Source organism: Oncorhynchus mykiss, chromosome 23 (genome assembly GCF_013265735.2).
Source record: "Oncorhynchus mykiss isolate Arlee chromosome 23, USDA_OmykA_1.1, whole genome shotgun sequence".
NCBI lineage: Eukaryota > Metazoa > Chordata > Actinopteri > Salmoniformes > Salmonidae > Oncorhynchus > Oncorhynchus mykiss.
In genome coordinates, this window is record NC_048587.1 from 11,272,419 (window position 1) to 11,344,507 (window position 72,089).

A 72,089-nucleotide genomic window follows, 5' to 3' on the forward strand; every position below is an offset into this window, starting at 1 on the left:
GCTAGTAGCTACCACAGCCAGTTCAGCTCTAGCTAGCCTGTAGCTACAGTATCTGTCAGGTAGCTGTATCTAGCAGCTGTTGTATGTATGGAAATGTTTTGTAGCCTTTGTTTTGTCCCGTTTCAACAGAAGTACCATTAGCTAGCAGAGATAGTGAGCCAACTAGTTAGCGAAAGTCAGCTCACTAACTTTAGCTATTATTTTTGCCTCAATCGCACTTGACCTGAATCAAATTAATAAATCAACTATTCTGAAGGTTTTTCAGTGCAATATCAGTTTTTACTAGTCAGTATAGCAATGTTACGTTATTGATCTGTCAGATTCCCTACTTTCACACTGATACAGTATAAACAGCTCTACAGGCTTTATGGTCATGGTGCACAGTCAGTACACAACACTGTGCTCATCGTATCTTAGCAGGATCAGATGGAGACAGGTGTCTCTGCAGGGTCAGACAGCCAGGGAAGACCAATCTACAGACCTCAGGACAATTTTAAAGTATATTATAATATAGTATATTATAACACTCAGTGAATTGAATCAATGGGTAAGCTACAGTCTGGGATCTGGGAATAATGGTAATTTCACTTGTTTAAACATTGATTCTATTCATGGATAATGTATAACTGTACACCAATGTCATTCTTTGTCATGCCTCATCTGAGAAGGATCAGATGGTGAAAGGGGTCTCATCGGGGTCAGGCAGCCAGGGAAGACCAGTCTGTGATGGAGCTGAGGTGAATTTTTGCAGATACAACCCTTTATTTTGCTTTGCTTGAGACAATGTGTTGGGGAGAGAGTTGAGTTATTGACTAGACTGGTAGGGGTTGGGCTTGCAGGTGGCTAAGGCTGGCTGGGCGGTCTGGCTGAAGTTTTCAGTTTCAGCCGGCTGGATTTAAGACCGATACAATCCTTTGGGTAAAAGTCTTAACTTTATTTGTAAGAGTTGTTCATTTGTTAGGCTATTGGTTAAAGGTGCAACACAATATTGATTATTGAATTATCATTGATCTAGTTCAGTCTTATCACTTAAACATATTTAATAATGATCTCTTATCTAGCTTGATGAATGGACATTTCTGCTTTATGTTGTTCTAAATAAAGATGGCTAGAAAGGCCATGGGTCGTATTAGATTGTGTAGAAATTCAGTTATGTCCCCCCCACTTCTAAAACCAAAGTTGTGCCCCTGGATCTCACTACTACCCTATTTAAACTCACCAGTCCGTCAACATAGGGAATGTCCAGGCTACTGTTTTTAGTGTCAAGATCATGAACATTTAAAAAGTAGATTTGCCTCAAAGATAGTGGAGGCCATCGTGTCAGACACGCACAAACAAGGTGTGTGCATGAACGAACAACGCAACAAAATGTGCCTTTTGAAAAAAAAAGCTAACTTTAGAAGAGAAATTGGATCAGCAAGAAAACAGAATGAGACGTAACTACATGAGAATATTGTCTTTACTAGAAGACGAGGAAAAATGGATCTTTCCATTTACGTAGTCAAACTAAGATCAGAGTAACTTGAGGTGGGAATATCACCAGAGCATCTGGAATGACGCAATAGGATCGAACGCTAAATACCCACACAGAGTAATCTTCAAACAATGGAACAATCAGACCAAAGTCAACATTCTGAAGGCACAACCGGGAAAGGGGATGAGAATCCAAGGCTAGACCATTGGATTAGTCCAGGACCTGTCTGCAAAGCTGAGAAAGAAACGTAAGGATTACCTGCCAATCACAGTCACTGGAGGAAAATGAGATCAAATCTAAATTCTGCCGTCCAGCAGTGCTGTGGGTATGGAAGGGAACGCAAAATATGGATTTCACAAGCGCTGATGAAGCCTTTATCAAGCTGCAAAAAACCTTTCCAGTTGATGGCCCCAATGAACTGTTCTCTATAGAAGTAGCCGATGCCAACAGGCTACATAGACACTGATAAGACAATTAATGTACAGTACCCACGGAAAGTATTCAGACCCCTTGACTTTTTACACATTTTGTTAGGTTACAGCTTTATTCTAAAATGTATTAAATTGTATTTTCCCTTCATCAATCCACACACCCCATAATGAGTGGCCTCCATCTAGCCACTCTACCATAAAGGCCTGATTGGTGGAGTGCTGCAGAGATGTTTTGTCTTCTGTAAGGTTCTCCCATCTCTACAGAAGAACTCTTGAGCTCTGTCAGAGTGATCATCGGGTTCTTGGTCACCTCCCTGACCAAGGCTCTTCTCCCCCGATTGCTCAGTGTTGCGGGCGGCCAGCTCTAGGAAGAGTCTTAGTGGTTCCAAACTTCTTCCATTTACGAATGGTGGAGGCCACTGTGTTCTTGGGGACCTTCAATTACATTTTTTGGTACCCTTTCCCAGATCTGTGCCTCGATACAATCCTGTCTCGGGGATCTACAGACAATTCCTTTGACCTCACGGCTTGGTTTTTGCTCTGACATGCACTGTCAACTGTGGGACCTTATATAGACAGGTGTGTGCATTTCCAAGTCATGTCCAATCAATTTACCACAGGTGGACTCCAATCAAGTTGTAGCAACATCTCAAGGATGATCAATGGTAACAGGATGCACCTGAGCTCAATTTCGATTCTCATAGCGAAGGGTCTGAATACTTATGTAAATAAAGTATTTCTGTTTTTTATTTTTAATACATTTGCTACAATTTCTAAAAAACAGTTTTTGCTTTGTCATTATGATGTATTGTGTGTACATTAAATGAGGAAAACACACCATTTGATCAATTTTAGAGTAAGCCTGTAAGCTAGCAATTGAGACATGGATTGGGTATGTGTGCCATTTGAATGCCTTTGAACAGGGTATAGGTTGTAGGTTGCAACATATTGTTAAATATGGTCATGGCAATAAATTGGAGCTGGAATTACCGCAGCTGCTGGCACCAGACTTCCCTCCAATGGATCCTTGTTAAAGGATTTACAGTGTACTCATTCCAATTACAGGGCCTCAAAAGAGTCCTGTATTGTTCTTTTTCGTCACTACCTTCCAGAGTCGGGAGTGGGTAATTTGCGCGCCTGCTGCCTTCCTATGATGTGGTAGCCGTTTCTCAGGCTCCCTCTCCAGAATCAAACCCTGATTCCCCGGTACTCGTGGTCAACATGGTAGGCACAGAAAGTACCATTGAATGTTCATAGGGCAGACATTCGAATGAGATGTCACCGCCACAAAGTGTGCGCAATCAACTCAAGGTTATTTAGAGTCACCAAAGCGGCTGGGGCGTCCGAGCGCACCCCTCATGGGTTTTGGGTCTGATAAATGCACACATCCCTGAAGGTTGGAAATGATTTGCTCTAGATATGCCACAGTTATCCAAGTAAAGTTGGACTGATCAAAGGAACCATAACTGATTTAATGAGCCATTCGCAGTTTCACTGTACCGGGCCGTGTGTACTTAGACTTGCATTGCTTAATCTTTGAAACAAGCATATGCTACTGGCAGGATCAACCAGGTATCCCCCCCGCAATGTAGAGGTTGTCCCTGGGCGCGCTGGGCAGAGAATGGCTGGGGGGAAGGGTCTTACCCCGTGGGGGAAGGAGGCCCCGGTGCAATCCAGTTGGAGGCCACGGGAGACAGGGCGCGCTCGAGAGGTCTTTATCTAGCTGGAGGGTTTAGTAGGAACCGAGCCAACGACAGGGTTTGAGAAACACACATGTCTCTGGCACCGGTGTGTAGAGGGGAGTGGCACACCCGTTCAGTAATACCTGTAGCGGTTCCTACTAAACCCTCCAGCTAGATAAGACCTCTCGAGCGGCGTACCGGAACACCAACGTAGGGCCACTGGGACAGACGGGTCAACTGGGTCTTGCTTGGACGGGGCTCGGCTGGACTGTACCGGAGAAACTGGGTGAACCGTCTCCAAAAGGGGTTCCACCAATAGAAGCGAATCAACATGGGGCGGGAGGAACCGTCCGTCTGAACACCGACCAAAGGCCAACCGACAGGGCCCGCCCCAGGTTTATAACGGGTGCCAAATGGTCAAATAAAGTTAAATAAAGGTTAAATAAAAAGAAGTGCACTAAAGAACAGAAATGGGTAAAAAATGTCATATGCGCATGTACATCCCCAGAATATTTAAGTGTCTGTTTTCAAAGGATGGAGCTAACAACGTTAACACATAAATGGTTAAGAACACTATAACAATATGGAAGAAAATAAAATATATTCTACAAGAACCAATACAATACCAATTACTCTCTAAAAACACACCCCGATGGAACATTTCTTGGATAGCTTAAACTAAAGGCATAGAAACCATAGATGTATATATTTCTTATTACCATGACAGAATTAAAATGCAATTTTGGACTGACAAATGTAGACATTTTAAAACACATGCAAGTTAAAAGTTTTACATTACAACATTTTGATCTGGAATCTTTTGGACGTCAGAGCAATGTTGAGAATTTTCTCATTTGAGTCAGAAAAGGATAGTCATATGATAGGTAATATATACAAAATCTTGCAGAAAGCCTATCCAGAATATCTAACCAAAGACAGTGAATATCCCTTTTGAGCATGGTGAAGTGATTAATTACACTGGATGGTGTATCAATACACCCAGTCACTGCAAAGATACAGGCGTCCTTCCTAACTCAGTTGCCAGAGAAGAAGGACATTTCTCAGGGATTTCAACATGAGGACAATGGTGACTTTAAACTCAAACTTTTTTAATGGCTGTGATAGGAGAAAACTGAGGATGAATCACCAACATTATAGTTACTCTACAATACTAACCTAATTGTACAGAATAAAACATATTCCAAAACATGCATCCTGTTTGCAACAAGGCAGGCACTAAAGTAATACTGCAAAAATATGTGGCAATGCAATTGTCACGTTCTGACCTCTATTTCTGTTGTTTTGTATTTATTTAGTATGGTCAGGGCGTGAGTTGGGTGGGCAGTCTATGTTTGTTTTTCTATGTTTTGGGGCATTTCTATGTTTTCGGCCTAGTATGGTTCTCAATCAGAGGCAGGTGTCATTAGTTGTCTCTGATTGAGAATCATACTTAGGTAGCCTGGGTTTCACTGTGTGTTTGTGGGTGATTGTTCCTGTCACTGTGTTTGTCGTCACAGGATAGGACTGTTTTGCGTTCTCACATTTCTTGTTTTCGTTAGTTTGTTCATGTGTAGTGATTTATTAAAATATGAATAACCACCACGCTGCGCTTTGGTCCGCTTCTCCTCCTCCTACAGAAGAACGCCCTTACAGAATCCCCCACCACAACAGGACCAAGCGGTGTGGTAATGGGCAACGGAGAAAGCAGCAGCAGGAGCAGCGCGAGGAGGTATGGACATGGGAGGAGGAATTAGACGGAAGAGGACCCTGGGCTCAGCCAGGAGAATATCGCCGTCCCAAAGAAGAACTGGAGGCGGCGAAAGCGGAGAGGCGCTGGTATGAGGAGGCAGCGCGGCGTCGTGGATGGAAGCCCGGGAGTCAGCCCCAAAAATTTCTTGGGGGGGGGCTAACAGGGAGTATGGCTACGCCAGGTAGGAGACCTGAGCCAACTTCCTGTGGTTACCGGGGGGCTGGAGAGACCGGGCAGGCACCGTGTTATGCTGTGGAGCGCACGGTGTCCCCAGTGCGGGTGCACAGCCCGGTGCGGTACATTCCAGCTCCGCGTATCGGCCAGGCTAGAGTGGGCATCGAGCCAAGTGCCATGAAGCCGGCTCTACGCATCTGGTCTCCAGTGCGCCGGCTTACATGGCACCAGCCTTGCGCACGGTGTCCCCGGTTCGCCTGCATAGCCCAGTGCGGGCTATTCCACCTCGCCGCACTGGCAGGGCGACCGGGACCATTCAACCGGGTAAGGTTGGGCAGGCTCGGTGCTCAAGAGCTCCAGTGCGCCTGCACGGCCCGGTCTATCCGTCACCACCTCCACGCACCAGCCCTCCGGTGGCAGCTCCCCGTACCAGGCTGTCTCTCCGGCCCATCCTTGCAGGGGCTCTCTCCTCTCCAGCGCTGCCGGAGTCTCCCGCCTGTTCGGCGCTACGAGAGCTACTCAGTCCGGCGCTTCCAGAGCCTTCCTCCTCTCCAGCGCCGCCAGTGCCGCCCGTCTGCCCAGCGCCGCCAACGCCGCCCGTCTGCCCAGCGCCGCCAGTGCCGCCCGTCAGTCCGGCGGTTCCAGAGCCTTCCTCCTCTCCAGTGCCGCCCGTCTGCCCAGCGCCGCCCGTGCCGCCCGTCTGCCCAGCGCCGCCCGTCTGCCCAGCGCCGCCCGTCTGCCCAGCGCCGCCAGCGCCGCCCGTCTGCCCAGCGCCGCCAGCGCCGCCCGTCTGCCCAGCGCCGCCAGCGCCGCCCATCTGCCCAGCGCCGCCAGCGCCGCCAGCGCCGCCCGTCTGCCCAGCGCCGCCAGTGCCGCCCGTCTGCCCAGCGCCGCCAGTGCTGCCCGTCTGCCCAGTGCTGCCCGTCTGCCCAGCGCCACCAGTGCTGCCCGTCTGCCCAGCGCCGCCAGTGCTGCCCGTCTGCCCAGCGCCGCCAGTGCTGCCCGTCTGCCCAGCGCCGCCAGTGCTGCCCGTCTGCCCAGCGCAGCCCGTCTGCCAGGAGCCGCCAGTGCCGCCCGTCTGCCAGGAGCCGCCAGTGCCGCCCGTCTGCCAGGAGCCGCCAGTGCCGCCCGTCTGCCAGGAGCCGCCAGTGCCGCCCGTCTGCCAGGAGCCGCCAGTGCCGCCCGTCTGCCAGGGGCCGCCAGTGCCGCCCGTCTGCCAGGGGCCGCCAGTGCCGCCCGTCTGCCAGGGGCCGCCAGTGCCGCCCGTCTGCCAGGGGCCGCCAGTGCCGCCCGTCAGCCAGGGGCCGCCAGTGCCGCCCGTCAGCCAGGGGCCGCCAGTGCCGCCCGTCAGCCAGGGGCCGCCAGTGCCGCCAGTCAGCCAGGGGCCGCCAGTGCCGCCAGTCAGCCAGGGGCCGCCAGTGCCGCCAGTCAGCCAGGGGCCGCCAGTGCCGCCAGTAAGCCAGGGGCCGCCAGTGCCGCCAGTAAGCCAGGGGCCGCCAGTAAGCCAGGGGCCGCCAGTGCCGCCAGTAAGCCAGGGGCCGCCAGTAAGCCAGGGGCTGCCAGTGCCGCCAGTAAGCCAGGGGCCGCCAGTGCCGTCAGTCAGCCAGGGGCCGCCCGAGCAGCTGCCCCTCTGTCCAGAGCAGCTGCCGCCCCTCTGTCCCAAGCTGCTGCCACCCCTCTGTCCCGAGCAGCTGTCCCTCTGTCCAGAGCAGCTGTCCCTCTGTCCCGAGCAGCTGTCCCTCTGTCCCGAGCAGCTGTCCCTCTGTCCCGAGCAGCTGCCCCTCTGTCCCGAGCAGCTGCCCCTCTGTCCCGAGCAGCTGCCGCCCCTCTGTCCCGAGCTGCTATCGCCCCTCTGTCCCGAGCTGCTATCGCCCCTCTGTCCCGAGCTGCTATCGCCCCTCTGTCCCGAGCAGTTGTCCCTCCGTCCCGAGCAGTTGTCCCTCTGTCCCGAGCAGCTGCTTCACCTCTGTCCCGAGCTGCCCCTCTGTCCTGAGCAGCCCCTCTGTCCAGTGGGGTCATTGAGAGGGGTGGCCATGGTGAGTAAGCCAGGGAGGCGGACAATAAGGCGGACTAAGACAATGGTGAAGTGGGGTCCGCGTCCCGCGCCAGAGCCGCCACCGCGGACAGACGCCCACCCAGACCCTCCCCTATAGGTCAAGGTTTTGCGGCCGGAGTCCGCACCTTTGGGGGGGGGGGGGGGGGGTACTGTCACGTTCTGACCTCTTTCTGTTGTTTTGTATTTATTTAGTATGGTCAGGGCGTGAGTTGGGTGGGCAGTCTATGTTTGTTTTTCTATGTTTTGGGGCATTTCTATGTTTTCGGCCTAGTATGGTTCTCAATCAGAGGCAGGTGTCATTAGTTGTCTCTGATTGAGAATCATACTTAGGTAGCCTGGGTTTCACTGTGTGTTTGTGGGTGATTGTTCCTGTCACTGTGTTTGTCGTCACAGGATAGGACTGTTTTGCGTTCTCACATTTCTTGTTTTCGTTAGTTTGTTCATGTGTAGTGATTTATTAAAATATGAATAACCACCACGCTGCGCTTTGGTCCGCTTCTCCTCCTCCTACAGACGAACGCCCTTACAGCAATTCACTTTTTGGCTTTAATACAAAGTGTTAAGTTCGGGGCAAATACATTACTAACTACCACACTCCATATTTTCAAGCATAGTGCTGGCTGCATCATGTTATGGGTATGGAATGGAGCTAAGCACAGGCATAATCCTAGATTAAAAACCTGGTTCAGTCTGCTTTTTGACACTGAGAGATCAATTCACCTTTCAGCAGGGCAATAACCTAAAACACAAGACCAAATCTACACTGGAGTTGATTACCAAGAAGACCGTGAATGTTCCTGAGTTTCCGAGTTACAATTTAGACTTAAATCTACTAGGAAATCTATGGCAAGACCTGAAAATGGTTGTCTAGCAATGATCAACAACCAACTTGACAGATCATTTAGAAAATAATAATGGGCAAATGTTGAACAATCCAAGTGTCACGTCTGGAGGAAACCTGGCACCATCCCTACAGTGAAGCGTGGTGGGGGCAGCATCATGATGTGGGGATATTCTTCAGAGTCAGGGACTGGGAGACTAGTCAGGATCGAGGGAAAGATGAACAGAGCAAAGTACAGAGAGGTTCTTGATGAAAACCTGCTCCAGAGAGCTTAGGACCTCAGACTGGGGTGTAGGTTCACCTTCCAACAGGACAATGACCCTAAGCACACAGTCAAGACAATGCAGGAGTGGCTTTGGGACAAGTCTCTGAATATCCCCATCCAGCTTGACAGGATCTGCAGAGAGTAATGGGAGAATCTCCCCAAATACAGGTGTGCCAAGTTTGTAGCGTCATACCCAAGAAGACTCGAGGCTGAAATCGATGCCAAAGGTGCTTCAACAAAGTACTGAGTAAAGGATCTTAATATTTATGTAAGTTTTTCATTTTGAATACATTTTCAAAAATGTCTAAATACCTGTTTTTGCTTTGTCATTATGCTGTATTGTGTGTACGTTGATGAGGGGAAAAACGATTTGATCAATTTTAGAATAAGGCTGTAGTGTCACAAAATCTGGACAAAGTCAAGGGGTCCGAATACTTTCTAATGCACTGTACATAGCTAGCTCAAAGCTAGGATAGGTTAAAGATACTACTAGTAGCTAGCGACTCAGTTGCCACCTAATCATTAGCGTCACAATAAACGGGAGGCAACGGTCATATAATATAATTGGCTTAACAGCCAATGTGTATGATTTAACATAAATATTAAAATAATACCCACTTATAGGAATGGGTCATTTTTTACAAGTTGCTAGCTATTCCATGAAGCAATAACCGAAAATCAAATATTTTCATCTTCAGTGGTTTGTTCTTCTACAGACTCTGGGTGGACTTAAAATGCCAGCTGGTCAGCACATGCTCTGTACGCGTTCTGGTAATCCGTCTGTGAATGTTAACCTGTTTAAAGGTCTTACTCATATCGGCTATGGAGAGCATGATCACACAGTCATCCTGAACAGCTGGTGCTCTCATGCATGGTTCAGTGTTGCTTGCCTCGAAGCGAGCATATAAGGCATTTAGCTCGTCTGAAGGCTTGCATCACAGGGCAACTCGCGACTGGGTCTCCCTTTGTAATCCGTGATAGTTCGCAAGCCACGCCACATCCGACAAGCATCAGAGCCGGCATAGTAGGATTCAATCTTAGTCCTGTATTGACGCTTTGCCTGTTTGATGGCTTGTAAGAGGTCGTAGCAGGATTTGTTATAATGACACAAAGTTTGGAAAATGTAAAAGTATGTGGTGTCCATCTCGCAATGAAGCCTTCAACCGCAAGCGGGCGTTGCGATTCCATCACCTTGTGGATGTCCCCATTGAAATGCATGACATCCGGCGCAGTGTAATGGAGTGCTTATGGGTAACGTGAACAAGCCTTTAGATTACGAGCGTTTTCAAGTGCAACGTTAATAACGATGGTTTTGGGAAACAGCTCAGAGATTTAACAATGCTCCTACAAAGGTTCTAAAGACGAACTTAGCCTTAATCTGTTTTTTGGAAACCGGGCACAGGTCAGTGAACCTGAAGTTTTCGCATCCTCTGCCACAGAAGTTGAAACTTTGTTTATGGTACAATGTTTATAACTGGCTTCCAAACATTATTGTCACCATTCTATGGAGGACCAAGACAGCCAAAATAAAAAATAAATGAATAAATAAATAAATCTATAAATATACATGCACATAAATGTAAAAATAAATGAATGTACATGGAAATCAATCAATACATAAACCCAATTTGATATAAATGAGTACTTTTGCACCATTTATTCCTGTATTTATTTATTTGCTTATTTCTTTATTTCTGTCAACTTTTCTTCATTAATTTATCTATTTATTTACGTTTTTCTTCATCCCTATGCAAATGACGAGGCTGTCAATCAAGCATGTCACTGTGACCTTACTCCCATTGGTTGATCGGTATCAGAGCACAAAGTTCGACTTCACATGCCTGGTTGCTATGACACAGACACTACGCAATATGGCTACACACATGCAAGAGATAGCCAGATATTTGAGAGTGTTGGCTAACCTTGCTGAAAAGGCTAGTGCTGAATCTGATTATTTACTTTTTCGTATGGAGTCTCTGGCTGACAATTTGTTACAGTTAGCTGCAACTACTGACACAGAGGTTGACCCTTTAGTGTTCAGCAATTTGGATGAAGTGTGCCATCGCCTGAATCCTTCAATCCAACATTCAGATGACACCGGAGCAGTTGGATGCCCTGCTCACATACTGCCTATGGATGCTGTAGAAAGTTATTTGTTCGTGACATTGCAACTCTTTTTGGGGTTGGTTAAAGAACAGTTCACCATCAAATGGTAGAGCATGGGATAAGGGGAGTGTACCTGATATCATGTGGGAACAAGCCCCCAAAAGAGTCGGTGTGTGAATGTGTCTTGAGGTTAAGGGTAACGTTAGCTGTTTAGATTTGTATGTTTTTGTCTGCTACTGGCTTAAAAGCATGTGGTGACATCTAGCTGATGAGGACCCCGATCCTTAAGAAGTTTAACAATTGTTGGAAAAATTACTTTTGGCATGCACAAAGTAGATGTCCTAACCGACTTAACAAAACTATAGTTTGCTAACAAGAAATGTGTGGAGTGGTTAAAGAACCAGTTTTAATGACTCCAACCTAAGCGTATGTTAACTTCTGACTTCAACTGTATATTTATTTATTTATGTTTTCATTTATTTTTTATTTTGGCCATAATGGTCCTCCATACCATTCAACATCATCTTCACTAGATGGTTATTTATAAACAATGACATATTATATTGACACATTTGGATTCAATTACTTTTTATTATTACAATTCAATACACACAGCTGCCTATATAGAATTTTTATTTTATATATTTTTATTTAATCTTTAACTAGGCAAGGTTGAAGGACCTTCATTTAACTAAACAGTCTTTTACCATCATTCTAGCTTGAGCGACCAATGTGTCTGGGCCAATAAAACATTTAAAACATGAACACAAACCATGAGGTCCATCCCTTTGACATCCTTGTGCGCATTGTTTGGATAGAGGGAGGTATGTACAGTGCATTCGGAAAGTATTCAGACACTTTTTCCACATTTTCTTAGGTTAAAACCCTATTCTAAAATTACATTTTTTCCCCCCTCATCAATCTAAACACAATACTCCATAATGACAAAGACAAAACAGGTTTTTAGACATTTCTGCAGATTTCTGCAAAAAAAAAACAACTGAAATATGACATTTGCAGACCTATTCAGACCCTGAACTCAGTACTTTTTTGAAGCACCTTTGGCAGCAATTACAGCCTCTAGTCTTCTTGGGTAAGACGCAACAAGCTTGGCACACCTGTATTTTGGGAGTTTCTCCCAGTCTTCTCTGCAGATCCTCTCATGCTCCTTCAGGTTTGATGGGGAGCGTCGCTGCACAGCAATTTTTAGGTCTCTCCAGAGATGTTCGATCGGGTTCAAGTCGGGGCTCTGGCTTTGCCACTCAAGGACATTCAGAGACTTGTCCCGAAGCCACTCCTGCGTTGTCTTGGCTGTGTGCTTACGGTCGTTGTTCTGTTGGAAGGTGAACCTTTGCCCCAGTCTGAGGTCCTGAGCGCTCTGGAGCAGGTTTGCAGTTTGCTCCGTTCATCTTTCCCTCGTCCTGAGTAGTTCCTCAGTCCCTGCCGCATACCCACAGCACGATGCTGCCCCCAACATGCTTCACCGTAGGGATGGTGCCAGGTTTCCTCCAGACATGACGCTTGGCATTCAGGCCAAAGTGTTCAATCTGGGTTTCATCAGACCAGTTAATCTTGTTTCTCATGGTCTGAGAGTCATTTAAGTGCATTTTGGCAAACTCCAAGCGGGCTGTCATGTGCCTTTTACTGAGGAGTGGTTTCCGCCTGGTAAAGGCCTGATTGGTGGAGTGCTGCAGAGATTGTTGTCTTTCTGGAAGCTTCTCCCATCTCCACAGAGGAACTCTGGAGCTCTGTCAGAGTGACCATCGAGTTCTTGGTCACCCCCCTGACCAAGGTCCTTCTCCCACGATTGCTCAGTTTGGCTGGGCAGCCCGCTCTAGGAAGAGTCTTGGTAGTTCCTAACTTCTTTCATTTAAGAATGATGGAGGCCACTGTGTTCTTGTGGACCTTCAATGCTGCAGACATTTTTTGGTACCCTTCCCCAGATCTGTTTCTGGACACAATCCTGTTTCGGAGCTCTACGGACAATTCTTTCGACCTCATGGCTTGGTTTTTGCTCTGTCATGCACTGTCAATTGTGGGACCTTATATAGACATGTGTGTGCATTTCCAGATCATGTCCAATCAATTAAATTGACCCCAGGTGGACTCCAATCAAGTTGTAGAAACATCTCAAGGATGATCAATGGAAACAGGATGCACCTGAGCTGAATTTCGATTCTCATAGCAAAGGGTCTGCATACTTATGTAAATAAAGTATTTCTGTTTCTGCAAAAATGTCTAAAAACCTGTTTTCGCTTCGTCATTATGGGTTATTGCGAGTAGAGTAATGAGGAAACATTTTTATTTAATACATTTTGGAACAAGGCTGTAAAATTTGGAAAAAGTCCAGGGGTCTGAATATTTCCCAAATGCACTGTATGTACAATATTAGTGAATGAGGACCTAGGGTCTTGTTCAGTAGGCTTAAAACATAAAGAATAGTCCAAAACCGGGAGGTACTCTCTGAACGTGTTCAATAAGAAACCCTCGTTTTAATTTTCTGTTGCAATTTTTTTTTCTGAGGAGTGTACTAATGAAGATGACCCAGGACTCTATTACAACAAGCATGATCAGTGTCACAAAAACAAAACAAATTCCCCTCTCTCTCCCTCCAGTTGTTTGGAGGGAGAGAGAGGAGAATTGAGAAGCGGTGATGCTGTTTTGTGGAGGATATGGTAGATGTGAAGGATATTGTGGTGGTGTGTCTGCTGCTACCAGAGGACTTGACTGGTGCTGCCAACAGCAGATAATGTGCCTCTTCAACACCTCATCATGTTCAACTATTGTTCTCTCAGTGTCAAAGCCTGAGGGATATAAAGGACCAACAGACGGAAAGACACCTCAACTCGCCAAGTCCATCCTGTTTAGCCTGGCTTATTCCCCCTCTGACTTCTGCAGCTATCTGCAGGCACAGCTCTCCACAGACATACTGGGGTAGACCTTGAGCACCAGATTACCCCTTTCATCCTGGTAGAGAACCCCCAGGAGGCTCATCTTCTCTGGGACACAGCAGGGCTCTGGGACCCCTGGAACTATCCCAACCGCACAGACTATACTCTGGATGGTAGCATGGTTAGAGGGATGCAGTACCTAGTAGAGAGAGGGAAGGGTGGGTGGAGTAGAGAAAGAGGGAGAGAGAGAGGTTACAGCATTTACTGGCAATGCCGATAATAATTCAAATGGAAAAATTACATTAAGGTTACTCTGTATTTAAAAAAAGGAAAAGTGGTCTTGATAAAAGCCGTCTATGATTTAGAAGCACAATGGTTCATTCATTTAATAAAGTGCAAGTTGGAAAACATGATACAGTTGTACAATTAAGTACATTTAAGTGTGTCTGCAATGGCCAGTAATGCTGCTGAATTATACTATTTCCTAAGTGTTGTAGTCATAACATCAGACTATGAGCAACGGAGCAGTTCTAAGTTGGAAACCATAAAAACATTCTCGGCTGTTGTGCTCACCTTAAAATAAGTGTGACGTTATTCCTCTCTGTCCTATCGTAGCTTTGTTCTGCTCTCTAACATTGACCATGTTTATTACGACTGCTTTAGTTCAGAGGAAGACCAGATTTGAACCAGTTTCAGATTTGACACAGGTTCGTCACAGTCTTTACCTTGGGAGCAGGGATTCCACAGGTGCCAGCGCAGTAGTAGCAATCGAAGGCTTTGGGCACCAGGACCCACTCACTCCAGCCAATGTCTGCAAAGTCTACCCTGAGTGTCCTCCTAGCTCCTAACCTGGGGCTTCGAGCCCCACTGTTTCCTTTTTGCCTTATCCAAGGTTGGCTCATCAAAACTCAGCATTGAAGACTTACCTCCTCCTTCATTCCCTATATCACTCTTTCCTTCCCTCACTGTTGTCTTGCGACCTACTACCTCCAACGCTGCTCTTTCTTGTGGTCCTCTCATCCAAGCTCAGGACTGGCGAATTACCCCCTCCATCCCTCTCCCCATCTTTCACTTCTTCCCCCTTCCTCCTCCAAGCGTGGGCTTGATGGGTTTCAGGGCATGGTAGGCAGTTTCAAATGAGTCCTCTTTCATGGATCCGCTAGGCCTGTACTCCACTTCTGGCAGTTCGTTGTTCTGGATGGAGTATGGGAGGGATGGTACAGTGCCTTGCGAAAGTATTCGGCCCCCTTGAACTTTGCAACCTTTTGCCACATTTCAGGCTTCAAACATAAAGATATAAAACTGTATTTTTTTGTGAAGAATCAACAACAAGTGGGACACAATCATGAAGTGGAACGACATTTATTGGATATTTCAAACTTTTTTAACAAATCAAAAACTGAAGAATTGGGCGTGCAAAATTATTCAGCCCCTTTACTTTCAGTGCAGCAAACTCTCTCCAGAAGTTCAGTGAGGATCTCTGAATGATCCAATGTTGACCTAAATGACTAATGATGATAAATACAATCCACCTGTGTGTAATCAAGTCCCCGTATAAATGCACCTGCACTGTGATAATCTCAGAGGTCCGTTAAAAGCGCAGAGAGCATCATGAAGAACAAGGAACACACCAGGCAGGTCCGAGATACTGTTGTGAAGAAGTTTAAAGCCGGATTTGGATACAAAAATATTTCCCAAGCTTTAAACATCCCAAGGAGCACTGTGCAAGCGATAATATTGAAATGGAAGGAGTATCAGACCACTGCAAATCTACCAAGACCTGGCCGTCCCTCTAAACTTTCAGCTCATAAAAGGAGAAGACTGATCAGAGATGCAGCCAAGAGGCCCATGATCACTCTGGATGAACTGCAGAGATCTACAGCTGAGGTGGGAGACTCTGTCCATAGGACAACAATCAGTCATATATTGCACAAATCTGGCCTTTATGGAAGAGTGGCAAGAAGAAAGCCATTTCTTAAAGATATCCATAAAAAGTGTCATTTAAAGTTTGCCACAAGCCACCTGGGAGACACACCAAACATGTGGAAGAAGGTGCTCTGGTCAGATGAAACCAAAATTGAACTTTTTGGCAACAATGCAAAACGTTATGTTTGGCGTAAAAGCAACACAGCTGAACACACCATCCCCACTGTCAAACATGGTGGTGGCAGCATCATGGTTTGGGCTTTTCTTCAGCAGGGACAGGGAAGATGGTTAAAATTGATGGGAAGATGGATGGAGCCAAATACAGGACCATTCTGGAAGAAAACCTGATGGAGTCTGCAAAAGACCTGAGACTGGGACTGAGATTTGTCTTCCAACAAGACAATGATACAAAACATAAAGCAAAATCTACAATGGAATGGTTCAAAAATAAACATATCCAGGTGTTAGAATGGCCAAGTCAAAGTCCAGACCTGAATCCAATCGAGAATCTGTGGAAAGAACTGAAAACTGCTGTTCACAAATGCTCTCCATCCAACCTCACTGAGCTCGAGCTGTTTTGCAAGCAGGAATGGGAAAAAATGTCAGTCTCTCGATGTGCAAAACTGATAGAGACATACCCCAAGCGACTTACAGCTGTAATCGCAGCAAAAGGTGGCGCTACAAAGTATTAACTTAAGGGGGCTGAATAATTTTGCACGCCCAATTTTTCAGTTTTTGATTTGTTAAAAAAGTTTGAAATATCCAATAAATGTCGTTCCACTTCATGATTGTGTCCCACTTGTTGTTGATTCTTCACAAAAAAATACAGTTTTATATCTTTATGTTTGAAGCCTGAAATGTGGCAAAAGGTTGCAAAGTTCAAGGGGGCCGAATACTTTCGCAAGGCACTGTACCTCCCTTCTCACATGATCCTTTGACCCCAATTTAGCGTGAAGAATAGAACGGTGAGGAGACTCTTTCTCCTCCTCAGGATCATACCTCTGTAAAGTCTGTGCCAAACTATTGGGCTCATCTAGCTCCTGGTCGTCAGCATACACCAACAAATAAGGTAGGCGGGCCCCAAACAGTATGTCCTCTGGTTTTCTGTGGTACTGCAGCCCAAAGTCCACCTCCACCGACACAAAATGGCTTCCCTTTCCCTGGCCTCCTTTATCGCTGTGGTTACGTCTTTAATCTGCCAATAATAGCCCCCCTTCTTCTCAATTTCCATTTCTGAAAACTGCTGTTCACAAATGCTCTCCATCCAACCTCACTGAGCTCGAGCTGTTTTGCAAGGAGGAATGGGAAAAAATTTCAGTCTCTCGATGTGCAAAACTGATAGAGACATACCCCAAGCGACTTACAGCTGTAATCGCAGCAAAAGGTGCAGCAAAAGGTGGCGCTACAAAGTATTAACTTAAGGGGGCTGAATAATTTTGCACGCCCAATTTTTCAGTTTTTGATTTGTTAAAAAAGTTTGAAATATGCAATAAATGTCATTCCACTTCATGATTGTGTCCCACTTGTTGTTGATTCTTCACAAAAAAATACAGTTTTATATCTTTATGTTTGAAGCCTGAAATGTGGCAAAAGGTTGCAAAGTTCAAGGGGGCCGAATACTTTCGCAAGGCACTGTATATAACATTATATAGGGATTCTGTATGGAGATATGAAAGAACAGAGTATTATTTCCGAATATGAGGCTATTCTATATATATAGAAAGATGCATATGTTGCATTTCCTATGTAACGACAGGAGAATCGTTGAAGATGCACATGAAGTAATAAGGGAGATTACTGAGTATGTTTGGGAATAGTACTAAGTGAATGTGGATGTGAAAGTTTTGTGAGTGTGGAAAGGATGTGTTAGCTGATTGAAATTTGGATGATAAACTGATTGATTGAAATTTGGGACAGAGGTATGAATTATTGAATAAGGCAGGTTTTTGACCATTTCCAATTATTAATAATCAAATCTATAGTTTGGGTAGCACCAGTTCGTACAGAACTGTATTTCAATGCAACAGGTCAAAATAACAATGATTACAAGAGAGGGGCTCTGGGATTGTTTACTTTAGAATGTGCCAATTCAGCTTGACGTAATGGTAAGACCTGGCCATTTGGTTTGTTTTTACCCTAAGAGTTTTACCACACACACACCAGCACCCACACACAACCCACCTGTTAATTCATATGTGTTAGTGGTTAATACTCTGATTTATTGTGTGGTGTATATTTATTTTTGTTTTAGTGGGTTGGAAAGGATGCAACGGTAAACAAATTAATTTATCAATAGTCCTATAGTCCTACGAGAAGGAGAGCGTCAGAACGGTTTGGCCTACAAAATAATATGACCACTATGGATGAGACTCTCACGAAAACGATGGCGTTCTCCATTTCTATTTACGACCCCCACAAGCCTCACAAACTAGTCTTAAATCGGTACTGCTGATGTGCCAACTTCTGTCTGTAACCATTTGGGTTACAAACTACACATAACAAAAATATCAACGCAACATGTAAAGTGTTGATCCCATGCTTCATGAGCTGAAATTAAAGATCCCCAAAATGTTCTCCAATTTTGTGCACAATTGTTTTTGCATCTCTATTCGTGAGCATTTCTCCTTTGCCAAGATAATCCATCCACCTGACAGGTGTGGCATATCAAGAAGCCCCTTGTGCTTGGGACAATAAAAGGCCACTCAAATGTGCAGTTTTGTCACACAACACAATGCCACACATGTCTCAAGTTTTGCGGCAGTGTACAATTGGCATTCTGACTGCAGGAATGTCCACCAGAGCTGTTGCTAGAGAATTTAATGTTAATTTCTCTACCATTAAGCTGCCTCCAACTTAACATTTTAGAGAATTTGGCAGTACGTCCAACCTGCGGTTTGCTGATGTCAACATAGTGAACAGAGTGACCCATGGTGGTAGTGGGGTTATGGTGTGGGTAGGCATAAGCTACAGACAACGAACACAATTGCATTTTATTGATGGCAATTTGAATGCACAGAGATATCGTGACGAGATCCTGAGGCTCATAGTCATGCCATTCATCCGCCGCCATCACCCCATGTTTCAGCATGATAATGCACATGATAATGTCGCAAGGCTCTGTACACAATTCCAGGAAGCTGAAAATGTCCCAGTCCTTCCATAGCCTGCATACTGTTCTCACCAGACATGTCACCCATTGAGCCTGTTTGGGATGCTCTGGATCGACATGTACGACAGAGTGTTCCAGTTCCCGCCAATATCCAACAACTTCGCACAGCCATTGAAGAGAAGTGGGACAACATTCCACAGGACACTATGAACTGCCTGATCAACTCAATGTGAAGATGTTTCACGCTGCATGAGACAAAGTTTGAGCAATTGTTGCATGTTGTTAAATTTAGTTCAGTATATTATGACCACACTATGGAAAGGGGATACTCTCACGAACATGATGGTGTTCTACGTTTTGCTCTATGCCCCTCATAACTGTCACAGGACTCGTCTGAATGTAGTTAAATATGAGTTAAATATGTGTCCAAAAAAAAGTAATATTTGCTGAGCTTTCGTATGTTTCCTAGATATTGGACAGACACTTCAAAATGTTACTCCTTATGATATTTTTTGGACCTTCTGTTTTGCCATTTCTGCGGGCTATAGTTTTTTCTAATAAGTTTTATTATATTATTTCATACTTACAGGGATCCTAAAATTCAGAATCAAATAGATAAATGATCCATGGTATGACCATCTTAAAACAATTCCATATGTTAGCTTAGTAGCAACCCCCCCGAAGGAATAGATTTGTATGAGTTCAAATTAAGTGTATCTTGAGGGGTACTTACTTGTAATTAAAGTGTCCTTATACAGTACATTACCCATCCTGACAACCTGGCCCTTTTTTAAGCTTCCATCACCATCCAAGTGAGAAAATAAACACACTAATACACCACAGAATGCATGTAATATCTGCATAAGTACAAGGTAATTACAAGGTGTATCTTGAGGGGTACTTACTTGTAATTATAGTGTATCTACAGTACATAGTAGGGATGTGACAAATGTACAATTGTTCTTAACATTTAAACCGCAATCATAAAATAACGTCAATTCAGAAATGGTCCTGTATATGACCCAATGATGTATGTAAACCGTTGGTATGACTGTTAGGGGGCAATGCAGTTCTACCACTGTCCTGGCTACATAACAGACAGCGCTCACCTTATGCTGGGCATACACTACACAACTTCTAAAATCTTAACAACTTGGATGTGCTCACATTTCGCAATTTCCGTGTCTCAGATCTTTCATTCCATCCATCCTCAACCCCAGGACGTGGGTGCTAGTTGATCCTGCCCTGTGTTTCTCAGTAGGTGTAGAAAAAAATGTAGACACGCAAACATTATGTAGACACATTAAGAAACATTAAAAAAGAGGCAGAGTTGCAGAACATGGAATTAATATGAAATAATAATAATATGAAATTCATTTTTTTGTTTCTGTCATAGTAGGACGCAGATGTACTACTGGTGGTGTTCATTTTGCATGGCCCGGTGCCTAGGGTGGGTGGAGATTTCATTTAAGGACCATTGGAATGGTCTAAAATAATCAAACTCCGCCCCATGTAAAACAAACTTGCCTGTTGAAAAGGCAGCGGTGTTCTCTCCACAGCGCCTCCAATCTGTCTTCTATCACCTCGGTCCACACGGTGCGTGTTGTTGCTTTCCTCTTCACCATCTTTGTTTTGGTTTTAGATGCTGGATGGTCATTGGCTATTGGCAGCAGTCCTTGCCCAATTGCATCATACCACAGCTCATACTACAAGTGGCACGACCAACATTTCTGAACTCAGAAAATTATTGTGAATATCAGACATTGGTCTGGAGAATGGAACAGCCATCATCGGTGTGTCCTTGACCTGCTCGAACTACGTGAGTCCCGACGTACTGAATCTAGCCCAAGTTCAAAGGATTTCACCCCGATCATGAAAATTAGTCTTGGACTGGAAAAAATTGTGTAGTGTATGCCTGGTATTACATTCACCCACTGAGCAACGATGGTAGTTAATGCCGTTTTAGGTTCTCTGTTGTGTCCCTCTCCTCCATGTTCTCAGTTGCCAGTACATGGAACTTCATGTCCCACTTCTCATCAATGTGAAGGCTTGTTGCAGTGAAGTATGAAAGCGTGTTCATAGACAGCCAACAATTTGCTGTTACCGCAAGCCGTGTATGGTGTTGGAAAGCTCACTCTTTGTATAAAATTATGAAATAACACACATGGAATCATGTAGTTACCAAAAAAGTGTTAAACAAATCAAAATATATTTGATATACCTCAAAGTAGCCACCATTTGACAGCTTTGCACACTCTTGACATTCTCTCAACCAGCTTCATGAGGTAGTCACCTGGAATGCATTTTAATTAACAGGTGTGCCTTGTTAAAATACATTTGTGGGATTTCTTTCCTTCTTAATGCATTTGAGCTAATCAGTTATGTTGTGACACGGTAGGGGTGGTATACAGAATATAGCCTTATTTGGTAAAAGACCAAGTCCATAATATGGCAAGAACAGCTCAAATAAGCAAAGAGAAATTACAGTCCATCATTACTTTAAGGCATGAAGGTCAGTCGCAAAAACCATCAAGCGCTATGATGAAACTGGCTTTCACGAGGACCGCCACAGGAAAGGAAGACCCAGAGTTACCTCTGCTGCAGAGGATAAGTTCATTAGAGTTACCAAACTCAGAAATTGCAGTCCAAATAAATGCTTCACAGAGTTCAAGTAACAGACACTTCTCAACATCAACTGCGTGAATCAAGCCTTCATGGTCGATTTGCTGCAAAGAAACCACTACTAAAGGACACCAATAATAAGAAGTGACTCGCTTCGGCCAAAAAACACTGGACATTAGACCGGTGGAATGATATGTTAATGATATGTTAGAGGAAGAACCCAATTAACAATTTAGAACATTAATAACCCTATTTGTCTTGGCAAAATGTATTTTATAACATAAGGAAGTGAAATGTCATCACCAAAGTGTGCTTTCACCCACTCTGGTCAGAGTTCTACACATTCTGCAATGCAGTTCTACAAATGCATCCCTATACAGTGTTGGATTCGGGCTTAACTTTGAATATTGAGATATTAAAGACATGATAGACGCATAGTATATAAAGGAGTGAGATCTGTAGAAAGACAGAGTGGCTGTGGAATGTGTTGGGTGGACGGGAGAGAGTCACGGGATTGCGATAGGTGATACGAGAGGACATCTGTGGATTAGGCGAAGGAGGGGTTGAGGTCAGGAGGTCAGGTCAGATCCCCTGTATCCTGTTACCCTCTTCCTGTTAAACCATACGATGTAAAGATTAGAGAGGAGTGTCCAAAGTGGGGTATATACACTTGTGATGGTGAGAGCACGTTTTTTTGTCTGAATACAGCTGTGTGGACCCTTTAGGAAGAATAAACTTGGTCAAGCTTCTCTAGGGTTAGGGATAGTCTGAGTTATTTACCCTCGACTCACGTTGGTTGATATCCCTCTCCTTATATAGAAAACTATTCAAATTAACAACTATTTATATAAAACTAGGAAGGCAAGTAGGATTTATGTAACTCTATAAACCTATAAAAGTGACTGGACCCTGAATAACCCACGTCGGGCCTATCATGCAATAACTCACAACTATAATAAGGTCTGGGTGAGAGAGGGAAGTAGGGAAAGAGTGCGAGAGAGGGAATGAGGAAGGGACTTAGTGAGTGAATGAGTGAGGTTGGGAGTCCTGATGGAGACACTGAGTGGGAGAGAGGGAGACTGTACAACAGGGCTTTCCACAAACTCAGGTTTTAAGATTTCCCACTCCAGAGCCTGTGTGTGTGTGGCTAGCTGTTTCCTCTTAGGGAGCATACTGTTAGATTTTTTTCTCTCCCATACAGTCACAAGGGCCCCTCTGAGATCACTTATTTACCCTTCAGTAAGCCTGCAGAGGGACTCTTTTCCATGTTCTGTCAGTTAGCACTTGTAGGTAAATCTCTCACTCTCTCTGCTTGTAGATATTACTATAGCCAACTGCCTTGTCATATACCGCACCTGTGACCTACCAAATAAAAAATATCAGTTTCTAATTGTGATCCAGCCCTTACGACGCCGTGAAACAAAGCAGTATTTCAGAACAACTTTTATTTGATGGTCCAAGGTAATAGGAGGATCAGTGATCAGACCGAGGCTATACTGTACTGGTAGTGAATGTTACAGCATATTATCATGCTACTGAAACTGCAACTACAATGGTGATGTTACTGTACAATGATTTTGTGCATTTGACCCCCATTATATTTCAAACTTCAAGCACTTGTTCAGTGGTCATAGAGATTAGACTGCAAAATGAATAGAGTTTCACTACTGTGCTGCAAAATTCACACACAGTAAATCAGAGTTTTGGGACAACAAGATTTGAACAAAAACAGTATCGGACAGACATTCCTTACAGAATCACACAGAGCATTTGTACTGAGGTTACTGTTCAATCAAACCTGGTTTCCAGGTTTCTGGGGGTGAAACAAACAAAAATATGAGTCTCTTAGCACTCCAAGATCGCATGTTTGGATTCCCCCCCAGAAACCTGGATTATTAATCAGTGTCACATAAAGCTGCAAGTCTTTCCAAGGCACTTGATTCTATTCACTTTTGGTTTCAGTCATGGACAGAATTAATAAATGATTAACATGCACTTATTTCACAATTTTTAAAATACTATAATCACAGTTTGAGAACACAGAAAGAACCAACAGTAAGAATGTCTACCTCCATCAATAAATGCATAACCCAAATATCAAAACACTGCAGAAACATAGCCTGGTCTTCCATCTATACAGTGCCTTGCGAAAGTATTCGGCCCCCTTGAACTTTGCGACCTTTTGCCACATTTCAGGCTTCAAACATAAAGATATAAAACTGTATTTTTTTGTGAAGAATCAACAACAAGTGGGACACAATCATGAAGTGGAACGACATTTATTGGATATTTCAAACTTTTTTAACAAATCAAAAACTGAAAAATTGGGCGTGCAAAATTATTCAGCCCCCTTAAGTTAATACTTTGTAGCGCCACCTTTTGCTGCGATTACAGCTGTAAGTCGCTTGGGGTATGTCTCTATCAGTTTTGCACATCGAGAGACTGACATTTTTCCCATTCCTCCTTGCAAAACAGCTCGAGCTCAGTGAGGTTGGATGGAGAGCATTTGTGAACAGCAGTTTTCAGTTCTTTCCACAGATTCTCGATTGGATTCAGGTCTGGACTTTGACTTGGCCATTCTAACACCTGGATATGTTTAATTTTGAACCATTCCATTGTAGATTTTGCTTTATGTTTTGGATCATTGTCTTGTTGGAAGACAAATCTCCGTCCCAGTCTCAGGTCTTTTGCAGACTCCATCAGGTTTTCTTCCAGAATGGTCCTGTATTTGGCTCCATCCATCTTCCCATCAATTTTAACCATCTTCCCTGTCCCTGCTGAAGAAAAGCAGGCCCAAACCATGATGCTGCCACCACCATGTTTGACAGTGGGGATGGTGTGTTCAGCTGTGTTGCTTTTACGCCAAACATAACGTCTTGCATTGTTGCCAAAAAGTTCAATTTTGGTTTCATCTGACCAGAGCACCTTCTTCCACATGTTTGGTGTGTCTCCCAGGTGGCTTGTGGCAAACTTTAAACGACACTTTTTATGGATATCTTTAAGAAATGGCTTTCTTCTTGCCACTCTTCCATAAAGGCCAGATTTGTGCAATATACGACTGATTGTTGTCCTATGGACAGAGTCTCCCACCTCAGCTGTAGATCTCTGCAGTTCATCCAGAGTGATCATGGGCCTCTTGGCTGCATCTCTGATCAGTCTTCTCCTTGTATGAGCTGAACGTTTAGAGGGACGGCCAGGTCTTGGTAGATTTGCAGTGGTCTGATACTCCTTCCATTTCAATATTATCGCTTGCACAGTGCTCCTTGGGATGTTTAAAGCTTGGGAAATCTTTTTGTATCCAAATCCGGCTTTAAACTTCTTCACAACAGTATCTCGGACCTGCCTGGTGTGTTCCTTGTTCTTCATGATGCTCTCTGCGCTTTTAACGGACCTCTAAGACTATCACAGTGCAGGTGCATTTATACGGAGACTTGATTACACACAGGTGGATTGAATTTATCATCATTAGTCATTTAGGTCAACATTGGATCATTCAGAGATCCTCACTGAACTTCTGGAGAGAGTTTGCTGCACTGAAAGTAAAGGGGCTGAATAATTTTGCACGCCCAATTTTTCAGTTTTTGATTTGTTAAAAGAGTTTGAAATATCCAATAAATGTCGTTCCACTTCATGATTGTGTCCCACTTGTTGTTGATTCTTCACAAAAAAATACAGTTTTATCTTTATGTTTGAAGCCTGAAATGTGGCAAAAGGTCGCAAAGTTCAAGGGGGCCGAATACTTTCGCAAGGCACTGTATGTGCTATAGCCAACTGTTAATAGTCATGTTAGGCATGACAACAAATAAAGTAGTTGGCTAAAACACATACTTACAGTGCTCATAACAAAATAAACTGCTAACAAATGTATAACTTACACAGTCAACTATTCAAATATTACACATCTTCATTGATAAAGTATATTCTTTGGGAAGGTGGGAAGTAACTGGTTAAACAAATTGGGGGCTCTCGGGTTGCCATCGGCTACTGTGTTTGTGAGGGCCCATAAGTTTGCGGGGGGCTCTCGGGTTGCAATTTGCGGGGGCTCTCAGGATGCCATCGGTTACCATGCAGCTGCAGGATGCCCTGTAGAACCTCCAACCATACCTTGTAGCAGAACAGGTACTGTTCCTATGCAGAGACAAGACAGGTGTTACAACATGCGCGCGCGCACACACACAGTCTTTCATAACTAACCTCAATTCAGTCTCATTGAAGATCCTATTTTCCCTAAGCCTAAACCTAAACCTAACCTCAACCCTAAACTTAATCCTAACTCGAAAACGAGCCCTAGCTCCTAACTATTAACCTAATTCTAACCCTAACACTAATTCTAATCTTAACTAAATCCCCCCCTAAAAATAGCATTTGACCTTGTGGGGACTAACAAAATGTCCCCAGTTGGTAAAATGTTTGTTAGTTTACTATTCTTGTGGGGACTTGTGGTTACACACACACACACACACACACACACACACACACACACACACACACACACACACACACACACACACAGAGTGCAGTAAAGAGCCGACTGTAGTCAAATTATTATAGGATGTTTTAATGACTAATGATGTGGTACATTAGTGGTTAGGGGGAAATAGCTTCTGGGTGGAAGCCTCTTTCTCTAGCTCTCTGGGGGTCCACTTACTCTATTCACACACTGTCATTAATGATGAGGGTGGGTTTCTCGTAAGTTTCTTAGCTAAAATACTTTCTCTGGTCCAACCAGACTCAGGCCGCATTGGTTTTATTGTTGTTACTCTCTTGCTGCTGTGTGGCAGAGAAAAATAAAATACAACTAGCTATGAAGTCTTTGGAAACCCACACCAGGTTAGTACGTCCAAAGTACTACTACTCAACCTGGGTTTCTGGAATATGTGTCATTTAATATCTGACTATGTAGGAAACAATAGAGTGGACAGGATTATGGAAGCCATAGACAAAGAATCATTGGTACCCTGAATGGCCCAAAAAACGTTTAACCCCTGACCTATGAACACTAACCTCTGTATGGTAGGCCTACCGTACTGACCTTGGTCTGAATCATGCCATATCGCTGCAGTCTCATCTCCCTAACAATGCTACTGACCTTGATCTGTGGACAGAGAGAGGGACAAGGAGTTACTGTAGGTTCATGGTGGTCAGTACAGGTATATGTCTGTGATATACACACAAACTTTTGTGAACACCAACTGAAGAGCATAGTTTGTGTCCTTATTTTAAGGTAAGGAGTGTGTGCGTGTATGTGTGTGTGTCTGGGTGCGCACCAATGATGTACATAAACACTAGAAGACAGTCTGTCAGTCAACAAGGGTGGCCATTTTAACAAAACCCATTCGGGTTTCCTGTTAGAATAAAATAGGGTTGAATCATTCCAAACAATCTAAAAATGACTTTGTAATGTTATCTACCCACTAAATAAACCCCACAATTAATGTAGACAATAATGCTGATCATAAAATACTCAAGACCTTCATGGGGGTCATATTGAGGTCCTTTTAACCACAGTCCAGCGGCGAGGCGAGAACATTTTGGACTTGTGATAGTCACCAAATTTCACACACAGCTGGAGCATGTCTAAAGAAGATTTTGCCCATTACCCCCTGGTGGCCAACCAGCTACATGGGGACATATTGGACAAGATTTTCTTGGTCATACCTCCATCAATAATTTGTAAAGTAGATACAGCCCAATGGCTTAAAATTGTGAAAACACAATAAAATGGCCCAGAAATGCCACATATAGATGCATCCTTTAAGTAGAAATGTGGTGAAAATGCATGCCAAAATACAGTTTTTGTCAATGTTTTCATTGTTAGTTCCAATAGTTTACAAGTAAACACAAAAAAGTAACATGGGTGTTCCCTGAAGTCTACTGTGATTGCAGTGATATATAATATGACATTCTGTTTTGTTTCAATTGTAAAAAAATAAAATAAAGAGGAAACCTGCCCTGTACACGTCACTTTAGGGCAAATCCCATTGGAATGAATACATGTCCACCAGAGAGACAGGTAACCGAGGGTTCGCCCCAGGATTTTGTAACCCATTTTAACAAAATACTTTTATGTTGAGACCTTTCAGCTAATTGTGAAAGATAATTATTATTGTTTTACGGGTGAAACATCCAAGCTGCATCCGAATGGCAGTTTTAACTGCATCATGAGAAAAATTGTAACCATTCAGCACACAATTTCAAGAAAGGTGACAAGAAACCTTCCCTGTATTGGGGCGTGAGGTTTCCTAGTGGTTAGAGCGTTGGGCCAGTAACTGAAAGGTCGCTGGATCGAATCCCCGAGCTGACAAGGTAAAAAGCTGTTGTTCTGCCCATGAGCAAGGCAGTTAACCCACTGTTCTCCGGGTGCCGAAAATGGCGATTAAGGCAGCCCCCCTGCACCTCTCAGATTCAGAGGGGTTGGGTTAAATGCAGAAGACACATTTCAGTTGAATACATTCATTTGGACAACTGACTAGGTATCTTCCCTTCCCTATTTAGGAAACATGGATGTGAAGCCATTCCAATAGAAGTCTACCTTTTTAAATGGGATGTATGGGACTACTAAGGCTGCCATTATGCACATGTTGTATATCATTTTAATCCACAGATATCACACAGTATTGTGGAGCATGCTGGAGCATACTGAACCATAATCCGCTCAATTGAGATATGAAAATATCATCAAAATCTGTGATTTAGACAGCATTTTGGGCAATTATTTTGTTTATTTTCAAAAACATCTTAAAAAAACATACATGATTCATTATATTATATTATATTGTATTTACCAAGCTATCCTGAACAAGTTAAGCTATCATTAGGCTAAATAGACCACTTACTAATGAAGTTATGGCCAATTCAAAGTTTTAGGGGGCATTTTCACCACAAGGCATACTTGGGTCATTTTATTGTGTTCTCCACACCAGCACAAACATTTTAAGCCATGTATGTACCAATTATTTATGGCGAAATGGCCATGTGAATCCTGTCCAATTAGAACCAATGTAGCTGGTTGGTGGTTATTTTGGAAAACTGGTCTTTTAGAGTATAATAGCTTATTACATCTGCGATGGCACTATAGCAAGACATCTTTATGTAGTAGTTGACTCACTTTGTGTAAAGACCGAAAGGTATAATATTAATGGATTACCTGTCTGCTGGACACAATGCATTCCTATTGGATTTTACCTAAAGTGATGTGTACAGGGCTGTTTCGTTTCTTAAAATTGACACAAAACAGAATATCATATTATACTGTATATCATTGCAGCTGTTTGGCAGCTGTACAAAAGCCCTCGGAGTGGAGCAGCATTCAACTGAGATTAACTTGATCAACCAAGTTGATTTCACCTGTTGGCTCTCTCTCTCAATGCCACACTCTTGCCACTCATTATCAGGACTGCCCTGATAGGCCGCCCTGGTTGACTGACAGTCTTCCCAGACTGAATATGATCTTTAAAATGTTCCTTAAGGTATCTAGTATTAGTGTACCATGTTTGATACTTGTATCATAAAATGAAACAATGATTTCACCTACCTGCTGGACTATGTGATTTGTATGTGAACTGTATGTCCAATTACACAAAAAAACCTGTTCAGTAATAATCTCACTTGTTAGCTGGTAGTGAATTATGTGGCCATTGAGGACAGCAGTGACGATCAAATGGAAAACTATCTTCTTATACCACTTGGTAGTTTTCCAAGCACATTCCACAAATGTCTGCTTTATCCACTGCCCCCATTTTGAGGTTATCGTCAAGTACAGTCTGACTTGATCTTTCTCTTTCTCGTTAGGTCATGCAGACTCCTTGTGGCTGACATGGTTGCGGTATGGCAAGGATCCTCAACAAGATTCAGCCGTGGGCCAATTGTTTCTTGGGCCAGGGGGCCAGAATATAATAAAACAAATATTTTTAGATTGCAAATTGACTTCAAGAAGCCTAAACAGATATAATATTTGACTTAAATAATCAATTCAAATCTTCATTACATTTGGGGACATTGCCCTGCGTAGGGTGCCGTCTTACAGATGGGACGTTAAAACGGGTGTCCTGACTCTCTGTGGTCATTCAAAGTCCCATGGCACTTATTTTACGAGTAGGGGTGTTCACCCCGGTGTCATGGCTAAATTCCCAACCTGGCCACATTCAATCATGGCCACCTAATAAGCCCACTCATTCCTAATTCGCATATATCACTCCTCACCTGATAGCTGATGTGTGGTGAGCAATCTGGCACAAAAATAGTCGGGTGCTACACATTGATGGTGGATGAGGCAAGTTTCTCCCTAGAGCTCTTTGAGTACCTCAGTTGGTACAAAATCACTATATAAATCAAATTAATTATGATTTATTATTAGTATATGACCACATATGTCTCTATAATGCATGATAATATTTGGGAACAAATTTCCTAAATAAAATTACTTGGAGCTGATTTCCTGGTGTTTTTATAATTGTTGTCATTGTTGATAGACAAAAAAAAATGTTTTCACCTCTTCCACACTCACTTTACAGAACTCAAAATTACAATTTGTGTCTTTCATAATTTGGTCAGATATAGAGTACCAGAAAAAAGTTTGGACACACCTACACATCAAGGGATTTTCTATATTTGTACTATTTTCTACATTGTAGAATAATAGTGAAGACATCAAAACTATGAAATAACACATACGTAACCAAAAAGGTGTTAAACAAATCAAAATATATTTGAGATTTTAGATTCTTCAAAGTAGCCACCCTTTGCCTTGATGACAGCTTTGCACACTCTTGGTTTTCTCTCAATCAGCTTCATGAGGTAGTCTCCTGGAATGCGTTTCAATTAACAGGTGTGCCTTCTTAAAAGTAAATTTGTGGAATTTCTTTCCTTCTTAATGCTTTGTGAACAAATCAGTTGTGTTGTGACAAGGAGGTAGGGTATACAGAAGACAGCCCTATTTGGTAAAAGACCAAGTCCATATTATGGCAAGAACAGCTCAAATAAGCAAAGAGAAATGACAATCCAGCATTACTTTAAGACAAGTAGGTTAGTCGATCCGGAAAATGGCAAGAAATTTGAAGGTTTCTTTAAGGGCTGTCGCAAAAACCATCAAGCGCTATGATGAAACTGTCTCATGAGGACCGCCACAGGAAAGGAAGACCCAGAATTACCTCAGCTGCAGAGGATAAGTTCATTAAAGTTACCAGACTCAGAAACTGCAGCCTAAATAAGTGCTTCACAACAGACACATCTCAACATAAACTTTTCTGAGGAAACTGTGTGAATCAGGCCTTACATGGTCGAATTGCTGCAAAGAAACCACTAATAAAGGACACCAATAAGAAGAAAATACTTGCTTGGGCCAAGAAACACGAGCAATGGACGTTAGACCGGTGGAAATCTGTCCTTTGGTCTGATGAGTCCAAATTTGAGATATTTGGTTCCAACCGCCGTGTCTTGTGAGACGCAGAGTAGGTGAACGATTGATCTCTGCATGTGTAGCATGGAGGAGGAGGTGTGATGCTGGTGACACTGTCTGTGATTTATTTTTGAATTAAATTCACACTTAACCACCATGGCTACCACAGCATTCTGCAGAGATACGCCATCCCATCTGGTTTGCGCTTAGTGGGACTATTATTTGTTTTTCAACAGGACAATGACCCAACACACCTCCAGGCTGTGTAAGGGCTATTTGACCAAGGAGAGTGATGGAGTGCTACATGAGATGACCTGGCCTCCACAATCACCCAACCTCAACCCAATTGAGATGGTTTGGGATGAGTTGGACCGCAGAGTAAAGGAAAAGAAAAGTAGCCAACAAGTGCCCAGCATATGTGGGAACTCCTTCAAGACAGTTGGAAAAGCATTCCAAGTGAAGCTGTCATCAAGGCAAAGGGTGGTTACTTTGAAGAATCTGAAATATACTTTGATTTGTTTAACACTTTTTGGTTACTACATGATTCCATATGTGTTATTTCATAGTTTTGATTACTTCACTGTTATTATACAATGTAGAAAAACCCTTGAATGAGTAGGTGTGTCCAAACTTTTGACAGGTACTGCGACATGTATGCTCTAGTCGGCTGGCCCTCGCTACATATTTGTCGCCAGACCCACTGGCTCCAGGTCATCTACAAGTCCATGCTAGGTAAAGCTCCGCCTTATCTCAGTTCACTGGTCACGATGGCAACACCCACCCGTAACACGCGCTCCAGCAGGTGTATCTCACTGATCATCCCTAAAGCCAACACCTCATTTGGCCGCCTTTCCTTCCAGTTCTCTGCTGCCTGTGACTGGAACGAATTGCAAAAATCGCTGAAGTTGGAGACTTTTATCTCCCTCACCAACTTCAAACATCTGCTATCTGAGCAGCTAACCGATCGCTGCAGCTGTACATAGTCTATCGGTAAATAGCCCACCCATTTTTACCTACCTCATACTGTTTTTATTTATTTACTTCTCTGCTCTTTTGCACACCAATATCTCTACCTGTACATGACCATCTGATCATTTATCACTCCAGTGTTAATCTGCAAAATTGTAATTATTCGCATACCTCCTCAAGCCTTTTGCACACAATGTATATAGACTCCCCTTTTTCTCTACTGTGTTATTGACTTGTTAATTGTTTACTCCATGTGTTGTCTGTTCACACTGCTATGCTTTATCTTGGCCAGGTCGCAGTTGCAAATTAGAACTTGTTCTCAACTAGCCTACCTGGTTAAATAAAGGTGAAATAAAAAATTAATAAAAAATTAAATATGTTATTGATATTATAATAAATATATAATATACAGTGCCTTTGGAAAGTATTCAGACCCCTTGACTTTTATCATATTTTGTTAGGTTACAGTCTTATTCTAAAATTGATTACGTTGTTTTTTCCCCTCATCAATACCCCACAATGACAAAGCAAAAACAGGATATTAGAAATGTTGCTAATTTATTTACAAAAATAAATAAAATGAATATGACATTTACATAAGTATTCAAACACTTCACTCAGGACTTTGTTGAAGCACTTTTGGCAGCGATTAAAGTCTAGAGACTTCTTGGGTCTACACCACAAGCTTGGCACACCTGTATTTGGGCAGTTTCCACATTTTTTCTCTGCAGATTCCCTCAAGTTCTGTCAGGTTGGATGGGGAGCGTTAATGCACAGCTATTTTCAGGTCTCTCCTGTCACGTCCTGACCATAGAAAGCCTTTATTTTCTATGGTAGAGTAGGTCAGGGCGTGACTAGGGGTTTAGTCTAGTTTATATTTTCTATGTGGGGTTCTAGTCTGTTTTTTCTATGTTGGTGTTTTGGTATGATTCCCAATTAGAGGCTATCGTTGTCTCTAATTGGGGATCATACTTAAGTAGCATTTTTTCCACCTGTGTGTTATGAGATATTGTTTTGAGTTAGTGCACGTAGCATCTCTGTAGTCACGGTTAGTTGTTAGTTTATTGTTTATTTGTTTTTGTCTTTGCTTAGTTTCACTTTCTAATAAATAATGTGGAACTCAACATCCGCTGCGCCTTGGTCCGATATTCATTCCAACGAACGTGACAGAATATCCCATCAAACCAGGACCAAGCAGCATGTTCACCAGGTGAAGGATTTCTGGACATGGTAAGAAGTGATGGGGAGATACGAAACCCTTCCTTGGCGACAGACACAGGGTGGTCGGCGAAGTTGAGGGGTGAGTCAGAGACCGTCGAGGAGTTATTGGATAAATTGGAGGAGAGTGAACGGAGGGGAGAGTTAGAGACCTTCGAGGAGTTGTTGGATAAATTGGAGAAGAGTGAAGCAAGAGAGCTGTTGGTTTGGCATAGTATGCACGGCATTCGCCCTGAGGAGCGTGTTAGCCGTCCGATGCCACCTGAGTCAGCTCCCCGTACTCCTCCTGAGAAGTGTGTTAAAGTTCCGGTACAATTGATTCCGGCAATACGCACCAGGTCTCCAGTGCGCCTTCACAGCCCAGTACGTCCTGTGCCAGCTCCTCGCACTTACCGGGTGAGGTGTGTCATCGAACCGGTACCATTGATGCCGGCTATACGCACCAGGTCTCCAGTACGTCTCCACAGCCCGGTACGTCCTGTGCCTGCTCCTCGCACTCTCCCTGAAGTGCGTGGCCCCAGTCCGGTACGTCCTGTGCCTGCTCCTTGCACTCTCCCTCGAGAGCGTGTTCCCAGTCTGGTACGTCCTGTGCCTGCTCCTCGCACTCTCCCTGAAGTGCGTGTTCCCAGTCAAGTACGTCCTGAGCCTGCTCCCCGTACTCGCCCTGAAGTGCATGTCACTAGTTTGGCGCCATCTGTCCCGCCGGCTCCACGCACTAGGCCTCCAGTGTACCTTCCCAGTCCGGTGCGTCCTGTGCATGCTCCTAGCCCTGAGGTGCGTGTCACCAGTTCGGTACCATCAGTACCGGCCCCACGCACCAGGCTTCCTGTGACAATCCCCAGTCCAGAGCTTCCGGCGACATTTCCCAGTCCAGCACTTCCGGCGATAGTTCCCGGTCCGGAGCTTCCGGCAACGTTTCACAGTCTAGAGCTTCCGGAGACGTTTCACGGTCCGGAACCTCCAACAACGGTCCACGGTCCGGAACCTCCTGAGACGTTTCACGGTCTGGAACCTCCAACGACGGTCCACGGTCTGGAACCTCCAACGACGGTCCACGGTCCGGAACCTCCTGAGACTGTCAACGGTCCGGAATCTAGTCCCACTCCATGGCAGGAGTCTTCTTCTGCACCTAGGTCCAGTCCAGGCACAGTGTTCAGACTGGGACTATGGCTGGATCTGCGGGATCAGCGGGTTCTTCGTCCCGCACCAGTACCGCCCTCGATGCACCAGAGCCTCACCAGAGCCGCCCCCGCCCTCGATGCTGGCAGATCCGCGGGATGAGCAGGTACTTCACCACGCACCAAAGCCGCCACTGATACTAGACACCCCCCCCCCCTAACCCTCCCTTTTTGTTTCAGGTTTTGCGGTCGGAGTCCGCACCTTTGGGGAGGGGGGGAGGGGGGTACTGTCACATCCTGACCTTTATTTTCTATGGTAGAGTAGGTCAGGGCGTGACTAGGGGTTTAGTCTAGTTTATATTTTCTACGCAGGCTTCTAGTTTTTTTTTTTATGTTGGTGTTTTGGTATGATTCCCAATTAGAGGCAGCTGGCTATCGTTGTCTCTAATTGGGGATCATACTTAAGTAGCCTTTTTTCCACCTGTGTGTTTTGGGATCTTGTTTTCAGTTAGTGCACGTAGCACTAATAAATAATAAATGTGGAACTCAACATCCGCTACGCCTTGGTCCGATATTCATTCCAACGAACGTGACATCTCCGGAGATGTTTGATCGAGTTCAAGTCTGGACTCTGGCTGGGTCACTCAAGGAAATTCAGAGACTTGTCTCAAAGCCACTCCTGCATTGTCTTGGCTGTGTGCTTTGGGTCATTGTCTTGTTGGAAGGTGAAACTTCACCCCAGTCTTAGGTCCTGAGCGCTCTGGATCAGGTTTTCATCAAGGATCTCTCTGTACTTTGCTCCGTTCATCTTTGCCTCGATCCTGACTAGTCTACCAGTCCCTGCCGCTGAAAAACATGCCCACAGCATGTTGCTGCCACCACCATGCTTCACAGTAGGGATGGTGTCAGGTTTCCTCCAGGAGTGACGCTAGGCATTCAGGCCAAAGAGTTCAATATTGTTTTCATCAGACCAGAGAATCTGGTTTCTCATGGTCTGAGAGTCTTTAGGCTGTCATGTGCCTTTTACTGAGTAGTGGCTTTTGTCGTACCATAAAGGTCTGATTGGTGGAGTGCTGCAGAGATGGTTGTCCTTCTGGAAGGTTCTCCCGTGCCCACTGAGGAACTCTAGAGCTCTGTTAGAGTGACCATCGGGTTCTTGGTCACCTCCCTGACAAGGGCCCTTCTCCCCCGATTGCTCAGTTTGGCCGGTCGGCCAGTTCTAGGAAGATTCTTTGTGGTTTCAAACTTCTTCCATTTAGGAATGATGCGGCCTCTGTGTTCTTGGGGACCTTCAGTGCTGCAGACATTTTTTGGAAACCTTCCCCAGATCTGTGCCTCAACAGAATCCTGTCTCTGAGCTCTACGGACAATTCCTTTGACCTCAAGGCTTGGTTTTTGCTCTGACATGCACTGTCAACTGTGGGTCCTTATATAGACAGGTGTGTGGCTTTCTAAATTGAAATTCATTGAATTTACCACAGGTGGACTCCAATCAAGTTGTAGAAACCTGAGCTCAATTTCGAATCTCATAACAATGGGTCTTTCTGTTTGTTTTATTTTATTTATCTTGGCAAAGAGTAATGCTCACTAACAGGGATGTTAGTGAGCTGCAACATAATCTGCAGCATAAACTGCAACATAATCTTTTTGTGCATATGAAAAATGTCTGGGATCTTTTATTTCAGCTCATGAAACATGGGACCAACACTTTACATGTTGTGTTTATCAAATCTAATTTTGTTTGTCACATGCGCCGAATACAACATGTAGACCTTACCGTGCATATCAAAAAGCTGATTAAACAGCACGTTCATTACACAGGTGCACCTTGTGCTTTGGACAGTAAGGCCACTAAATATGCAGTTTTGTCACACAGCATATCCCTAAAGTTTTGAGGGAGCATGCAATTTGCATGCCGACTGCACGGATGTCCACCAGAGCTGCCCGAAAACTGAGTGTTCAATTCTATACCATAAGCCTCCGACCTAAAAACAGCAGACCAAAAACCGCAGACACTTATCTCCCTCACTAGCTTTAAGCACCAACTGTCAGAGCAGCTCACAGATTACTGCACCTGTACATAGCCCACCTATAATTTAGCCCAAACAACTACCTCTTTCCCAACTGTATTTAATTAATTAATTAATTTTGCTCCTTTGCACCCCATTATTTTTATTTCTACTTTGCACATTCTTCCATTGCAAAACTACCATTCCAGTGTTTTACTTGCTATATTGTATTTACCTTGCCACCAAGGCCTTTTTTGCCTTTACCTCCCTTCTCACCTCATTTGCTCACATTGTATATAGACTTGTTTATACTTTATTATTGACTGTATGTTTGTTTTACTCCATGTGTAACTCTGTGTTGTTGTATCTGTCGAACTGCTTTGCTTTATCTTGGCCAGGTCGCAATTGTAAATGAGAACTTGTTCTCAACTTGCCTACCTGGTTAAATAAAGGTAAAATAAATAAATAAATAAAAAATGTGCAACCATGCCAGCCCAGGACCTCCACATCCGGCTTCTTCGCTGGGCCTGGCTCCCCAGTGGGTGGGACTGGCTCCCCAGTGGTTGGGTCTGGCTCCCCAGTGGGTGGGCCTATGCCCTCCCAGGCCCACCCATGCTTGTGCTCATGCCATGTGAAATCCATAGATTAGGGCCTAATTCATTTATTTCAATTGACTGATTTCCTTATATGAACTGTAACTTGGTAAAATCTTGAAATTGTTGCATGTAGCATTTTACATTTTTGTTCAGTAGCATTTTAGTCCAATGTTTGTAAACAAAGTGAATGTAAACACACACTGTAAAGCATCAAAACATGATTAACAACTAAAATTTTGGTCAGGCGTTGCATCCATAGCTCAGTCTATGAATATGAGAGTGGTTACAATTTTCCAGCCCCATACCTCAGATGTTTATCGAAACAGTGGCGGGGAAACACTTTGTTAATGTTTCAATTGCAGATTGAAGAGCGTCTGAACTAACCAATATTGTCTGGGCTTTTCTGCTGCTCAAAACAAGATTTGTTATGTTCGCTATATCGTACCCTGACATTTGTTGTTCTTTGTCCATCTTGAGTCACCATAGCAACAACATTGCCACTACTACTTTTTTCAGAATTAATCTTTGATGAATCAGGAAGAAAACTTGACATTTTTACAGAGGTTTTAGTCGCACAATTTTACATCTAGCTAAGGTGTTTTGTGCATTATTTCTGAAGAAAAACAATTTCCATTTAAAGTAGACAGTGTAGACAGCTGACACAACATTGTTTAGAAACATGCTGTCAGTACGGACTGATTTCTGAGAACACTTATTCATCAGAAAGAGGTCAAACTATTGTCAATAAAGAACAAGTACATGTTGTTTATCAGTGCCTAAAATCAGTAACTAGTAAGAACATAGCTCTGTTTATCAATTTGAAATTGGTTACATTTCTCCTGGCCCATCCGTCAGCTTTTATTGTGTCAACTGTGGATTGCCCCTTTAAAATAGAATTTGTAGAGAGTACTAATGTTACTGTCCCCACTACAACAATAAATACTTAAATACAGTGTACATTTACTTTTGTCCTTGAAACATTTAATTGAAATACTGTAGAATTCCATTCAATCCGATGGAGGAATGCTCCTTCTGAGGAGTACCAATATGGTGGACGGGGGATTCAAAATCTCTCATTGCCAAAACATAGCATCAGTAATCTAGCGTTTACATCATTGGTGAGCACGTGTGCTCCAACTTACCGGGAGATCGTATTCTATGAGACTCAGTATGACATCGGTGCAGATCAGTACTCCTGTTTGTCCTATTCCAGCACTACAGTGTACAGTGACAGGTCCTTTATGGTGGACCGCTCGGAGGTAACGGATAAACCTGACCAGCTGCTCTGAACACTGCGGCACACCATGATCAGGCCAACGGGTAAACTTCAGGTGACGGACAAAGTGGGTCTTACCAGACTGGAACAGGAGGGAACAGATATCAATCAACTGATCAATCAATAAAATGTAAAATTATAATATTTGTACAAATGCATTTTAACATAACAAAAACCAGGGCCTAAACCCTCTAAGAGATGACAGTGGCTTATTGACGACTTAATTGAAATGAGAGAGATTGTGCATCCTTCAAAACTGCTTTCATTGGATTTAGTAGATACAAAATTAGCACATTATACTCATGCTAATTCATGCTTTACATATTTCAGTTTCTACTATCCTCTCTCCGTCACATCTATGAGTAGATCGTATTTGAGCTGTGTTCTCTTTCTGTCATCCCTCTCTCCCCCTCACCTCTTTCTCCACCATGCGGATGATCTTGATGTGGAAGTATTCCTGGATCTGCTGGTTCTCCAAGCAGAGATGGAAGCGTCCCGTGTCCAGGGGACAGCTAACCTTCTCTGGCCAGTAGCGGTGACACTTCACCCTGCCTCTCTCCACATCCTGGGTCATCATGGCTATCACATCAGACCTGGGAAGTGGGGGAGGAGGGTTGTTAACAACTTTGTCCTGTTCAATTATATGCTATAAGATTTTAGTTAGAGGTCAGCACTGACACACCAGTATAGTGTTCATTAGGCATCAAATAGAAGAAAACAGACTGAAACAGGGAGGGAGTACATGGGCTAATAAACATGGAATAATAAATGCAGATTTTCTACTGGAAAATGTTTTCTGTCAAAACACTTGTGTGTGCACTGATGTCATGTACTGTCTGTAAACACTTTTCACAACACAGTAATCACCACAGACCTGTTCTCCCAGACCATCTGCCAGAAGTCAGGCACGGTGGAGGGCAGAGGACCCTGGCAGGAGATATAGAATAACTCCTCACTGCCAACCTCCATACGGATATAACTGGCGTTAATATAGTCCTGGTTATCACCCACTAGAACACGCGCCTTATCATCTAGAGAATGGGAAGAGAGAGCGAGAGAGGGGTTAGAGAGGGACAGAGAAAGTTAGTTACAGTGGGGCAAAAAAGTATTTAGTCAGCCACCAATTGTGCAAGTTCTCCCACTTAAAAAGATGAGAGGCCTGTAATTTCCATCATAGGTACACTACAACTAAGACAGACAAAATGAGAAAAAAAATCAAGAAAATCACATTGTAGGATTTTTAATTAATTTATTTGCAAATTATGGTGGAAAATAAGTATTCTTTCTTTGACGAAAAGCTCATGATCATTAGAAAGCAAATTACAGACTCCTCTTTAAATCTGTGTATTTCTCCAAAGCTCATTTGCAGTCTGCACAACACTGCCAGGACCTAGTATCAAGGGAGACACTCAAGTTTTTCAATACTATATCTCTTGACACGTTGATGAAAATAGTAATGGACCATAAACCTTCAAGCTGCATACTGGACCCTATTCCAACTAGACTACTGAAAGAGCTGCTTCCTGTGCTTGGCCCTCCTATGTTGAACATAATAAACGACTCCCTATCCACCCGATGTGTACTAAACTCACTAAAAGTTGCAGTAATAAAGCCTCTCTTGAACCAGAAAATATAAAAACTATTGGCCTATATCAAATCTCCCATTCCTCTCAATTAAAAAAAAAAAGCTGTTGCGCAGCAACTCACTTCCTCCCTGAAAACAAATGTATACGAAACGCTTCAGTCTGGTTTCATACCCCATCATAGTCTGAGACTGCACTCGTGAAGGTGGTAAAATACCTTTTAATGGCGTCAGACAAAGGCTCTGCATCTGTCCTTGTGCACCTAGACCTTAGTGCTGCTTTTGACACCATCGATATCCACATTCTTTTGGAGAGATTGGAAACCCAAATTGGTCTACATGGACAAGTTCTGGCCTGGTTTAGGTCTTATCTGTTGGAAAGATATCAGTTTGTCTTTGTGGATGGTTTGTCCTCTGACAAATCAACTGTAAATGTCAGTTTTAGGACCACTATTTTTTTCCCACTATATATTTTACCTCTTGGTGATGTAATTCGGGAAACATAATGTTAACTTTCATTGCTATGCGGACGATACACAGCTGTACATTTCGATGAAACATGGTGAAGTCCCAAAATTGCCCTCCCTGGAAGCCTGTGTTTCAGACATAAGGAAGTGGATGGCGGCAAATGTTTTACTTTTAAACTCAGACAAAACACAGTTGCTAGTTCTAGGTCCATAAAAACAAAGAGATCTTCTGTTGGATCTGACAATTAATCTGGATGATTGTACAGTCGTATCAACTAAAACTGTGAAGTACCTCGGCGTTACTCTGGACCCTGATCTCTCGTTTGAGGAACATCAAGACAGCTTTTTTAGATCAACATAACATTGCAAAAATCTAACTTTTTGTCCAAAAATTATGCAGAAAATTTCATCCATGGTTTTGTCACTTCTAGTTTAGACTACTGCAATGCTCTACTTTCTGGCTACCCAGATAAAGCACTAAATAAACTTCTGTTAATGCTAAACACGGCTGCTAGAATCTTGACTAGAACCAAAAAATATGATCATATATCTCCAGTGCTAGCCTCTCTACACTGGCTTCCTGCTTCCTGTTTCAAGGTTTTACTGCTAACCTACAAAGCATTACATGGGCTTGCTCCTACTTATCTTTACGATTTGGTCCTGCTGTACATACCTAAACGTACCTTATGGTCACAAGACGCAGGTCTCCTTATTGTCCCTAGAATTTCTAAGCAAACAGCTGGAGGCAAGGCTCCTATAGCGCTAAAGTCACTGTGTACTACTATAATAACACACATCATATATCATAAAAATCAAATTATTTTTCTATGCCACATACTCTCTGGTCAGTTTCATAATCTTCCCTAACCATGTTTCCTCATTACAGGAGTTAACTCGAGGACAAACCCATAAACCATTTTAGGTTTATAAACACTACATTTATTGTCCATGGAACGTCCTGTGAAACACACATTCCTCAGTAGTTTTCCAAAATAGAACAATAAAACAGCATTTCCCAACCCATTCAGGTCAGACATATTGCACACAAACACACACACACACACACACACACGCACGCATGCACACACACACTTTACGAGGTGACCAGTGTGTTCCACTGGTCAACAGTCTAACAATGCTCTGTTGTTGTTTTACCAGGAACAGTTCAGTCCAGGGAATAGTAAATACTACATAGAGGAAAACAACATAGAGGAAAAAACATAGATTAACGAATAAAGAGAGGGCACTGGGGAGTAAATGATGTGGGAGGAGAGGCATGATAGACATAGGGTGAGAAAAGAGGAGACGAGTGATGGAGGGAGGAGAAGAGAAGGAGACGAGTGTTGTGTATATACATACAGTGGGGCAAAAAAGTATTTAGTCAGCCACTAATTGTGCAAGTTCTCCCACTTAAAAAGATGAGAGAGGCCTGTAATTTATGACAGACAAAATGAGAAAATAAAAACCAGAAAATCACATTGTAGAATTTTTAATGAATTTATTTGCAAATTATGGTGGAAAATAAGTATTTGGTCACCGACAAACAAGCAAGATTTCTGGCTCTCACAGACCTGTAACTTCTTCTTTAAGAGGCTCCTCTGTTCTCCACTCGTTACCTGTATTAATGGCACCTGTTTGAACTTGTTATCAGTTTAAAAGACACCTGTCCACAACCTCAAACAGTCACACTCCAAACTCCACTATGGCCAAGACCAAAGAAGTGTCAAAGGACACCAGAAACAAAATTGTAGACCTGTACCAGGCTGGGAAGACTGAATCTGCAATAGGTAAGCAGCTTGGTTTGAAGAAATCAACTGTGGGAGCAATTATTAGGAAATGGAAGACATACAAGACCACTGATAATCTCCCTCGATCTGGGGCTCCACTTAAGATCTCACCCCGTGGGGTCAAAATGATCACAAGAACGGTGAGCAAAAATCCCAGAACCACACGGGGGGACCTAGTGAATGACCTGCAGAGAGCCGGGACCAAAGTAACAAATCCTGCAATGCCAGACGTGTCCCCTTGCTTAAGCCAGTACATGTCCAGGCCCGTCTGAAGTTTTAATAGAGAGCATATGGATGATCCAGAAGAAGATTGGGAGAATGTCATATGGTCAGATGAAACCAAAATATAACTTTTTGGTAAAAACTCAACTCGTCGTGTTTGGAAGACAAAGAATGCTGAGTTGCATTCAAAGAACACCATACCTACTGTGAAGCATGGGGGTGGAAACATCATGCTTTGGGGCTGTTTTTCTGCAAAGGGACGACTGATCCGTGTAAAGGAAAGAATGAATGGGGCCACGTATCGTGATATTTTGAGTGAAAACCTCCTTCCATCAGCAAGGGCATTGAAGATGAAACGTGGCTGGGTCTTTCAGCATGACAATGATCCCAAACACACCGCCCGGGCAACAAAGGAGTGGCTTCGTAAGAAGCATTTAAAGGTCCTGGAGTGGCCTAGCCAGTCTCCAGATCTCAACCCCATAGAAAATCTTTGGAGGGAGTTGAAAGTCTGTGTTGCCCAACAACAGCCCCAAAACATCACTGCTCTAGAGGAGATCTGCTTGGAGGAATGGGACAAAATACCAGCAACAGTGTGTGAAAACCTTGTGAAGACTTACAGAAAACGTTTGACCTCTGTCATTGCCAACAAAGGGTATATAACAAAGTATTGAGTTAAACTTTTGTTATTGACCAAATACTTATTTTCCACCATAATTTGCAAATAAATTCATAAAAATTCCTACAATGTGATTTTCTGGATTTTTTTTCTCATTTCGTCTGTCATAGTTGAAGTGTACCTATGATGAAAATTACAGGCCTCTCTCATCTTTTTAAGTGGGAGAAATTGCACAATTGGTGGCTGACAAAATACTTTTTTTGCCCCACTGTATATATATATATATATATATATATATATAGTTGCACAATTAGTTAATACAGCCGGAAAGGGCTAGTGTAGGCCTAATTTGGCATGTTTTTTTTTCGTGCAACAGTACCTTATACATCACAGAAATAGGCCAAAGCATGAAAATATTATCTACATGAAGCAAGAAAAAGAAAAGGTCCCACTCCCCTGTTAAACACCCTGTCACAAAATAAATCCGTAGAGATCTTAATAGTATTCTAATTCCTAATTCTATGAACAGATCCCTGGATTTTTCATTGAAGTCGGAAGTTAACATACACTTAGGTTGGAGTCATTAAAACTCGTTTTTCAACCACTCCACAAAGTTCTTGCTAACAAGCTATATTTTTGGCAAGTCTGTTAGTACATCTAGTTTGTGCATGACACTAATAATATTTCCAACAATTGTTTACAGACAGATTATTTCACTTATAATTCACTGTATCACAATTCCAGTGCGTCAGACGTTTACATACACTAAGTTGACTGTGCCTTTAAACAGCTTGGAAAATTCCAGAAAATTATGTTATGGCTTTAGAAGCTTCTGATAGGCTAATTGGCATAATTTGAGTCAATTGGAGGTGGACCTGTGGATGTATTTCAAGGTCTATCTTCAAACTCAGTGCCTCTTTGCTTGACATCTTGGGAAAATCTAAAGAAATCAGCCAAGACATCAGTAAAAAAAGTAGGCCTCGACAAGTCTGGTTCATCCTTGGGGGCAATTTCCAAAACGCCTGAAGGTACCACGTTCATCTGTACAAACAATAGTACGCAAGGATAAACACCATGGGACCATGCAGCCGTCATACCGCTCAGGAAGGAGACGCGCTCTGTCTCCTAGAGATGAACGTACTTTAGTGCGAAAAGTGCAAATCAATCCCAGAACAACAGCAAAGGACCTTGTAAATATGCTGGAGGAAACAGGTACAAAAGTATCTATATCCACAGTAAAACGAGTCCTATATTGACATAACCTGAAAGGCCTCTCAACAAGGATAAGCCACTGCTCCAAAACTGCCATAAAGAAGCCAGACTACGGTTTGCAACTGCACATGGGGACAAAGATCGTACTTTTTGGAGAAATGTCCTCTGGTCTGATGAAACAAAAATAGAACTGTTTGGCCATAATGACCATCATTATGTTTGGAGGAAAAAGGGAGATGCTTGCAAGCCGAAGAACACCATCCCAACCATGAAGCACGGGGGTGGCAGCATGTTGTGGGGTGCTTTGCAGCAAGAGGGTCTGGTGCACTTCACAAAATACATGGCATCACGAGGGAGGAAAATTATGTGGATATATTGAAGCAACATCTTAAGACATCAGTCAGGAAGTTAAAGCTTGGTCACAAATGGGTCTTCTAAATGGACAATGACCCCAAGCATACTCTCAAAGTTGTGGCAAAATGGCTTAAGGACAACAAAGACAAGGTATTGGAGTGGCCATCACAAAGCCCTGACCTCAATCTTATAGAAAATGTGTGGGGAGAACTGAAAAAGCGTGTGCGAGCAGGGAGGCCTATAAACCTGATTCAGTTACACCAGCTCTGTCAGGAGGAATGGGCCAGAATTCACCCAACTTATTGTGGGAAGCTTGTGGAAGGCTACCCAAAACGTTTGACCCAAGTTAAACAATTTAAAGACCAAATACTAATTGCGTGTATGTAAACTTCTGACCCACTGGGAATGTGATGAAATAAATAAAAGCTGAAATAAATCATTCTCTCTACTATTATTCTGACATTTCACGTTCTTAAAATAAAGTGGTGATCCTAACTGCCCTAAGACAGGGGATTTTTACTAGGATTAAATGTCAGGAATTGTGAAAATCTGAGTTTAAATGTAGTTGGCTCAGATGTATGTAAACTTCCGACTTCAACTGTACATTCTAACTGTAGAATTAGAAAAATGATTCTATTTCTATAATTTCAACAGATCACCCAAGTGTTTTGATCTAAATCACCAGTCAAAAGGAAATAGCAATATTTGTTTAAGGCCTAGATTTTTTTGCCCATATTGTGCAGACCTATGTGGCAGTGTGTAAATGATCTCAAATGAGATAAACTTTTGGTTGAAGTTTGAGTAATGAAACAATCAGAAAGCCCCACTGAAATGGCGAAAACCCCATTGAAATGGCGAAAACCCCATTGAAATGGCAAAAACCCCATCGAAATACTTAAAATGTATGTGTTGCTAAGCTAGGGTCATGCACAACTCATAAAGCCAATGTAGAACTTTTATTATTCAGAAAATACCGTAAAAAATAGAATTATATGATATTCTGTCTATATCGCCCAGCTCTAGTGTGTGTGTATGCATTTGAGGATCAGGTCTGATCTTTTCCCATGATAATGTTCTCAACCCCTCTAACGTGCTAAACTGTTAATGTTTGGAGAACTTTCTGTCTCCATCTTGTAAGAGGGAGAGAAGTCTCTGACAAGCAGACTTGCCTCACCTATCACTCACATAGCCGTAAATGACCACAGCAATCGGATTCGTTTCATTTAATTGCCATGCTGCATGTAGTCCAGTGTGTGTGTGTGTGTGTGTTGTATGGATTCAAGTGCTCCACTGTTCACCTGTAAACGTGTACCTTCTGTTACACTCTTTCCATCCTGTCACTAGCTGCTGTATATGGGGGTGCTGTGGCAGTTTCCTCTCAGGTAATAGTGATCAGTCAACACAGTAAACATGCTGACTAAAAATGTTTCATTTGTGAGAGAAAAGAAATATCCTAAATACGGGAAGTCATAAAATAAGGGATAAGATTGGTGTAAACACTGCCCAGCAAGCAAAACTGGTTGCAATGACGATATTATGGTCAGGTTATATACTGGTTGTATAAGGACGTTTTGTTGATGTCTTTAAAGCGGCAACCTGCGATTGCTACATCAATTTCTGGACTTTTAAATTTATGACATACTGTATACCCATTGATTCTTGAAGAATATAACTTGTGAATGCCTCATGAGCTTAGTTCAACTGTGCTACCCCTTCAGAACCCAAAATAAAAGCAATGTTTGTAACCAATGTCATTGTAAACAAACACTGTATAGCCTCAAAACATGGCTAGAACTGTACAATTGATCTCATGGATGGTAAGTCCTTGCATCCATAGCTCTCTCTATGAATTTGAAAGTGGTTACATTTATCCAGCCCCATCCCTCAGCTCTTTAAGCTACCACAAAAAAAACAATATTTATCTTGAACTATTAACTGACCAGATAACAACCAAAATATGACATCTTTCCCATAATGTCTTGTTATTGTCATTAAAAATACCTCTTCATCTGGTTGCAACAAGGACCACTGGGTTGTAATCTTACAACCAGAAAGTGATGACATTAAGACGTCTTGTGTCAATTTGGCCCGCAGCTGTTCTCTCCAGCCCCAGCCCAGATGAGATAGTTCTAGTGCAGACTACACAGCAGGGTAAAAGGTACTGTAGTTTAACTAGTTTAACAGAGCTTACAGGGCAGGATGTCCCGGTAGAGGTTCCTCTCCCGGTTCTCAGGAGCTTTCCCCACCAGACAGTTATCAAATGGCTGTAGATGCTCCAAGGCCTAAAACAAACAACACAAATAACAGCAACTGAAAATGTTTGCTTCTTCTATTGAAAAGGCAGACCAACGTGCATGATATGGTTAGCATACTTCATTAGTGTGTGTTTGCGTGCGTGTATGTGTATGAGGAACACAAACTGTATACCCACCATGAACTCTCGGACCAGTTCTTGCTGGTCTAGTTGATGTTGTAGTATCTGTATCAGGGCTTTCACTCTGGGTCCAGAGTATTGACTGGTTTTAGCTGGACTGATCATGGCTAGGCTGGCCAACTCTTCTTCTGAAACTATAGATGGGCCTGGAGAGAGAGGGGAGGGAATCAGTTCTTACATTTTAGTCATTTAGCAGACCCTCTTATCCAGAGCGACTTACAGGCACAATTAGGGTTAAGTGTCTTGCTCAAGGGCACATCGGCAGTTTGCTAACTAGTCGGCTCGGGGATTCGAACCAGCGGTTTTTGTAGACCAACCATTTAACAGTGCTTGAAAAAGAAAAAGCCATGATGCAAGAGCTCCTGGAGCAGTTTAGTGGTTAAGTGCCCTTGCTCAAAACATTTTGGGGATTTGAACCGGTGGCCCTGCCTTGTACCTGAGGAAGGTGACATCGTCTCCTGACCATTAGCTTCAAACGCCCCATCATCCTCATCCACGCTGCTCCAGCCGTCTGATTGGCTGTTCTTGCTGCCCGTGATGGGTTCGCCCAATGTCGTCACAGAGATTTGGTTCCTGGAAGGGGGGGGGGGGGGGGGGGTCAGGGATGAGACCATTCCTACTCTTCTGTAGGGGTCAGACCAGACCATATATAGTGTTCTGTAATAGGGTTGAAATCGTGCAAGGCTGACCCTCCTTTCCCTGCTTCTTTTTTACCTGACCTACAGGGTCGCGCTTTACATGACTTTTAGCTTATAAAGGCTTCCTAAAACCGTACTAATGCTTTCATAAGCACTAAGCATCTATAACCATATGTCATGCTTTATAAAGGGTTCATAAATGTGGCATAACTGTGTGACAATCACCAATGTCAAATGTGACATAACAAATGTGACATATAATGAAAACATGTGCTTTATTAAGGATGACATTTTGGGCTGAAGGATGGCATACGCTCTAAAGGGATGACATCTTAGACACATTACACCTAATCTCATTCCTAGACACTTCCGCCCAAATGTGCAAAAGGTCTGGTGGACCAACGCATCAAACTTCATTAGTTAGGGTTAGGTTTAAAATACAATTTTAAGAAGATAAATTATGGAAATGGGAAGGGTTAAGTAGTGTTAAGTAGTGACAATGACAAATACTTTACTCAGTAAGGTCATTCCTATAGAATTCTATGGTCACTCCCACTAAGGCCAAGTTGGTTGATAGATATTCACAGGCTTATATGTGCTATGTGTGCAATAGCCTGGGGATGACGCTACCACAAGAAACACTTGATGAAAGCCCCCAACCTAATGAAATTGAAAGTGTCTTTCTTCTGGAACCAAGTTACATGTTCCTTAGTACACAAACATGCACACAACAAAAACATTCACACCCTACAAATACCTCTCACACCCTACAGTAACCACCTGCGGATCATGAAGGAACCTTCATAAATAAAAAGAACATTAATAACCTATTTATTGACACTATGTGGTGTCCTGTAATACTTTGTTTAAAGTGAGACACCTTCGGTCATTCATAACACATACTTAAATGCCTTGTATCATATGACGATGTACTTACTGTAAAGTCTGACACCTTTGGTCAATCATAACACATACAGTGCCTACGGAAAGTATTCAGACCCCTTGACTTTTTGAAAAACAAATTATGTTACAGCCTTATTCTAAAATGTATTCATCGTTGTTTTCCCTCATCAATCTACACACAATACCACATAATGACAAAGCAAAAACAGGTTTTGAGAAATTTTTGCAAATTCATAAAAAATGTAATACTGAAATATCACTTTTACATAAGTATTCAGACCCTTTGCTCAGTACTTTGTTGAAGCACCTTTGGCAACGATTACATCAGCGAGTCTTCCTGGGTATGGCACTACAATCTTGGCACACCTGTATTTGGGGAGTTTCACCCATTCTTCTCTGCAGATCCTCTCAAGCTCTGTCAGGTTGGATGGGGAGCATTGCTGCATAGCTATTTTCAGGTCAATCCAGATATGTTCAAGTCCGGTCTCTAGCTGGGCCGCTCAAGGACATTCAGACTTGTCCCGAAGCCACTCCTGCTTTGTCTTGGCTGTGTGCTTAGGGTCATTGTCCTGTTGGAAGGTGAACATCACCCCAGACTGAGGTCCTGAGTGCTCTGGAGCATGTTTTCATCGAGGATCTCTCTGTACTTTTCTCCATTCATCTTTCCCTCAATCCTGACAATTCTCCCAGTCTCTGCCACTGAAAAACATCCCCACAGCATGATGCTGCCACCACAATGCTTCACCGTAGGGATGGTGCCAGGTTTTCTCCAGAAGTGACACAAGGCATTCAGGCCAAAGAGTTCAATCTTGGTTTCATCAGACCAAAGAATCTTGTTTCCCATGGTCTGAGAGTCTTTAGGTGCATTTTGGCAAACTCCAAGGGGTTGAATACTAATGTAAATAATGCTGTAATGCTGTAATTCTGTTTAAAAAAAAATATATTTTGCAAAAACGTCTAAACCTGTTTTCGCTTTGTCATTATGGGGTATTGTTTGTAGATTGCTGAAAAAAGAAAAATATTTAATACATTTTAGAATAAGGCTGCAACGTAACAAAATGTGGAAAAATCAGTGTCTCATTACTTGGGAAAGTATTCGGCCCCCTTGAACTTTGCGACCTTTTGCCACATTTCAGGCTTCAAATATAAAGATATAAAACTGTATTTTTTTGTGAAGAATCAACAACAAGTGGGACACAATCATGAAGTGGAACGACATTTATTGGATATTTCAAACTTTTTTAACAAATCAAAAACTGAAAAATTGGGCGTGCAAAATTATTCAGCCCCCTTAAGTTAATACTTTGTAGCGCCACCTTTTGCTGAGATTACAGCTGTAAGTCGCTTGGGGTATGTCTCTATCAGTTTTGCACATTGAGAGACTGAAATGTTTTCCCATTCCTCCTTGCAAAACAGCTCGAGCTCAGTGAGGTTGGATGGAGAGCATTTGTGAACAGCAGTTTTCAGTTCTTTCCACAGATTCTCGATTGGATTCAGGTCTGGACTTTGACTTGGCCATTCTAACACCTGGATACGTTTATTATTGAACCATTCCATTGTAGATTTTGCTTTATGTTTTGGATCATTGTCTTGTTGGAAGACAAATCTCCGTCCCAGTCTCAGGTCTTTTGCAGACTCCATCAGGTTTTCTTCCAGAATGGTCCTGTATTTGGCTCCATCCATCTTCCCATCCATTTTAACCATCTTCCCTGTCCCTGCTGAAGAAAAGCAGGCCCAAACCATGATGCTGCCACCACCATGTTTGACAGTGGGGATGGTGTGTTCATTGTGATGAGCTGTGTTGCTTTTACGCCAAACATAACGTTTTGCATTGTTGCCAAAAAGTTCAATTTTGGTTTCATCTGACCAGAGCACCTTCTTCCACATGTTTGGTGTGTCTCCCAGGTGGCTTGTGGCAAACTTTAAACAACACTTTTTATGGATATCTTTAAGAAATGGCTTTCTTCTTGCCACTCTTCCATAAAGGCCAGATTTGTGCAATATACGACTGATTGTTGTCCTATGGACAGAGTCTCCCACCTCAGCTGTAGATCTCTGCAGTTCATCCAGAGTGATCATGGGCCTCTTGGCTGCATCTCTGATCAGTCTTCTCCTTGTATGAGCTGAAAGTTTAGAGGGACGGCCAGGTCTTGGTAGATTTGCAGTGGTCTGATACTCCTTCCATTTCAATATTATCGCTTGCACAGTGCTCCTTGGGATGTTTAAAGCTTGGGAAATCTTTTTGTATCCAAATCCGGCTTTAAACTTCTTCACAACAGTATCTCGGACCTGCCTGGTGTGTTCCTTGTTCTTCATGATGCTCTCTGAGCTTTTAACGGACCTCTGAGACTATCACAGTGCAGGTGCATTTATACGAAGACTTGATTACACACAGGTGGATTGTATTTATCATCATTAGTCATTTAGGTCAACATTGGATCATTCAGAGATCCTCACTGAACTTCTGGAGAGAGTTTGCTGCACTGAAAGTAAAGGGGCTGAATAATTTTGCCTGCCCAATTTTTCAGTTTTTGATTTGTTAAAAAAGTTTGAAATATCCAATAAATGTCGTTCCACTTCATGATTGTGTCCCACTTGTTGTTGATTCTTCACAAAAAAATACAGTTTTCTATCTTTATGTTTGAAGCCTGAAATGTGGCAAAAGGTCGCAAAGTTCAAGGGGGCCGAATACTTTCGCAAGGCACTGTACTTTTGGGTCACGAGATTAAAATACAAAATCTAACTAAAAGTCCCCCACGTAATAGTAGAAAAGTGTCAATAACTATTCATGATATATGTACATGTCTAAACATTAACAATGATTTATATTTGTTCATATTTAAGTGACATGCATTAAATGACTGTTTTAAAACATGTTCCATTGTCAAATAAATGAAGACAATGCGAATCACTGTATATGGAATACATATTGGCTTAGAGAAATAACTCATTCTGCAACAGCAAAATAATTGTAGTGAATACTCAGTAGGGTCTGTAGAATGTACTGTATGGTAACATTTCATGGCGGTCTGAATGATACAGAGTGGCCTTTTCCTCCACCCATTCCATTGGCGGCCGAATCACATTCAATGTGCGCTTACTGCATTACAGAAAATCTGCTAACCAAACAACAGTGCAGGGCATGCTCACTGAATTAAAGGACAAGTACACTCAAAAATCAATGTTTCTTAGATTGTTTCCAGACCTCAAAAGACATCCCCTGATGTGGTTTAAGCAAGAAGTTGAGATCTCAACTTCCCCCAAAATGTTGGTACGGCCTTTTAAAATCAGTTGAAATGTTTTGCCTACTTCTGTTTTTTCTAATATTCCGTTTTCTTGGTTTTGGTTTTCCAGGTTTCGGTTTACCCCAATTTCAGGTCCAATATTGAATATGCACCCTAGTGGGAAAGAGGTTTGGCCATCCTAAAAATGTTTTAGTGAAATATAATATAATTAATAAAATGTACCATACAGTCATGCGTGAATACATTCTTACGTATGGGTTGTCAAGGGAATTGAATCCAATATGTAATCCTTTATGAAGCACAGGTTTATGTCATATTTGACATAGTGGGTTATGTCAGATTTGACATTGGTGGTTATGTCACAGAGTTAGGCCAAATGTATGAACCCTTTATAAAAGCATGACATATGGCTATAGATGATTTGTAACACATTTATGTAGGGTTTATGAAGGCTTTATAAGCTGCATGTAATTTAAGCGGGACCAAATACGGTCTAGAAAAGCTGCTATTATATCTGATATCAAACGAGATGGTAATTTTACATGAAGTAAAATGATGTGCCTTGCTTCATCTCTTTAAAATTGTTTTTTCTAGTACTGTAAGAAGTGTTCTGGCTTTAGATTTGAATAGTTGAGAAGTAAGATCAATATTTCATACCCACTAAGTTTGTGTCAAAAGTGCTGGTAAATGGTCAAAATTTCTGTTATTTGTAAAAGTTGAGATGAAAAATAGTTGATGTGGTTACTAAAACAGAGGTCACTCTTGATTTCTGTTCTGATTTTAGATTTGAAAAGCAGAAAAGTAGACCAAGATGTCATACCCTCCAAGTTTGTGTCTAAGTTGTTGGGAAATGGTCAAAGTAGATGATTTGTATCAAAAGTCATAATGTTTACTCATCGTCTCAGGCTTAGAATGTTATAAAGGAAATACTGTAACTTGGAAAGTATACCCACTACATGTATAACGTTTCCTTACTGTGCTTTGAGCATGTATTATTAAAAATGATGAACGTGTTTTTGTTCAGAGTGGGATGTGATTTGATTAGCTATAAGAAGTAATTGTTTTTTTAAGACTTTGCAAAGTGTGTAGTCACCGCCACTGAGTGAGATCAGAAAGTGTGCCGGAACTGCCCTTTTCCTACAAACTGTATAAATGATGGTAAATGCAAAGTATATGGTTACTGTAAGTGACAATCATTTCTGAATGTACTAATGCTAAGTGTCTCTGTCCCTCTCTCTCTCCATCTCTTCTTTAACAAGCAGCCATATTGTTGTCATTCTGCGAGGGACCTGTCTTCAGCATATTAAGTCAATAACCGATGCAACGTGAGAATGTTTATCCCGTGTTCCCATTTAATTAGCTAGTAAATAAATAATTAAACCAATTTGTGTAGTACTGAATCATAAGTAAGGCTCAGGTTTTTGCAGAAGCAAGGAGGTTACAACTGTTCAGAGTGATGATATGATACGAGGTTATGATTAATAAGTTAACTGATTATAGATGTGACAGCTAAAGACATTTTAGAGTTTAATTCAAGAGATGGTAACACTTTAAAGAACTGCTTTCATGGTGCCCCAGATCCTAATGAGATAATTGTTACATTAATTTAATCTGGTAACAATTAAATATAGTTAGTTAATTAGATAAATAAGTCTTCAGATTGATGTTAAAGTAAAGTTACGACACTCTTAATTGGTAGAAGATAATTGTGTTCTTATTCCAGATTTAAATAGCAGAGAAGTACATCAAGATGTCATGCCCTTTAAGTTTTTGTCTAAAGTACTGGGAAAGTGGTCAAAAATTCAGTTGTTTCTAAAAGTTGAAAAAAATGGAGTTGATGCAGTTACAGCTGTATTGTTTTGATTTTATATTTGAAAAGCAGAGAAGTAGATAAGGATTTCATACACTCTTAAGTTTTGTTTTAAATTATGGGAATGTGGTCAAAGTAGCTGATTTGTGTCAAAGGTCACAATGCTTAGAATGTGCTCACCCAGTGCTATAATTAGACATTTCTGAAAGGTCTTTAACAATTAATTCAACAGTAGGAAGTTAGCTAATGAAAGTAGTTGATGCGGTAACTAAAACAGCTCTACCTCTTGATAGGTAGTAGATAATTATGTACTTATTCCAGATTTGAATAGCAGAGAAGACAAAGATTTCATACATTTTAAGTATTTCTCTAAGTTGTTGGGAAAGTGGTCAAAGTAGCTGTTCTGCATCAAAAGTTACACTGTTTAAAGTGAATAGAATGTTGAAAGTCATAGCTTCAGCACGGGAGTTTTTAACAATGGGAGGTTTACAATGTTCAATAAATCCCATTAAAAGGTAGATGAAGTTTAATACATATTAGTAGTAAATAGGTCAATCGAATGCAGACCATGGGAGATAGAAGGACACTGGATTGGCGCACATTTAACACATCTGTCTAACAGTGGATATTTGTCAAATCTGTCATGATTGATGTATTATAACAGGCCCACAGGTCTACAATGTGGTTACTAAAATATTAGATTTAGATATATAGATTTAGATATATTTGGCTGCATAGCATTTAGAAGTTGTCCCTTTTAAGGTTTAGAAAAAGTGACTGCCAAATGCTAACTCCCATTCGTATAAGCTGGTAGCATAGCTGGCACACAGAAATCGGTTATGGAAGTCAAAGTAGTTTTTAACTGTTATGTAGTTGATTGATGACAATGGGGTTGAAATCCATACAAGCATTATACTCAGATTTTTACTTCAACTTTGTTTGAAATACACAAATAAACAATAGCCTAAATGTAGGCTAATTTAGCTGAGAAATTTGGTATTGAGATGCAGGTGGGAAAACAGGGCAGTCTTTTTATTTCATGCTATCTTGGCTGAGCTCCTATGTCAAGCACCGGGAAATGAACTCCAACATCTCAGAAGAGGTAAGGTATTTTCATTGAGCCAGTTGCTTGAAATTAACTGGATGGCTATAGAGATTAGCCCTCAATCATTACGAGTAGCGCAGTACAGAAAAATGTATTGGATGTGAATGACAGCTCCCTGAAGTGCAAAAAGCATGAATGCTCTGACTTTTGGGCAGTAAATGCTGTATGGCCACTGCAGTTCGGATTGACCATGAAGAGCCTTTAAGAGTCAAGTCAACTTCTATTCAACTAGAACATTCTATTGTGATATGGTTATATCATCATAGGAAACATGAGTTTGTGTTTTATTAGTGACTCTTTGCTCCCTCCTTGTGGTCAAAGTCAGTCTACACTACAGTAATGTGTAGTAACAGTGTGTGGTCTGGCACTACAGATGTACACAGGGTACTTTGAGAACAACAACTGAAACATGACTTTAATATTAATACACAGAGCTTACATGGCAGTTAACTCATCATGTAAACATCTATTTTGTGTCTGAAACTGATCATTCAAGTAAAGTGAATTTAGCTTTAAGAATCCAAATCGCACAGGCCCAAATGTGCGATTGTTATTGAGAGACAGATGGAGCAGAGGAAGAGAAGAGAGGAGGATAAAATTAGTCTTACCTGTCAGAGGCATCATGCAGCAAGTTAGCCACACTCTTGCTAGACAGGCAACAAGCCGGATGAGAGGGTATACTGGTACAGCTCTCCTACACAAAACACACACACACAGAGAGAGAGAGAGAGAGAGAGAGAGAGAGAGAGAGAGAGAGAGAGAGAGAGAGAGAGAGAACAAGAGAGAGAACAAGAGAGAGAAAGAGAGTGAGGTGACAGGTGGCTCTTAAGATACACTGCAATGTTACAGTGGTGTGTGGGTGTGTATGTGTGTAAGGCTCTAAAGTGCAAACATTTTGTTACATACAGAAAATATTGACTTTTCCCACATTTTGTTGTGTTACAGATTGCATTTAAAATGTATTAAATTGAGATGTGTCACTGGTCTAAACACAATACCCCATAACGACAAAGTAAAAACATGTTTTTAGAAATGTTTGCAAATGTATTGAAAATGAAGTACTGAAATATCTAATTTACAACAGTACAAAAGTATTCACACGTTAGAATCACATTTGGCAGTGATTACAGCTGTGAGTCTTTCTGGGTAAGTCTCTAAAAGCTTTGCACACCTGGAAAATAACAATATATGTGACCGACTGGCTCAAATCATGTAGCAAAATTTGAAATTGTGTTTTTTACATTGGATAAAAGTAGAGACTAGGAGCTAGGAAATGGTATATCATACACTACAGTTAAGGAGCAATGGGGAAGTTATTTTGCTTTTAAAGTTTATAAACTCACTTTTGAGAAAATGGCCTTTGAATGTTTTGCTACTACTACTGGAGAGACTTTCTTTGTCTACACCCACTCAGCATCGTTCACACCCTTTTAAGCTTTATCCCACCCATCTCTTTAAAGGTTTATCTGACTTTTTTTAGTCAGATTCAAAATGTCTATTGATAACAAATTTGTATTTTGTGGTTGTGACCCAAAGACTCTTGACCATTTATTTTGAGACTGTTTTGTCAGAAGATTTTGGAGTACGTTAGAAGATTTTATTATAAAATGAACTACTCTTAATGTTAATTTTTTATGATTCATATTTTTTTTTACCCCTTTTCTCTCCCCAATTTCATGGAATCCAATTGGTAGTATTTACAGTCTTGTCTCATCGCTGCAACTCCCATACAGACTTGGGAGAGGCGAAGGTCGCGTCCTCTGAAACACAACCCAATCCAACCCAACCAAGCCGCACTGCTTCTTGACACAATTCCCATCCAATGATGTTTTATTTTGATCCAAATTATACGGACCCTGATTTAACTTACATTGTTAATTTGTTTATTTTTCACAGCAGATTCTTTATCCATAAAATGAAGTGTGTGGAGAACAAACCCATCTTTACATTGTTTAAAATATAATCTAAATATTATTTTGAAATTATCAGTACGTATAAAAACAAAAAAGCAATACATACCATTAAACTTTTTGACAAATTGAAAATGTATCATCTCGATATGTAATACTGTTAGGTTTATGTACTCTTGTTTGTATATTTCTGTTTTTGCATTTGTTTTGTTGATAATAGTAATAATAATAATAATAATAATAATAATAATAATAATAATACAAAACACATTTTAACTTCTAAGGGCTAGGCCCTTTTTTTTCTCAATTTCCGCCTGGAAATGTTTTTTTTTTTTGAGAGACCATCCTCTTAGAAATACAAGAGAAAGGTCATTGAAAATGAGCTCCTTGGATGGAATTCCTATGGCTTCCACAGGGTGTCAGCAGTCTATGTTCAAGGTTTCAGGCTTGTAACTTCAAAAATGAATAAGAAATAATAGTTTTAGTTGAAGGACACAGTCTTAGAAATTCGTATTTGCATGCGTCATGAAGAAATTACGCAACTGCTAAAATTTCCTAAATAAATATTATAGTTTGATTACATTTTAGGGTATCTGAGGGTTAAATAGAAATGTATTTTGACTTGTTGAAACAAAGATTTTCGGATTCCTTTCTCTGCAAATTGAACGAGTGGATTACTCAAATCGATGGCGCCAACTAAACAGACTTTTTGGGATATAAAGAAGGATTTTATCTAACAAAATGACACTACAAGTTATAGCTGGGACCCTTTGGATGACAAATCAGAGGAAGATTTTCAAAAAGTAAGTGAATATTTAATCTTTATATGTAAATGTATGAAACCTGTGCCGGTGGAAAAATATGTTGATGTGGGGCGCCGTCTTTAAACAATCGCATGGCATGTTTTCGCTGTAATAGCTACTGTAAATCGGACAGTGCATTTAGATTAACAAGAATTTAAGATTACATCTGATATAAGACACTTATATGTACCTAAATGTTAAAATCCATAATATTTACGATTATTTATTTGAATTGTGTGCCCGCTAACGGGACACCGATCCTGATTAAAAAGCAGTCAGGCACCCAAGCTAACTTTCTAGCTACTTCCAGACACAAGTGATGGAACAGCTCACTGAACATTGCTCGCTATAGCAGAGCTGGTTAGGCTGTTATGTTATCCAGAGCGTTGGTAACTGCAACTGGATAAAGCACTAAATAAACTTCAGTTAGTGCTAAATACGGCTGCTAGAATCCTGACCAGATGTCACGGATGACTCGGAGGTGATGGTAGGAATCAGGCGCAGAGAGCAGAGGGTTCACGGAAAAATGCACTTTAATCCGGCACAAAATGGTCATGCCCAAAACACAGGGCGGAAAACACAGACCAATCCAAACACAGGGTAACAATGGTCCGGAGCACAATAACACCTCCAATACAAGATGTGAACAAAATATAATCCCGCACAAACAAGGGCGGGCTACACAAGCTTAAATAGGAAAGCAAAATAAGAAATCACAAATACAGTGCCTTGCGAAAGTATTCAGCCCCCTTGAACTTTGCGACCTTTTGCCACATTTCAGGCTTCAAACATAAAGATATAAAATTTAATTTTTTTGTGAAGAATCAACAACAAGTGGGACACAATCATGAAGTGGAACAACATTTATTGGATATTTCAAACTTTTTTAACAAATCAAAAACTGAAAAATTGGGTGTGCAAAATTATTCAGCCCCCTTAAGTTAATACTTTGTAGCGCCACCTTTTGCTGCGATTACAGCTGTAAGTCGCTTGGGGTATGTCTCTATCAGTTTTGCACATCGAGAGACTGACAATTTTTCCCATTCCTCCTTGCAAAACAGCTCGAGCTCAGTGAGGTTGGATGGAGAGCATTTGTGAACAGCAGTTTTCAGTTCTTTCCACAGATTCTCGATTGGATTCAGGTCTGGACTTTGACTTGGCCATTCTAACAACTGGATATGTTTATTTTTGAACCATTCCATTGTATATTTTGCTTTATGTTTTGGATCATTGTCTTGTTGGAAGACAAATCTGCGTCCCAGTCTCAGGTCTTTTGCAGACTCCATCAGGTTGTCTTCCAGAATGGTCCTGTATTTGGCTCCATCCGTCTTCCCATCAATTATAACCATCTTCCCTGTCCCTGCTGAAGAAAAGCAGGCCCAAACCATGATGCTGCCACCACCATGTTTGACAGTGGGGATGGTGTGTTCAGCTGTGTTGCTTTTACGCCAAACATAACGTTTTGCATTGTTGCCAAAAAGTTCAATTTTGGTTTCATCTGACCAGAGCACCTTCTTCCACATGTTTGGTGTGTCTCCCAGGTGGCTTGTGGCAAACTTTAAACGACACTTTTTATGGATATCTTTAAGAAATGGCTTTCTTCTTGCCACTCTTCCATAAAGGCCAGATTTGTGCAATATACGACTGATTGTTGTCCTATGGACAGAGTCTCCCACCTCAGCTGTAGATCTCTGCAGTTCATCCAGAGTGATCATGGGCCTCTTGGCTGCATCTCTGATCAGTCTTCTCCTTGTATGAGCTGAAAGTTTAGAGGGACGGCCAGGTCTTGGTAGATTTGCAGTGGTCTGATACTCCATCCATTTCAATATTATCGCTTGCACAGTGCTCCTTGGGATGTTTAAAGCTTGGGAAATATTTATTTGCTCTCTGCGCTTTTAGCGGACCTCTGAGACTATCACAGTGCAGGTGCATTTATACGGAGACTTGATTACACATAGGTGGATTGTATTTATCATCATTAGTCATTTAGGTCAACATTGGATCATTCAGAGATCCTCACTGAACTTCTGGAGAGAGTTTGCTGCACTGAAAGTAAAGGGGCTGAATAATTTTGCACGCCCAATTTTTCAGTTTTTGATTTGTTAAAAAAGTTTGAAATATCGAATAAATGTTGTTCCACTTCATGATTGTGTCCCACTTGTTGTTGATTCTTCACAAAAAAATACAGTTTTATATCTTTATGTTTGAAGCCTGAAATGTGACAAAAGGTCGCAAAGTTCAAGGGGGCCGAATACTTTCGCAAGGCACTGTAGGAACAGGTGCAACTCATAAGACTAAACTAACAGAAAAGGGGAAAAGGGATCGGTGGCGGCTAGTAGGCCGGTGACGACGACTGCCGAGCACCGCCCGAACAGGCAGGGGAGCCAACTTCGATGCAAGTTGTGACACTAGAACCAATTTTTTAAATCATATTACTCATTTGCTAGCCTCCCTACACTGGCTTCCTGTTAAGGCAAGGGCTGATTTCAAGGTTTTACTGCTAACCTACAAAGCATTACATGGGCTTGCTCCTACTTATCTTTCCGATTTGCTCCTGCCGTACATACCTGCACGTATGCTACGATCACAACGCTGAGGCCTCCTAATTGTCCCTCTAATTTCTAAGCAAACAGCTGGAAGCAGGCCTTTCTCCTAGAGCTCCATTTTAATGGAATGGTCTGCCTACCTATGTGAGAGACGCAGACTCTGTCTCAACCTTTAAGTCTTTACTGAAGACTCATTGCTGTCTCTGCCTGGCTGGTTCCTCTCTCTCCACTGGGATTCTCTGCCTCTAACCCTATTACAGGGGCTGAGTCACTGGCTTACTGGTGCTCTTCCATGCCGTCCCTAGGAGGGGTGAGTCACTTGAGTGGGCTGAGTCACTGACGTGATTTTCCTGTCTGGGATGGCACCCCCCCTCCTTGGGTTGTGTCGTGGCGGAGATCTTTGTGGGCTATACTCGGCCTTGTCTCAGGATGGTAAGTTGGTGGTTGAAGATATCCCTCTAGTGGTGTGGGCGCTGTGCTTCGGCAAAGTGGGTGAGGTTATATCCTGCCTGTTTGGCCCTGTCCGGGGGTATCATCGGATGGGCCACAGTGTCTCCTGACCCCTCCAGTCTCAGCCTCCAGTATTTCTGCTGCAGTAGTTTATGTGTCGGGGGGCTAGGGTCAGTCTGTTATATGTGGAGTACTTCTCTTATCTTAGCCGGTGTCCTGTGTGAATTTAAGTATGCTCTCTCTAATTCTCTCATTCTCTCTCTCGGAGGTCCTGAGCCCTAGGACCATGCCTCAGGACTACCTGGCATGATGACTCCTTGCTGTCCTAAGTCCACCTGGCTGTGCTGCTGCTCCAGTTTCAACTGTTCTTCCTGCGGCTATGGAACCGAGACCAGTTCACCGGACGTGCTACCTGTCCCAGACCTGCTGTTTTCAACTCTCTAGAGACAGCAGGAGCGGTAGAGATACTCTTAATGATCGGCTATGAAAAGACAACTGACATTTACTCCTGAGGTGCTGACTTGTTGCACCCTCGACAACTACCGTGATTATTATTATTTGACCATGCTGGTCATTTATGAACATTTGAACATCTTGGCCATATTCTTTTATAATCTCCACCTGGCACAGCCAGAAAAGGACTGGACACCCCTCATAGCCTGGTTCCTCTCTAGGTTTCTTCCTAGGTTTTGGCCTTTCTAGGGAGTCTTTCCTAGCCACCGTGCTTCTACACCTGCATTGCTTGCTGTTTGGGGTTTTAGGCTGCGTTTCTGTACAGCATTTTGAGATATCAGCTGATGTAAGAAGGGCTATATAAATAGATGTGATTTGTTGATCATTGCTAGACAGCCATTTTCAAGTTTTGCCATATATTTTCAAGATGATTCAAGTCAAAACTGTAACTAGGCCACTCAGGAACATTCAATGTCGTCATGGTAAGCAACTCCATTGTATATTTGGCTTTGTGTTTTAGGTTTATTGTCCTGCTGAAAGATGAATTTGTCTCCCAGTGTCTGTTGGAAGCAGACTGATCCAGATATTCTTCTAGGATTTTGCTCATGCTAAGCTCTATTCTGTTTCTTTTTATCCTAAACTCCCAAGTCCTTACTGATGACAAGCATACACATAACATGCAGTAGTGGAAAAAGTACTAAATTGTCATACTTGCTTGAGTAAAAGTAAAGATACCTTAATACAAAATTACTCAAGTAAAAGTCACCTAGTAAAATACTATTTGAGTAAAAGCATTTGCAATAAGCATCACTGTACTGCTGTTTCCAAGTGCCCTAGAGAAAAAATTAGTGCAGATTTGTGACCGTGGTGGTTGTACCATTACTACATTGAAAACCGCTTGTCTCTAGCCCAAACTGTTCAGAATTTGTGACCCATATAATCTACGTTGCAGCTGGATGCATCTCAATTGGCGGGCCACATTTTACAGTCATAAATCATCTTGTTTTAAAACTAATTGTAGGCTGTTAACACCTTGTTCATGTTACCTCAATAGGTAGCTAGCTAACCACCTGCCAACTTTACCAGTATATCCAAGCATTTTGGGGCACAGAAAGAATGGAAATTAGAGATCAATGATCATAGCAATTAATGAATGGCATATTTGCATGTTGTCACTCAGAACGTCACTGACATTCTTAAAGAGGCAGTGAACAATTTTCAATGTAATGCATCTCAATTGGAAACAGTGCACTTTGTAATTTCAATGACAGGTATTTGTATCAAGATTTTAGCTTTTATAATAAACAAATGTCTTTACAGGGTTACATATTTGTTTCTAGGGCACAACATCTGCTTGAAAACTATAATAACTAGAATTATCATAGGCCCAATAAAGACTGTCTCAATCAACAAGAAATTGTATTTTCTGGTGCTCCTAAATGTTACGTGGTACTCCTAACTTTCTAAAGTTGGGAGCACCAGTGCCACCATTTATGCTATTTTATTTAGAGCTCTGTGAGTTTGTGTGTGGGTGTTACCTGTCCAGCCATGCCTTCTGTCAGGGCCTGCAGGCGGTGTGCGGGATGATGGGGAGGAGAGAGGTGGGGGGGAGAAAGGGGGGCATCCTCCTCTACATAAGGTACTGGATCTGAAGTCAACTCTGGAATCAAACACACAGGCAAAATTACATACAGTATAACTCAATTATTTAAGTACATTTTGTTTAGGTTTGAGGACTTCAGATTGGAATATATACTTAGCTAAAAATAGCTAAAAATACAACTTTTTAAGTATGAAACCCCCCCAACAAACATTAATTTGGGATTAACTGGCCCTCTTATATCTCACCAGGGGGAAGGTCCTCCTGCTGGACATCAGGTAAGGAGCAGGCAGCAGGTTTAGAGACAAGCTCTGCTTTATCCCCCATGTTGACTCCTTGGCAGGTCATCATATTTGACCCTGGACAAGGGGAAATATTTGATCCAGGACAGGAGGCCATATTGGATCCAGTACAAGGGGCCATATTTGATCCAAGACAAGAGGCCATATTGGATCCTGATCCAGGACAGGAGGCCGTATTTGACCCAGGGCAGGCGGCCATGTTGTCTCTAGGGCAAGAGGCCATATAGAAGAAACCATCAGTGCAGGGTGCTGTATTGGCCCGTTGTATGATGTCTCTACAGATGTTGAGCTGGACGTTTCCCTTTACCTTACGGAGGATATCCACCACCTTACTGTGGCTCAGACCTGATACTATTATCCCATTCACCTAAAACACATTGGAATACAACAATGACACATACAATGAGCTCCAAAAGTATTGGGACAGTGATACATTTGTGTTGTTTTGGCTCAGTACTCCAGCACTTCGGATTTGAAATGATACAATGACCATGAGGATAAAGTACAGACTATCAGCTTTAATTTGAGGGTATTTTCATCCATATCGGGTGAACAGTTTAGAAATTATAGCACTTTTTTGCATAGTCCCCCTATTTTAAAGTATTGGGACAAATTCACTTATATGTGTATTAAAGTAGATAAAAAGTTCCATATTTAGTCCCATATTCCCAACACACAATGGCTACATTAAGCTTGTGACTGTACAAAAGTGTTGGATGCAAAGTTACATTCATGTGGGAAGTTGCTTGTTACGGTTTTCTTCTGGTGAAAGAGAGGCGGACCAAAACGCAGCGTGGTTATCTTTATACATCTTTAATGAAAGATGAAAATACGAACAATTTACAAAAAAAAAATAAAAGTAACAGAAAACCGAAAACAGTCCTAACTGGTGCAACAAACACAAAGACAGGAAACAATCACCCACGAAATACCCAAAGAATATGGCTGCCTAAATATGGTTCCCAATCAGAGATAACGATAAACACCTGCCTCTGATTGAGAACCACTCTAGGCAACCATAGACTTTCCTAGACAACTCTACTAAACACAACCCCATAAATCTAATAAACCCCTAGACAAGACAAGACACATAAATCACCCATGTCACACCCTGGCCTGACCAAAATAATAAAGAAAACACAAAATACTAAGACCAGGGCGTGACAGTACCCCCCCCCCCCCCCCAAAGGTGCGGACTCCCGGCCGCACACCTAAACCCATAGGGGAGGGTCTGGGTCGGCGTCTGTCCACGGTGGCGGCTTTGGCGCTGGACGTGGACCCCACTCCATCATAGTCTTTGTCCACCTCCTTAGCGTCCTTAGATTGGCGACCCTCCCCGTCGACCCTGGCCTACTAATCTTAACAAAGGGCCCCACTGGACTGAGGGGCAGCTCCGGACTGAGGGACAGCTCGGGACTGAGGTAGCTTGGGACTAAGGGGTAGCTCAAGACTGAGGGGTAGCTCAGGACTGAGAGGACGCTCAGGACTGAGAGGAAGCTCAGGACTGAGAGGAAGCTTAGGCAGGTTGACAGCTCTGGCAGATCCTGGCTGAATGGCGCTTCTGGCAGATCCTGGCTGATCCTGGGAGACTCTGGCGGCTCATGACAGACGGGAGACTCTGGCGGCTCATGACAGACGGGAGACTCTGGCGGCTCATGACAGACGAGAGACTCTGGCGGCTCATGACAGACGGGAGACTCTGGCGGCTCATGACAGACGGGAGACTCTGGCGGCTCATGACAGACGGGAGACTCTGGCGGCTCATGACAGACGGGAGACTCTGGCGGCTCATGACAGACGGGAGACTCTGGCGGCTCATGACAGACGGGAGACTCTGGCGGCTCATGACAGACGGGAGACTCTGGCGGCTCATGACAGACGGGAGACTCTGGCGGCTCATGACAGACGGGAGACTCTGGCGGCTCATGACAGACGGGAGACTCTGGCGGCTCATGACAGACGGGACACTCTGGCGGCTCATGACAGACGGGAGACTCTGGCGGCTCATGACAGACGAGAGACTATGGCAGCCCTGGACAGGCGGGAGACTCCGGCAGCGCTGGCGAGGAGGGAGGCTCCTTGATTTTTTTGTTTGTTGGGGGGGTATGATATGTATGTCTCTGTAACTTTAACAATAAAAGTGACTCCAAAAGGACAATACATTATTTACCATGAATTACTATTGGGTACAAAACAATTTGAAACACAAGCGAAACAAACAGCAAATGCATGCAACAAATTGTAGAGTCACAAGCTTGATGTAGTCATTGCGTGCTTTGAATATGAGACCAAATACTTCACTTTTTACTATTTTTATACATATATAGTAAGTGAATTTGTCCCAATACCTTTGGTCCTCTAAAATTGAGGGACTACATACAAAAAGTGCTGTAATTTCTCAAACGGTTTACCCAAAATGCACTTTAACCTCATAGTCATTGTATCATTTCAAATCCAAAGTGCTGGAGTACAGAGCCAAAACAAAAACAAAATGTTACTGTCCCAATACTTTTGGAGCTCACTGTATTTACTACAAATATATTAAAAGTAATGTTAGGACTCATAATCAGTTATTGATAAGTGTGTGTGTGTGTACGTGCTTGTGCGTACCTCGAGCAGTATGTCTCCCACTCTGAGCCGCCCGTCTTGGTGGGCCACGCCTCCAGTGCAGATCTTCTTCACTCTGAGCACGCTCCCATTGCATCCTCCAATCAGAGCAAAGCCCAGCCACCCTCCCTCTGGCTTACAGAGATCTATCTGCAAGATACAGCTCTGATAGAGGAAAAGGGGGACGTTACAAATCCACTCATAAGGGGTCAATTCTAACTTCCACTTAAAGTCAAATTTGCACTAAGTCTCCCATTGATATCAATGCATGATTAAGTGAAAATTCAGTTTAGGAAGTTAGGCATTTCCCCATACCCCTTGTACCCAGACAGTAAAAATATAAGTGCATTAAGCAATTCTCTGCCAACAGGCTGAAGTGAGCAGTGTTTGAGCAGTAAAATATGAATGCATTAATCAGGTGAAGAGAATGCCCACACAGCCCCCCAGAGCCGAAAGCACAGATGACTCTAGCTTCAACCTGTGTCATCACTGAGAGAAAGAGAGAGGAAGAGAGAGAGCGATAGAAAGAGAGAGAGATAGGTAGACAGCGATATTACTTACATCTTGATCTGAGGTGACAGAGAGACGTGATCTGAATTTCCCAGTGGTCTCGGTCACGGCTTTAGCTGCAGAACAAACACAAAGAGACGGAACAAAATGAGACAGAGGAGAGCTTAAAAAACATATCTCTGCAAGAACATAAAAGTTTGCTATGTTATGTAAGTCCTATGGTCAACGCAAAGGCCAGTAGGGCAGGTAAGGTAATTGATAGCTACTGTTCCTCAACCCTGATCAACGTAACCAAATCTACTGAGAGGCAAAAGCTATTTGCAAAGTATTAGGAACAACCATCATTGATCAAATTAAATCAAACTTTATTTGTCACATGCACCCAATACAACAACAATACAACATGAAATGCTTACTTACAGGGGGGAACTAAGCACAGACCCCTGAATATTGTTGCCTACCCTTACCACCTGGGGCCGACCCGTCAGGAAATCCAGGATCCAGTTGCAAGAGGGAGCTGTTTAGTCTAAGGGTCCTTAGCTTAGTGATGATCTTTGTGGGCACTATGGTGTTGAACACTAAGCTTTAGTTAATGAACAGCATTTTCACATAGGTGTTCCTTTTGTCCAGGTGGAAAAGGGCAGTGTGGAGTGCAATAGGGGCGGCAGGGTAGCCTAGTGGTTAGAGTGTAGGACTTGTAACCTGAAAGGTTGCAAGTTCAAATCCCTGAGCTGACAAGGTACAAATCTGTCATTCTGCCCCTGAACAGGCAGTTAACCCACTGCTAGGCCGTCATTGAAAATAAGAATTTGTTCTTCACTGACTTGCCTAGTTAAATAAAGTTTAAAAAATTAGAGATTGCATCATCTGTGGATCTGTTGGAGCGGTACGTGAATCAGAGGGGAGGTTACCCGGGATGATGCTGTTGATGTGAGTCATGACCAGCCTTTCAAAGCACTTCATGGCTACTGACGTGAGTGCTACGGGGTGGGTTAATTTAGGCAGGTTACCTTCACTTCCTTTGGCACACAACCTTTGATGGTCTCCCTGAAACATGTAGGTATTACAGACTTGGTCAGGGAGAGGTTGAAAATGTCAGTAAAGTCACTTGCCAGTTGGTCCGCGCATGCTTTGAGTACATATCCTGGTAATCCGTCTGGCCCCGCAGCTTTTTGAATGTTGACCTGTTTAAAGGTCTTGCTCACATCGGCTACCGAGAGCATTATCACACAGTCGTCCGGAACAGCTGGTGCTCTCATGCATGCTTCAGTGTTGCTTGCCTAAAAGTGGGCATAAAAGGCATTTAGCTCATCTGGTAGCCTCGTGTCACTGGGCAGCTCGCGGCTGGGTTTCCCTTTGTAGTCTGTAATAGTTTTCAAGCCCTGCCACATCCGACGAGCGTTAGAGCCGGAGTACTAGGATACAATCTTAATCCTGTATTGATGCTTTGCCTGTTTGATGGTTCGTCTGAGGGCGTAGCGGGATTTCTTATAAGAATTAGTGTCCCGCTCCTAGCCTTTATCTTGATGCGGATGTTGCCTGTAATCCATGGCTTCTGGTTAGGATATGTACGTACGGTCACTGTGGAGATGATGTCGTCGATGCACTTATTGATGAAGCCGATAACTGAGGTGCTATACTCCTCAATGCCATTGGATGAATCCTGGAAAAAAGTCCTATCTGTGCTAGCAAAACAATCCTGTAGCGTACCCTCTGCATCATCTGACCACTTCTGTATTGAGCGAGTCACTGGTACTTCCTGCATTAGGTTTTGCTTGTAAGCAGGAATCAAGAGGATAGAGTTATGGTCAGATTTGCCAAATGGAGGGCGAGGGAGAGCTTTGCATGCATCTCTGTGTGTGGAGTAAAGGTGGTCGAGAGTATTTTTCCTCTGGTTGCACATGCGACTTGCTGGTAGAAATTAAGTAAAAATTATTTAAGTTTCCTCGGCAACACTAGGTGAGCATTTTCTTGTTTTTCTTATACAGCTGGTTGAGTGCGGTGTTAGCGCCAGCAACGATTTGTGGTGGTAAATAGACGGCTACAAACAATATTTGTAGATGAAAGCTCTCATGGTAGATTTTGTGGTCTACAGTTTATCATAAGGTACTCTTCCTCAGGCGAGCAATACCTCGAGACTTCTTCAATATTAGACATCGCACAGCTGTTATTGACAAATAGACACACCCCCGCTCCTCATCTTATTCATAAGCAAAGGTACCATAACCAATACAGACTTATAGTGAAACAAGATTAATCTAACACATACACTGTATCAATGCCTGTTTGACCTTGAAAATAGTTATATCCCTCCAGTCACAAAACAAAGCCTCTTCAAGAGCCACATTTCTTTTCACTTCAACAATATACAGTGCATTCGGAACGTATTCAGACTCCACTACTTTATCAACATTTTGATATGTTACAGCCTTATTAAATTATTTTATTCCCTCATCAATCTACACACAATACCCCATAATGACGAAGCAAAAAAGGTTTTTACATATTTTTGCAAATGTATTAACAATAAAATCTTGAAATAACACTTTTTAAGTATTCAGACCCTTTACTCAGTGTTTTGTTGAAACACCTTTGGCAGCTATTAGAGCCTTGAGTCTTCTTGTTTATGCCGCTACAAGCTTGGCACACCTGTATTTGGGGAGTTACTCCAATTATTCTCTGCAGATCCTATCAAGCTCTGTCAGTTTGGATGGGGAGCGTTGCTGCAGTTATTTTCATCAGAAATGTTCGATCGGGTTCAAGTCCGAGCTCTGGCTGGGCCACTCGGGGACATTCAGAAACATGTCCCGAAGCCACTCGCGTTGTCTTGGCTGTGTACTTTGTGTCATAGTCCTGTTGGAATGTGAACCTTTGCCCCAGTCTGAGGTCCTGAGCGCTCTGGAGCAGGTTTTCATAAACCTTTTGCGTGTAGGGGGCAGTATTTTTGTTTTTGGCAAAAAAACGTACCCATTTGAAACGGCTTATTTCTCAGCCCCAGAAACTAGAATATGCATATAATTGTCAGATTAGGATAGAAAGTTTCCAAAACTGTAAAAGTATTGTCTGTGAGTATAACAGAACTGATATTTCAGGAGAATCCAATCAGGAAGTGCCTCTTATTTTGAAACCTCTCTGTTCCTATGCATGCCTATCCTCCATTTAAAGGGATATCAACCAGATTCCTTTTTCTGTTGCTTCCCTAAGGTGTCAACAGTCTTTAGACATAGTTTCAGGCTTTTATTTTGAAAAATGAGCGTGAAAGATCACATTGCGTAAGTGGATAGGTGGGGGCTCTCAGAGTGAGTTTTGCGCTACAGAGTACAGCAGCCATTGTTTCTCCCGGTGTTATTGAAAAACCTACACACCCGGTTGATATATTATCGAATATATATTTTAAAAACAACCTGAGGATTGATTATAAAAAATGTTTGACATGTTTCTGTGGACTTCAAAGATTTCTGTGACCGCTCTTTCCTGTGGATTTCTGAACATAAAGCGACAAACAAACGGAGGTATTTTGGGTATAAAAATAATCTTTATGGAACAAAAGGAACATTTGTTGTGTAAAAGAGTCTCATGAGTGAAAACATCCGAAGATCATCAAAGGTAAACGATTAATTTGATTGCTTTTCTGATTTTCGTGACCTAGCTACTTAATGCTTACTGTACATGTTTTGCTATGCTATCGATAAACTTACACAAACGCTTGGATTGCTTTCGTTGTACAGCATCATTTCAGAATCTGATACGACAGGTGGATTAACAAAAGGCTAAGCTGTGTTTTGCAATATTGCACTTGTGATTTCATGAATATGAATATTTTTTAGTAATATTATTTGACTGTGGTGCTATGCTATTCAGCGGATGCTGACGAAAATGATCCCGCTAACGGGATGGGTAGCGTCAAGAAGTTAAGGATCTCTATGTTCTCTGCTCCGTTTATCTTACCCTCAATCCTGACTAGTCTCCCAGTCCAAACCGCTGAAAAACATCCCCACAGCATGATGCTAACACCACCATGCTTCACCGTAGAGAAGGTGCCAGTTCTGCTCCAGACATGACATGTTAGGAGGGTGTATTGGAGGTGAAGTCAGGTGCAGGAAAGCAGAGTGTAGTGAACAGGCGCACTTTTTTATTCCGGTCCAAAATGACAGCACAAAGTAACATAAAATGTGCCCAAACACGGAACATAGACAAAAAGTAATGCGCGTAACAATATCCATAATTCCAAAATACACGTAACACAAATAATCTTACACAAAGACATGATGGGGAACAGAGGAATAAATACATATGGATTGATTGGGGAATGCAAACCAGGTGTGAAGGGAACAAGACAAAACAAATGGATACATGAAATATGGAGCGGCGATGGCTAGAAAGCAGGTGACGTCGAACCGCCAAACGTCGCCCGAACAAGGGCGTGACATGGTTTCATCAGACCAGAGATTCTTGTTTCTCATGGTTTGAGAGTCCTTTAGATAATTCCTTCGACATTTCCAAAAGTAGCTAACGTCACGTTAGCAAGCCATCTTTATTTTTTTTTAAATGCATATTTGGACAGTCCTTGCATAGAGAGTAATTGGTTAGTTAGTGATACTTTGTCGGGTGGTGAACAGAGCTCCAGCAGTCAGATTCAGTGTCCAGATAGCTAATCAATAACTGTACTGTCAAAACTCTGCTCAAAAATTTGCTAGGTTTCTAATTAAGCAGCACTGCTGCTAGCTAGACTGGGTAGTCCCTCACGTTAATTAGTTATCTTAACATTATCTGTCAGTGCAGCTTTTGAGTCAACATGTTTAAATGTAAGTTAGTCGAATCTGTCTTAATGTGAGGTCAATAACTGGGCTAACAAAATGTGCTATAGTAATAGCAAGCCAACAAAGTTCACCTCCAGTTCTCCTTCTCATCTTTACACTTTCTTGTAAGTCGGTGATGCGTTGTGCAGACCTCACTACCCTCTGGAGAGCCTTACGGTTGTGGGCGGAGCAGTTGCCGTACCAGGCGGTGATACAGCCCGACAGGATGCTCTCGATTGTGCATCTGTAGAAGTTTGTGAGTGCTTTTGGTGACAAGCCAAATTTCTTCAGCCTCCTGAGGTTGAAGAGGCGCTGCTGCGCCTTCTTCACGATGCTGTCTGTGTGGGTGGACCAATTCAGTTTGTCTGTGATGTGTACGCCGAGGAACTTAAAACTTACTACCCTCTCCACTACTGTTCCATCGATGTGGATAGGGGGGTGTTCCCTCTGCTGTTTCCTAAAGTCCACAATCATCTCCTTAGTTTTGTTGACGTTGAGTGTGAGGTTATTTTCCTGACACCACACTCCGAGGGCCCTCACCTCCTCCCTGTAGGCCGTCTCGTCGTTGTTGGTAATCAAGCCTACCACTGTTGTGTCATCCGCAAACTTGATGATTGAGTTGGAGGCGTGCGTGGCCACACAGTCGTGGGTGAACAGGGAGTACAGGAGAGGGCTCAGAAAGCACCCTTGTGGGGCCCCAGTGTTGAGGATCAGCGGGGTGGAGATGTTGTTGCCTACCCTCACCACCTGGGGGCGGCCCGTCAGGAAGTCCAGTACCCAGTTGCACAGGGCGGGGTCGAGACCCAGGGTCTCGAGCTTGATGACGAGCTTGGAGGGCACTATGGTGTTAAATGCCGAGCTGTAGTCGATGAACAGCATTCTCACATAGGTATTCCTCTTGTCCAGATGGGTTAGGGCAGTGTGCAGTTTGGTTGAGATTGCATCGTCTGTGGACCTATTTGGGCGGTAAGCAAATTGGAGTGGGTCTAGGGTGTCAGGTAGGGTGGAGGTGATATGGTCCTTGACTAGTCTCTCAAAGCACTTCATGATGACGGAAGTGAGTCGTTTAGCTCAGTTACCTTAGCTTTCTTGGGAACAGGAACAATGGTGGCCCTCTTGAAGCATAGGGAATAGCTACACTGTTTGTATTCGGTCATGTTTCTGGTCACCTTGCCCTGATTAAAGGCAGTGGTTCGCACTTTCAGTTTCACGCGAATGCTGCCATCAATCCACGGTTTCTGGTTTGGGAATGTTTTAATCGTTGCTATGGGAATGACATATTCAACGCACATTCTAATGAACTCGCTCATCGAATCAGCGTATTCGTCAATGTTGTTGTTTGATGCAATACGAAACATATCCCAGTCCACGTGATGGAAGCAGTCTTGGAGTGTGGAATCAGATTGGTCGGACCAGCGTTGAACAGACCTCAGCGCGATGGAGCTTCTTGTTTTAGTTTCTGTCTGTAGGCAGGGATCAACAAAATGGAGTCGTGGTCAGCTTTTCCAAAAGGAGAGCGGGGCCTTATATGCGTCGCGGAAGTTAGAATAGCAATGATCCAAGGTTATTCCAGCCCTGGTTGCGCAATCGATATGCTGATACAATTTAGGGAGTCTTGTTTTCAGATTAGCCTTGTTAAAATCCCCAGCTACAATGAATGCAGCCTCAGGATATATGGATTCCAGTTTGCAAAGAGTCAAATAAAGTTTGTTCAGAGCCATCGATGTGTCTGCTTGGGGGGGAATATATACGGCTGTGATTATAATCGAAGAGAATTCCCTTGGTAGATAATGCGGTCGACATTTGATTGTGAGGAATTCTAGA

The 72,089-nt window shown here is 42.6% G+C and overlaps 1 protein-coding gene and 1 pseudogene across 1 annotated transcript; both read right to left on the minus strand.

Moving 5' to 3' along the window:
- Positions 1-13,579: 13,579 nt before the first annotated feature.
- On the minus strand, positions 13,580-17,993 carry LOC110503078 (annotated as a pseudogene).
- Positions 17,994-25,308: 7,315 nt separating this feature from the next.
- Positions 25,309-55,288, minus strand: LOC110503077 (tyrosine-protein phosphatase non-receptor type 20-like). The gene is made up of 10 exons (XM_021581432.2): positions 55,284-55,288; positions 54,894-54,932; positions 47,021-47,157; positions 46,582-46,730; positions 46,342-46,432; positions 38,785-38,941; positions 38,326-38,503; positions 37,777-37,992; positions 26,360-26,422; positions 25,309-25,455 (listed from the first exon to the last, which is right to left on the minus strand). Exons 1-10 carry the CDS (start codon positions 55,286-55,288, stop codon positions 25,309-25,311), a joined length of 1,182 nt encoding a protein of 393 aa, XP_021437107.2.
- Between the last annotated feature and the right edge of the window lie 16,801 nt (positions 55,289-72,089).

Excerpts from the sequence above, each read along its gene's own strand:
- LOC110503077 (XM_021581432.2), bottom strand. Across the intron at positions 46,433-46,581 it reads AACTGGTCCGAGAGTTCATG|GCCTTGGAGCATCTACAGCC; the intron begins GTGGGTATACAG and ends TGTTTGTTTTAG. Across the intron at positions 38,942-46,341 it reads CTACCGGGACATCCTGCCCT|ATGATAAGGCGCGTGTTCTA; the intron begins GTAAGCTCTGTT and ends CCCATTCTCTAG.